This window comes from Lactuca saligna, chromosome 4, assembly GCF_052625555.1.
Source record: "Lactuca saligna cultivar CGN05327 chromosome 4, ASM5262555v1, whole genome shotgun sequence".
Lineage (NCBI taxonomy): Eukaryota > Viridiplantae > Streptophyta > Magnoliopsida > Asterales > Asteraceae > Lactuca > Lactuca saligna.
This window is the reverse complement of record NC_136420.1, coordinates 151,366,355-151,438,443: the sequence shown is the minus strand read 5'-3', so window position 1 is coordinate 151,438,443 and position 72,089 is coordinate 151,366,355. Positions and strand designations below refer to the sequence as shown.

General features: G+C 35.9%; 1 protein-coding gene and 2 pseudogenes across 1 annotated transcript; 2 read left to right on the top strand and 1 right to left on the bottom strand.

Moving 5' to 3' along the window:
* Window positions 1-19,643: 19,643 nt before the first annotated feature.
* Window positions 19,644-20,823, top strand: LOC145040261 (RING-H2 finger protein ATL46 pseudogene; annotated as a pseudogene).
* Window positions 20,824-22,186: 1,363 nt separating this feature from the next.
* Window positions 22,187-23,149, top strand: LOC145040260 (mitochondrial carrier protein CoAc2-like; annotated as a pseudogene).
* Window positions 23,150-46,760: 23,611 nt separating this feature from the next.
* Window positions 46,761-50,081, bottom strand: LOC145042938 (protein NRT1/ PTR FAMILY 1.2-like). The gene is made up of 4 exons (XM_078991461.1): window positions 49,821-50,081; window positions 49,446-49,663; window positions 48,505-49,052; window positions 46,761-48,097 (listed from the first exon to the last, which is right to left on the bottom strand). The coding sequence occupies exons 1-4, from the start codon at window positions 49,906-49,908 to the stop codon at window positions 47,155-47,157; spliced, it is 1,797 nt and encodes a 598-aa protein (XP_078847587.1). The 5' UTR covers window positions 49,909-50,081; the 3' UTR covers window positions 46,761-47,154.
* Between the last annotated feature and the right edge of the window lie 22,008 nt (window positions 50,082-72,089).

Genomic DNA, 72,089 nt, shown 5'->3' with positions numbered 1-72,089 from the left:
AACGAGCGTTTGGAGTGACCCGGGTGACATCTTCGGACGTGTAATGGCACTAGGGACTTAGGACTTGAGTCTACTCCCCAAGAGTAAACATTTTAAGGATTTTACAGTCACATAACACACCCACACATGAGTTTACAGCCGTAAACTCATGTTGGTGTGATTTTGAGTGTTTAATGGCTTAAATGGACATGGGGATTGTTGGAATGGATTTCTAAAATGCCTTGGAACGAATTAAATGTAATTATACCACAAAGAAGGGAGTTTACGGCCACCACCTTGGAGTTTACGGCCGTAAACTAGCCATGGTCAAGAGAAATTGTTTTAAGGCATAAGGAGCAATCACATGTGATTCTAACTAATTTTCTAAAGTTTGGTATCAATTTTAGGCTTCAAATAACACCTTTATATGAGTTTACAGCCCAGATACATACTCTCTGGCCGTAAACTCCAATATGAGTAAGAAAAATTAGTTTTTGATGCTATGAACAATCACATGTGATTCTAGGAATTTATCCAAGCCTTTGGGGTGGTTTAAGGCATCATTTAACAAGGTTTTATGAGTTTACGGCCAAGGGTATGTTCCTAGGCCGTAAACTCCTATAAGTGACATTTTCGATGTGTTACAAACCCTTAAACTATTTTTAGATGCATCTAGATTTTACCACAAGGCCATTGGTTGAGTTTCAAGGCATTTGGACATGTTTAAAGACATTAAATCCCCCTTTTAGAGGAGTTTACGGCCCAAGAAGGTGCCTTGGCCGTAAACTCTCTTTTGTCCCATATAATTCATGTTTAATGTGTTTCAAGTCCCAATTAGCAAGCCTTAAGGTCATATCTAAGTCCCAACTATGATTTGGAAGGGTAATTTGGCTCAAAAACCCCATTTTGAGGAGTTTACGGCCCAAGCATGATCCTTGGACGTAAACTCATGTTCTTGGTCCCAAAACTTAATTTAAACATCAATTTGAAGGCTAAAGAGGTTAGATAACAAGTTAGGGGTGTTACCTCTTTGATTAGAAGCCTTAAATCTTTGTTTTGGACCCTTGATTATGGATGAGGAGAGAGGTTGGGAGAGTTTTATGAGAAAATGGCCAAAGGCTTCAAATAGAGTCCTCAAACACTTTATATAGTGTCTATGTTTTGGACACGGTGGAATTCTACCCGATACCGGCGTTAGACGAGGCTTTTGGTCATACCTGATTAGGTTGCTGTAACCCGATATGGTAATTTCTAGAAATATTCCGATCACTAAAGTTGGGTGTTAAAATGATTTCTAAATGTATTAAGACACCCATTAAGTCATTTTAAATACGTACCAGTTAATGACTTAATTAAATGGAAGATCGGAAATCGAATTTGGAAACGACGTTTGGTTGCGTGAATTGTACTACGAAAGAGTTACAAGAGATGATACGGAAATTTTGGGTTGTTACACTCATTCACAAAGCTGGTCTATAAGGGGGGGGTATAAGGTTACAACCTATAAAATGGCAGTTTAATGGGTGTCCACTCTCACCCACCGCTTCCTTGACTGGTGGAGGGTCATTAACCGAACAGGTAGGACAAGGACTATAATTCTCTTTACATTAAAAGTATTAATGATAAAAACTAAGTAACTAAACCTTTATAAATACCCAATCTTAGTTACTTAGGAAAATTTGAATTTGGCATTATTCCATAAAATTACACTTTGCACTTTATGTAAGTCGGTTAGTGGAGCGTGTGTGGTTAACCGGCACACTAACTCGTATTTAACAAGGTAGGAGAAGGGTAACTTAATGTTTATCATAGTATCGGTGGAGTGAGCGTGGTTAACCAACACATCGATTGAGGGGTAAATATTAAGGGTACCAAGTATATTTGCATGGTTATTCACAACTTGTTTTTTGATCCTCGGCATCCCAGTCACAAAACCTTGGCACACTCGAGATTGAAACATGCCATTGAAAAGTTCAATGAATCTCAAAAGAATCTAGGAGTTTCAAAACTAATTAAAACCTAATAATACTTTTCGTTTATCTTGGTGGAAATTAGTGAATTATCATTCACATACCTTCAAATATTTTATAGCTTGGATTACGTCATCCCTCTTCCAAGTTATAATAGTATTGTGTTGGGTCCTAGCCTTAGTATTTCATATTGGGTGTTATATTAAGGACTTTAAATTAACTATCTTGAATATCTCCCGAAAGATGTTTGGTTTAGACATTTATAATCTTCCCAAATCTCTTGAAACAAGCTTTACTAAATGGAGATGATGTCCCATGGAAATCATACTTCTTTCACCTCCTCCAATTATTCTCCCTAACCCACAAGTTGTAGAAAAGTTTAAGGTCACTCAAGCCCTATTGGCAATCAAAGGGCCACTATGTGATCACATCTTGGAGAAAAAGTCACATATTGACAAGTTGGGAGAGTTGGGTATCAAAGTCTTGAGAAAGTTGGTGGTTCAATCACTTTCTAAGTCACATAATGAGTTCCTTTGGGACTCCTATGAAACAGACTATGGCAAGCCCCTTAATGATCTTATCTATTTGCTTGCTACTACTGAATCAGCAATGATTTGGAAGGCTAGTAAATCAAATTTGATTAGAATATTGACTTTTCAAAACTTTATGGACATTGACAATGATGACATTGGAAATCTAGAAAAAACATTCTCTTCCCAATGGAAAGGGATTGGCCATAGTCAACTCAGTTCAACAAATGGTAAAGAGAAAGCCAAGTTTGTGATAGTCCATTACACCATTCCCAAAGAGTCCATATGTTTCTCTTCCCAAAAGAAGGGTCAATGGTTGTGAAGCTACCTATTTATCTGAAAGATCATAAGGTTAATCAAGTCAAGAAGTTTGACTCTTCTTCTGGTAAAAGTCCACTATCTAACTCTATTAAGTTTCTATTCTGAGAATCTTATTCCATGATGTGACTGGGTCATATGTTGATGTTTTAAGAATCAAATAAAAGTGAATAAACTTAAAGAAAGTATATGGTGATTCTGATCCCGAAGATGGATTTCGATCGCATGGTTCATAGATCAGAAGTTTGAGCTGTTGCTTAGGAGTTATGATATATTGCTTAGGAATAGATAACAACAAAGTTTTTCCATATGCTTTTGCACTGTAAGGATAAGTTTCTCCGCAAAGTTTTAAAATTAAATGATTTTTTATTTATTCTAAATATCCTTACAAAGGCATTTGTGCAAAAATTGTTGCTTATATGATTCCCTTGATAGCAATATTGGAAAAAATGGATTTGTTTCTTTCATTTGTGGTAATGTCTAATTTACCAAATAAGGAAAGATTCTCATCACCCAAGGTTTCAGTTGGATAGAAACTTGGAATCATGCAAGTTGTATAGTATGATGAATGAGAACTTTCAATCATTAGAAAATTAAGACTAATTACTTGTTCACATGGATGTGTGAGTCAAGTAAAGGACTAAGGGATCGAGTACACATTCTTGTGCACTGGTTTAGTCCACCACAAAAGATCAATAAGACTATTCGTCATGATTTACAAAAGTTTAGTAAATATGGTTATACTTACAGGCTTAAGTATAATTCTGAAGCATTGGAAAATTTTCAGTGTACGACAGAACGAATAAGAAGAATCAAATTAGGCAGAAGGATAAAAGTTTCTCCTATCTGAAAAGATGGGAGAGTACTTTAGTCTCATGTTTTAAGATCATCTTAATGAATTTGAGACCTTATCAATTCATCCTCTAAGTGCATTCTGTTAGTTAAGAAGAAGAGCTATGAATTGTTTAAGTGGTCAGATCAAGAAGACGAGTCATACTTCATTCCAAAACAAGTCTTAGAGTCATACTCCAAGACTGTAAGTTGAGTGATATATCTTAAAGAAAGGTTTAAAACACTTATCAAATGTAAGAGTAATAGTGTCCTACTCTTGTACATTTGAAATTGGTAAGTTGTGACGTTTTGGATAAAACAAAGACCAACTTAGGCCAATTGTATGATGTGTTTGTCTTGATAAAGAATCCACACTATCTCTTGAATATTTGGCAAGATAGTCTTATATTTCAAGAGGACAGTGGGAGTCTTAAAGATCCTAAAAGAATTTCAAGATCTAATCAAGAATAAAAAACCTGTAGTTTAACACTAGCACATGACGTGAGGTTTATAACCTATCGTGTTGACATATTTATATTTATGTGCATATTCCAGTTAAAGTTGCCTTTGCATATGAGTTCTTAGAGTTCTCAATTGGTTGCATATCTACTTGGAAGCAATAGCAAGCCCTTGAGCTGCCAGGTGGGAAGAATTTAAGATTGCACAAGTTCAGTCCATATAAATTTGGAATTTTCAGTAATCTTGTCTTGTGATTATGGTTTTGACAAAAATTCACATGCAAAGGAACACATATACCATAAAATCTAAGGGTCATAAGGCTTCTCTCTGATTCATGAAAATGATGGTGAGGAAACACTTCCACCAAGTAGATTTGAAGCAGATAGCAAAGATCTAAACCATTGAGACTATGATTACAGCATCCCTTTTCATAGTTCTAAAACTGTTTAGACACACATGTGTGTTATCTAAGGAAAGGTGTATGATTTTGATAAAGTTTTATCAAAGAATCTCGTATCAGAAGTCTGAACTTTGGTATGAAAGTCAATATAGTATTGTTTTCTAGAATTCCAACTGATTTTCTGAGTACATGTCAAAGCTAGTGGGAGCATAAGTGTTATGCTAATAATCATCATGTTAGTGGGAGAATGATAATTATGATAAGTATTGCAAGTTAGCAACGTTAATTATAGAAAAAAAAGTTTCAATTCGCGAGGTTACAGTGGTTGAAAAAGTTGTTTTGCTATAATTAAGGGAGAGGGAATTATACTTCATTTCAATTCTAAAAGGCTTAGATTGAGATTTTAATCATCTTAGTCAAGTATATATATGAATTTTATGTTGGTTTGCTTCAACTTAAGAAAATTCGATATATTGCATTCTCAAAATTCGATTATGATTACGACATCCCTCTTCATTGTCAAATTTTGAGTAAACGGAAAATAAAAAAAATATATTGTAGCAAAAGACTGGTCTAGAATCATGTCTTTATGTGAGACATCATGAATCGTTTCCCATTTGTTTTGGGTACACGATCGATTACATATGCTATAATATTGTTCCTTTTTAAATTTTCCAAATGTCTGGGGCATTAAGAAGGGAAAAGGTCTAGAATTGGATATAACTAAAAGGATTAAGCAATTGTCGAGGACAATCTAAGGTTTACCGATGATCGGTTGTTCAGGGACAGTTGGAAGTATAGTGTTAATTTTTGGAAGAACCATATTGACATATTCTGGGAAAAAAAAAAGGAAAGGGCAACTCTTGTTCAGAAGTGATAGTCAAAAGGGGAATGTTTCATAGGTGGAAGTTATTAAATCTATGTAAGATTAGAAAACTTAATGCAAGAAGGATGTTTCCCATGGAATTGATCTCCATTGGTATACTTTGTAATGTCTTTTAACAAGTCTTTGTAACTTTGTACATAGTCATTACAAGAGGACATGTGCATATAAGTTTAAAATCTAAAAGATTTCGATAAATGATAGGAATTTGGAATTCTTACATTTTCGATAAGGATTTGGGAGTGTAAAATTAGAATCATTGAAATTATGTTCAAATTGGTTTATTTCACAAAGTAAGGATCATAGACAAACATAGAGTGCATACTTAGTGTATGGTAAAGCTATTGTTTAGAAAAACATAGTGTACATGCTTGGAGAATGGGACAACTAGTGTTTTTAATTAAAGTATTAAATTGATAAAACCGAAACAATGAATAATGAGTAATCAGTATGGTTATAAATAAAAGGTGTTTTATTTATATTCATAGGTTTTGATACCATATCAGATTCAATTATTCTTGTGTTTCATTTTGCATGTTTTGACTTCCAGAATAACTAGGTCATTCTTCCTGAATGATTAACTTATTCAAACCATCCACAGTCGATAATACGTTGGAAGTAGGTATTAAGGCAAGACTGTCATCAATTGGGTTTGTAGATGTCCAAGATATGGGACATAGCCAAGAGGTGCTACAACATTCATGAATGTTCATAAGTTCTGAGTATTGGATTCAACCCACGCTCATTTGCATCACTTCATGAATTTTATCACGAGTGATCATGAGATGATAATATCTTATTTTCTTCAAACCTAGAGATATGAGTTGTTACTATGAGTTGGTTATACATTGATTGCACAAAAACGTATTAGTAACTCGATGTTATAAAATGTGCCTTTGTGTATGATTCAACAAGTAGTAAAATAAGACATATGAGTTGAAGTTTATCCATTCTTTTTACCTTCAAGATAAAAGTGATATTTGTGTGAACTCGATGATTTGGTGATGACAAATGTTAGTGCTCGGCCGAGCCTGGACTGATTTGATTTGTTCAATTAGTCAGTCATAATAAATCGGAAATCTGGAAACAACAAATGGACAGAGAGAATGATTATAATCCATGTCTCAGTCCATATGATATCTAGAATGGAGGAATATATGATCCCTTATCTAATGGACAAGTCATTGACAAATGTCAGAGATCATCGGCAAGGTTAGAGTTCGACAGAAGCTTTTGAGAGCTACGATTGCCAGTCGGTTCTTGAACTCATACTTGCAATAATAGTTTTAGACGAATCCAAGTGGGAGACTATTGGATTAATGACTAACTCCGTAACTATAACTGATAAGACTTGACCCGACCTGGCATGGTCCATTTGGGTTGCAAGGCATCATGCATTTGGATTGACTATAATGAGAGAAATAACACTTAAGGTTTGTTAATATATTATAAATGCTAATATATTAATACGATTATTTAATTAGTATTGATCATGAATTAATCTATAATTAATTAAGTGATCAAAAGAAGACTAATTAAATATATGGGTTGATTGTGTAAATCATCCATACTTGTATAGTGGGCTAATGCTCCATGGATTGCCAAGTTGGGCTAAAACCCATAAGATGCTCCATGGATGCTCCATGGTATATTTGAACCCATGGATCCAAGGAAATGGAAAGCCATGACAATTAGGGTTACCCTAATTGTCACTAACTATATAAGCATCTTATTGTTGACAAAATCAGCCACTAGAATATATGTGAAAAGGCTAGCTGATTTTCATGAAGTGTGTATATTCTCTCAAGTTATTCCAAGTGTATTTGATGTTGTGTGAACCATTTGAGGTGTCACACTTGGGGCACTAGAAACTCAAGCTTCATGAAGACATTCTACATCGAAGTGGTATGTAATTCTAACTTGAGATATTCATATGAATCAATTTTATTATGCTAGTTAGGATGAATACCTTGGAAAGTTCATATTTGCATGTATAATAGAGAAAACATAGATCCAAGGTATTTAGGGTTTCATGTACACTTAGAAGTGTTAGAATGCTCGAAATCCAATAGAGAGTATATAGTATTGTGTATAATTCTTTATGTGCTACTATGATTATATGTTATTGCATGTATGTGTATAGCGGGCGGGGCCTAGAGACAGGTGGGGATTGGTAGAAACTGATCTGTAAATCGAGCGGACCACGATGCCAAGCGGGGCCTAATGCCGAACTCTGTCCGATGCCGGGCGGTGCCCAAGGAAGGGGCGGGGGCCAGTTTATCTGATTATGTGATTATTTGTATGGTATCTGGTAGCTTGGGGAGACTCACTAAGCTTCGTGCATATAGTTTTCAGTTTTGGTTTCAGGTACTTCCAATAACAAGGGGAAGAGCTTGGGATGACCACAATGCACACACCATTGTTTTAGCTTGGGATGTTTTTGATAGATGTTTAAGATTGTTGGGCTTAGAAGATTGCGTCTTTTGGGCTCGTTTGTTTATAATTCTTTGTATTACGGTTTGGGCTTGTCCAACCGTGTGTCTTTTATGCTTTGTATATAAGCTTATGCTTGCATGCATATTAGGTTAAGGTTTTTGAGAGATCTGAGAATACGATATTTTCCAGACGACTAAAGGTTTCTTTGATCATACTTGTAACCTTCCAATCCTCTACAGTTGATGTTCTTAATCGAGCTCTTCTAAGGATTTTGTTTTAATCATTCAACACGTTTGATTCAATCTTGTCTTGTTTTTTTTTTTTTTGTGTTCATATCGTCATTGTTTAGTTACTTGTTCAAGATCTAATCGATCTTTATAGATTAAAGGTTTGTTTAATCTCAACAATTGGTATCAGAGCAGGAGGCTGTGTAATTGATACACATCTTTTCTGTGAAAAAGATTTTCATTAGGGTTTTTCCGCAATCATTAATATTTATTGAGCCGTCATCTTTATCGACGTATCTTGATATTTATTATTTTGCCCTAATCCGCTTTATTACAAGTCTGATCTTTGAACAGGTTTTTACGATCATAATGGACGCGACACAATCAAACGTTATCAATATTTCAAACAGCATTGGTTCGACGACAAGGATTCCGATCTTATACACCAACGATTATGAAGTATGGGCACATCATTTCGAAGACTACGTTATTGGGTCGGAGGAAAATGGGTATTTGATTTGGGAAGCCATCACCAACGGACCGTTTTCTCATTCTGCAACGTCCAGAGTCATTAAAACTCAAAAAGAATACAATGATCTGCTTAAGGACGTGAAAGACATTGCACAAGATGAAAAAGACAAGTTCCAATGCAATATCAAAGCACTAAGATTGATCCGGTTTGCCCTTCAGTCCGATACATTCAGATTGGTTAGCTCTTGCACGACGGCGAAGGATGTATGGGACAGACTTCGTGAATTGTATTCTACAGACGAAGATCTCGAACATTCCATTCAAACTCTGCTTCTATCTGAGTTTGGTGAATTTAGACAAGGGGCTGAAGAATCTGTAACCCACACAAACACTTCAGGTCTCTCTTGACTCTGAAGGAAGCGATTCTTGCCCGGAATCTTCTGCCTTCTGTCTTTTATTTAGACAACACGCACTACCAAACACATTAGACTTATTTCCTTGTCTTTCACACTCTTATGCACGGAATTATTTTCCCACATTCTAATTACTGTTTGGCACATGGTTCTAAGTCTCAACTGTTACCAAACAAGGGCACAAGGGATTTCAAACGGTACGAAAAAGATTTGGGCGCGTGCAAAGGATTCGTTTCAGCCCCACGTGTGCTGACGTCTTCATTGAATACACCATAACTTCTAATCGCGCTTCTTCAGGCGACGTTTTGGGTTCCTAATCATCACGATTTTCTCTCTCCTGGGAACGGTATAAATAAGACGTGATCGTGTTCTTTGGCAGTTACCTCTCAAAGCATTATCTCTCTGAAAAAGTTGCCCCTGTTCATCTTCTTCCAAAAACTCAACAATGGCGACTTCTTCTTCCACTCACGATCAGTCTGCTTCTTCTTCTTTTCTTGCAATCAAACCAAATCAGAACATGATCATAGAGTTGTCTCCATACGTCTATGACTCATATATGCTCTACGTGGTGGAATGCCTCACATATTCCCCATTGGTATTGGCATTAACGCAGGTGGAGGCAGTTCCAATGTCCCTGCTATCTCAAGTCTACTCCACCGCAAGCTATGACAAACACAAAGACCGTATCTATTTCTCTATTCACGACAAGAAGACTTCCGTTTCCAAAGCACGGTTTTGCTCTCTTCTAGGGCTTGCCGTAGATGCTTCTGTTATTTCACCAGACTTCATCACAACCGCCCAGATTTTTAAGATGATGTACGAGATGGGGTATACAGATGTTCTAACATCTGTTGGCAAAGTCAAGAAATCATGTCTTCCATCTCAGTGGAATGGATTGCTTACCCTTTTAATTAAGGGTTTAGCGGAGCGATGTGGTGGTTCCGACACCACTAGCAAAGGATTTCTCACAATGCTGTATGGGCTTTACAACGGGATCAATCTGGACTATGGGTCGATTCTCTGGTCTCAAGTGGTTCAGAGTCTCAACTCTACCGCAAGGCACTCAGAAATTTCATGCGCCAGGTTTTGGACCCTCATCACCAGGAGAGCCATTGATTCTCTTAACATCCCTGTCATGAAGGATGTTCTTATGGCTTCAATTGCCACATACCACACCAAGAAAATCATTCTCTCAGATCCAAGTAAGTTCCCCCACTATGGACTAATCCCTGAGTCCATGTACAGATGTGTCACGCCCCACATCAAGATTATGGCGGACTACAGCTCCAGAACCCCCCTGCCTCCTAGGGTTCTTTCCGAGGAACAACGTGCAGCTCTTGAGGCTCTGGATCAGCCTGCTAACCGAGGCAAAAGAGCGAGCAAAAAGGAGAAGGCTGAAATGAAGGAACCCGCACCCCAAAAGGAGAAAAAGAGAAGGTCCTCCAAACGCAAATCCGAGGCAGAGGCACCTTCTCAGCCGAGATCGAAAAAGGTCAAGAAGATGGCTAAAAGAGCCAAAGAATCTCCTTCTGAATCAAAACAGAATGTACCATCCGAAACAGAAGATGTTGATCCTCAACCCGAAACTGCACCCGTTTCGTCTCCACAAAACTCTCCTACCCCACCAGGCGTTAATCCTCAAACCGAAACTACACCCGTTTCGTCTCCACAAAACTCGCCTACCCCACCTAAATCTCCCCAAATTACCAAATCTCCTTCTCCTCCTACTTCCCCAAAATTTTCAACCCCAACCCAATCACCCAAACAGAACATCTCATGTTCTGTTCCAACATCAATTTCCCAAACCACAACCGAAACCACTATTCCTTTCACCATTTCTCAACCTTTCTCTTCTATCTCCCAACCTATTATCACAGAATCTATCACCATAACCACAACCCAACCACCAGTAACGGTCAACGTATCTGATACGGGGGCTGCTTCTGTGGTTGAAACCCCGGTCATCAACCCTCAATCCTCCCCTTCTCCATCTTCCAACTCCGGTGCTACCCTAGGGGGTGATGATGATGAATTTGATTCCATCTATTACAGCCCTTACCGGATCCCTACCGATACCGATACAGATACCCCTGTGTCAAGTCAGCAACTTCAAGAGATTCACGCAAAACTCGACAGTCTGCTGGCTGACAGTAAAGCATATGGGGGTGCTGTGCTGAAGGCTTTCATCGAGTCAGCAATCCAGACTTACACCGAAGCCTTGGATCGCTCTACTGACGCTGTAGACAATTCAGCAGCCTCATGCTCCAAAGCCACTAAGGAAGTTTCTGAGGTTGTTCATACAACTCAGATCTTTCTTGATTCTCTCAAGGCTCATGCTGATTCAAATGCTTCCAAATTTCAAGCGTCAGTAGACTCGTTCGCAGCCACACTTCAGGGAGAAACCAGGAAATTTGAGGCTCTGCGTGCTGACCTCAAAACTGAATCCACTTCAATTCTCAAATCTTTGGATTCACGTTTTGCCTCTTTAGCAGCCAAGAGCACCCTGAAGGAAGAAGTTATCAAGCACCAGGCAACTATTGACTTACAGAAAGTTCAACTGGCCCAGGCACAACAAGAAATCACTTTACTTCAAACTCAACGGGCAGTTCTTCAGAGTTGCGCTGGTGATGTTAAAAATCTGTTAACCGGTATTCTTGACTCCCATGATCCCTTCCTAACCCTCACTATTCGTCAGCATCTCCAGGCGAAACTCCTTCCGGCAATCACTATCCTAAGTGAAATGAAGGGTGTCTCGGAGAAGCATGTTCTTCCGAGACAAGGGGGGGAGGAAGGTATGTCCAAACAAGAACCGAAGGGTAATGTAGCTTCGGGTTCTGGTAAACATGTCCTAGTTGAGAGCGAATCAGAATCAGATGAAACCATTACTGAAGCTCTTCAACGCAAGAAACGGGACAGAGAGCTTGATGAAACATTGAAGATAGCTCGTGAGGCAGAAGCCAGAGAAAGGAAAATCCGGGAGGATGAGGAGGCAATTCAAGCTAAAAAGACTCTGTTCCCAGATTGGGACAGAGACACACTCATCACTCAAGCAATTGAGTTTCCTTCTATTTATTGGTTGGAACCGATTGCATCTTTTGAGTGTGAAAACTCCAAAGACTCGCAGTTCGACATGCCCATTACGCGTAAAGCCTTCACTTTTCACTGCTTTGATGTCACTGCAAACGTCCCTCATCCGAACCCGAAGGTTGACAGGGAGCTTATCGATTTCTATCTGAAATTCGGTCAACCTCAGTACCTGACTTGGAGCGCCCAGAAAATTATAAGAGTCAAGGTACTGAAACCAACCCAGGCTGGGAAATTTGTAAACGTCAATTTCAAAATCAACAGAGGAACTGCCAACACCGAACATCTTATTTCTCTGGCAGATCTTCCCAGTCTGAACCCCCACGATTGGATCTTGCTATACAACATTCTTCTCTCCAACCAGAGAGAATATGAACCAATTCTTTCTCATCTTAAAAGAATGTTGGCTTCCTATGTCCATGAGCTAGCCACTATGGATCAGGAAATAGCAAAGGTGATGAATAAGAAACCGACTGTCAAGCCCACTTCCAAAACCGGAGATGTCCATAAAATGAAGTTGGGGCAGATTGATTCTTCCAATCTGACAGTTATGTTCACAAGGGGGGATAAGCACAAGTTTCTGTTTGCGTTGGTAGACAAGCATCTGTTCTCTACAGAGTGTCTGGAGCACATCATCAATATCATTCACCGATGCAAACAGAATACAACAGCAGATAAGAAGAACTTTACAGATATGCTTCGTTGGTATATTACCTTCAGGCATCATATTCTAGCTTTGATACCGAAAATTTTTCAAACGGTAAAGAAGCCATCTGCTTTGAAGACAGAGTGAAGATCTCGCCCCAAATTGACGCAAAGGGGGAGATTGTTGGGCTTAGAAGATTGCGTCTTTTGGGCTCGTTTGTTTATAATTCTTTGTATTACGGTTTGGGCTTGTCCAACCGTGTGTCTTTTATGCTTTGTATATAAGCTTATGCTTGCATGCATATTAGGTTAAGGTTTTTGAGAGATCTGAGAATATGATATTTTCCAGACGACTAAAGGTTTCTTTGATCATACTTGTAACCTTCCAATCCTCTACAGTTGATGTTCTTAATCGAGCTCTTCTAAGGATTTTGTTTTAATCATTCAACACGTTTGATTCAATCTTGTCTTGTTTTTTTTTTTTTGTGTTCATATCGTCATTGTTTAGTTACTTGTTCAAGATCTAATCGATCTTTATAGATTAAAGGTTTGTTTAATCTCAACAAAGATATTTTGAGATACATAACTTATGAATTTTTATATAATGAGTTATTATTTATGGTTTATTTAATGATTTAAAATGAAATTTTTTTAGTCGTATTTTGGGATGTTTCATCAATCTTGGCTGGATCAACCAAAACCCCACTCTGGTTAACAAGATCTTCCAAGAACTGGACCTCTCATAACTAAAACTCCCACTTCAAGAACTTGGCATAAAGCAGTTCTAGCCTCAATACTCCCATAAGCTCTCGAAGGTGCTCCTCATGATGCTCTTGGATCTTAGAATAGACCAGGATAGCATCAATAAAAAAAATATGACTGAACAATCGAGTATCATCCTACATACTCGATTCATCAAATTCATGAATGTTGCAGTCACGTTGGTGAGCCCAAACAGCATCGCCACGAACTTGTAATGACCATAAGGAGTCCAAAACGTGGTCATCTCCACATACTCCTCTTCACCCTCATCTGATGATAGCTCGACCTCAAATAGATCTTGGAGAACCAAGATGAACCCTACAACTAATAGAAAAGGTCATCAGTCCATGGAAGTAGGTAACGGTTCTTCACCGTCAACTTGTTCAACTCCCGGTAATCCATACACATCCAATGTGAACCACCCATCTTCTTTACAAACAAAATCAGGCCTAATAAACTAATTTACAAACAACTCTTGAAGTTTTGAGGAAAACTCCTATATCTCGGGTGGTGCAAATCAGTATGGCACCTTAGAAATTAGAGCTACACCTGGAACTAAATCGATCATGAACTATACCTGCCTCTCAGGAGGCACACCGGGTAACTCCTATAGAAACAAACCATCAAATTCTTTCAATACAGGCACATCCGAAATCGAAATCTCCTTCCCAACTTGGGTATCAGCCACATATGTAAGATAACACATACACCTGTTTTGTAGATATTGTCGCGCCTTTGCAGCAGAACAAAAGGCTAATCCAATCCTGGTAACCTCTCCACAAATAACCAGTTTTCACCCTCTTGGAGTTCGAACTACCAACCGTTGACCCTCACAGTCAATCGTATCACCAAACCTGCTTAACCAATCTATCCTTACTATGACACAGACATCCCCCATGGGAATAGGAATCAAATCAATCGGATAAGCGGCCCTAGAAATCTACAAGAGACTACCCTAATAAACCTTCGATACAGAAACCCCATGTTCATTGTCAATAGAAACCTACAACGGACACTCCAAATCTCCAAGATTCATATTAAAACCCCCAATGAAAGACTGAGATACAAAAGAACGACTAGTACCTGAGTCAAATAGCACAAGAGCAGACAAGGATTCCACTATGAAGGTACCTAACAGAAATACAATTATAAACATACAATTAAATATCTTGAAGGAATAATAAATAGAAGAATACTAGTAATGACATGTGGCACCACCCTGGCCTCCTCTACCGTAAGCTGGAAAGCACGACCCTGAGCCCTATAGGGATCTACCTAACCCAGGTGTCCATCTGTGATCCTAGGAGTAGCAATTGTTGGTGCCTTCATAGGCCTGGCAACTAGTAATTTGATGGGCTTTGTATATTACAACATCCTATGGTGCACATACAACCTTAAAAGCTTTGGATCTATGTTATCTCTAATTACACATGCAATATTGTTTCCAAAGTTTTAAGCCTACAACTAGCATACAAAGGACATAAACAACATAAAATACTAGTTAGGAGTTTACCTCTTTATGTAGCTTTTAGAACTTTTTGTGTTAGGCCTCTAAGAACTTAGCACCAGTAGTATGGTTGCCTCAAATGGAATTACAACACACCTAAGACAAAGGATGACTTTTGAGAGAGTATTTCTTGCACTCAAAACGGGCTCATGAACTCCAAGAATGTAGTATCGATTTTGGCTATGGAGTAACATATTTATATGTAGGATTCCAAGGGTTATGGGTAAATCCTAATCCATACCCATGTGTTTATGATCCATGGTTCATGTGGCCCAACTCTTTATGTATCCTTACATAAACTTATTCCAACATGGATCAATATCCCAATCCATATGTTTCACTAATTACCATAATTCGTCCCCATAGTTTTAATTAGTCTCTTTTGATAACCAAATTAATTCTTGATCAATACTAATTATCATATGATTTCATATTAATATAATAGAACTTATAATATATTAATAAATCATAAATAACCTCTTCTCAAAAGTCCATCCTATCAAATTGTCCTTGTGATATGCAACCCAAATGGACCATGCTACTCTCGGGTCAAGTACATACCAATTATAGTTATGGGCTTAGACACCTAATCCAATAGACTCCCGCATGGATAAGTCTAATAACTATTGTTGTAAGTATGACTCTACAACCCAACTAGTAATCGTAGCTCTTAAAAGTTGCTGTCGAACTTTGACCTAGTCAATGACACGTCCATTAGATAAGGGATCATACATTCCTCAATTATAGATATCATATGGACTGAGGTATGGATTATAATCATTCTATTTGTCCATATGTTGTTTCCTGATTTCCGATTTATGACGACCGACTAATTGAACAAATCAAATCAGTCCAGGCTTGGCCAAGCACTTAGGTTTGTCATCACTAAATCATCGAGGGGGGCACATATATCACTTTTATCCACATGGGGAAAAAGAAACGGATAAACTTTGACCTAAATGCTTTCTTTTACTTACTCATCAAATTACACACAACGATATGTTTTATAAAACCAAGTTACTGGTGCGTTTACATATGTTAATGTGCAACCGACTTGCAACTACAACTCACATGTCTTCATTTCAAGTATATAAGATATTATCATCTCAAAATCATTTGTGATAAAATCCCTGAAGTGATTCAGATGAGTGTAGGTTGAATCGAATACTCAAATATTATTCCAAGAGTACTCATGAACACTGTAGCTATGTCTAAACACATAGACAAACTACAAACCCATGCATGACAGTCTTGCGTCACAACATACTTCCAAAGTATGATCAACTGTGGGTGGTTTGAATAACCTATTTATTCGGGAAGTCAAAACATGCAAAGTGAAACACAAGAATAATACTAATCCTGTATTCCCCAAAACTTTTGAGTGCCATATTGATTACTCATTATTCATTGTATAATGCTTCGAATAATCAACTTAATACTTGAATTAAAACAATAGTTTTCCCATGCTCCAAGCATGCACACCATGTTTATCTACGATCCTTACTTTGTGAAATAGATCAATTGACAACATTTCAATGATGCTCATTTCAAAATTCCAAATCCTTACCGTAAACGTAAGAATATGAAATTCTTGCCATTTATTAAAATTTGTTAGATTCTAAACTTATATGCAATGATCCTCTTGTAATGACTATGCACAAAAGTCATAGAGACTTGGCAACAAACATTACAAGGCATTCCAACGGAGAGCAATTCTATGGAAACAAAGTCTCAAATTCAAAGTACATTCCTTTGAACATTCTTCTTGCATTAAGTTTCTAACTTTCTCATCTATTATTCAACTCCCAATATGGAAACATTCCATATTTTCCATGATGTCTTACATAAAGACATGATACTTGACCAATCTTTTGACATGATTCATGATGTCTTACATAAAGACATGATACTTGACCAATCTTTTGATACAATATTTATATTTTCCATGTTCTCAGAATGTGAATTATAAAGAGGGATGCTGTAATCATAATAGAATTTTGAGAACGCAATTAACACTTCTATATATAGAATTTCTTTATGTTGAACCATTCCAACATAACATTCATATATATTCAACTAAAATTGATTAAAATCTCAATCTAAGCTTTTAGAGTTGAAATGAAGTATGAATTCATCTCCTTTAATTATAGCAAAACAACTTTTCAAACCCTGAAACTTTGTGATTTGAAACCTTTTGTTTTTCTATAATTAACATTGATAACTTTCAACACTTTCCATAGTAATCATGCTCCCACTAGCATAATAATTATTATCTTACTAGCATAACACTTATGCTTCCACTATCTTTGACATGTACCCAGAAATCAGTTAGACTTCTAGAAATCAATACTTATTGACTTCTTTACCAAAGTTCAGATTTCTGATACGAGATGCTTTGATAAGACTTTATCTAGGCTTCTCAAACTAATACGCCTTTCCTTAGATAGCTCACATGTGTGTCTTAACAATTTTAGAACATACAACAATAAGTCTAAAATGTTTATACCCTTTTCCATTTCTCACAATTCGAATTATGAAAAGGGAAGTTGTAATCATAATTGAATTAGAGAATGCAAATATCACAATTTCTATCTCCTTAAAATCTACTTAGTGAAATCGTTTCCACTCAATCATTTTCATGAATTTGAGAGAACCCTTATGACACTTAGATTTTATGGTGTATGTGTTCCTACCCATGTGAATTTGTCAAAACCATGACCACAAGACAAGGTTAGTGACAAATCCAAACTCATACGGACTAAACTTGTTCAATCTTAATTTCTCGCCACCCGGCAGCACGAGGGCCTACCATTGCTTCCAGGTTGTTATGCAACCAATTGAGAACTCTCAGAACTCACATGCATAGTCAACTTTAACTGGAATGGGCACAAAAACAAGAATATGTCAACATTATAGGTTACAGACCTCAATTCGTGTGCTAGTGATTAAAAATATCTTTACTCTTGAATAATTCTTAAACTTTTTCAAGATCTTTAAGACTCCCACTGACCTCTTGACATATAAGTTTATCTTTGTCAAGAGACATTACTTGACAAACAAATATTCAAGAGTTAGTGCGGTTTCTTATCAAGACAAACACTTCACATAATTGGTCTTAGTTGGTCTTTGTTTTATCCAAAACATCACAAGTTACCAATTTCAAATGTACAACAGTTGAAAACATTTTACTCTACATTTGATAAGTGCTATAAACCTTTCGTAAGATTATGTCACTCAAGCCTCGATCATGGAGAATTACTCTAAGACTCGATTTTGGAACGAAGTATGATTCACCTTTTGATTAACCATTTCAACAATTCACGATTCCTCTTCTTAGCCATACAAATACACTAAGATGTTTTTAAAAGATCAATTGTGATATGGTTTACATAATCATTAAGATGATCATAAAACACGATACTAAAGTACGATCCCGTCCTTTCAGATTGGAGAAACTTTTATCTTTCTGCCTAATTTGATTCTTCTTATTCATCCTGATATACATTGAAACCTTTTCAATGATTTAGAATTATACTAAAACTTGTAAGCATAACCATATTTACTAACTATAATAAATCATGACGAATAGTCTTATCGTTCTTTTGTGGCGGACCTGACCAGTACACAACCAAGTGTACCCGATCCCCTAGTCCTTCACTTGACTCACATATACATGTGAACATGGAATCACTACTAGAAAAACAACCTTTTACGACGCGCAATTAATGACACACACTGATAGAGAACGCGCATTCGTGCGTGCCCTAAAAATTAATGTCAGTTTTCCAAAATTTGAAGGATATAGTACACGCATTTTTGCGCGCCCTAAAATTAGTGTCCAAAAAAACACGGAGGGCACCTATCATAATAAGCGTGCCGTGTAAATGTGTCGCTTTATATTTTTTTTTAGAAAGGCACGTTCTTCGTTGCTTTAATAATCTATGGTGGGAAATGAAAACCCAAAAAATTAAACAGCCCGCCTGATTCATCTCCTTCTAAAATCCTCAAACAAAAAACCCTAATACTCTAGAAAACCCTAATCACCCTTATGGTTTTCTTCTCCTTCTAAAATCCTTCTTCTCCTTCTAAATTAAACAGTCCCCCACCGGATCGCTAAAACAACAGCTACTGATGCACCATTTCACTACCTTTCACTCTCTAAATGTGCGATTGCTCAATGTAATGGCCTTCTAGGGTTCGTTATCCCCCTCCCTTAATGCCTGTGATCGACAATGGAGATGATGGCCACCACTACTACTCCATTACTTACATATCAATCTGTCTGCATACAAATACCTTGTGTACGGAGGGTTTAAGGTTAGTTCTTTAATTCATCATTTTCGTGAGCCAATAACCCTAGCTTCTATCATTACTTCTCGTTCTTCACCGACGATCTCATCTAAACCTCATTCATACGTTATTTTTTTATAATTCTTAAACCCCGCTTCAAAGAATTTGGGTTGCGGACCTCACAAAATCCTTCACAGAACCGGCTATTGGGGGTCTGCGAATCTTCACGTTGACTGCTATGTATATAAATCCACCCCTCATCGTCATCTAAACAAAAATTAACCTTCATACTTCTTCACTCAGAAGTGTTCAGAAACAAGCTCAAAATCTCAACACAAGATCCCCATGATGTCCATATCTCAAAATCTCAATAGAAGTTTTCTAGCAAGAGAACTCTTCCAAACTTGATGATTGTTGTAGCATTTCATAACTACTAACATGCGCCGGATCAAACCCCTCATCAAACAAAACCTTTCTCCTTTTTCTTCTCCTCCCAGTAACCATAAACCTCGCTCATCTATAATCTTCGCTAGAAACAGTGTGATTGTATTGGGAATTGGGTTCGTCATCTGTTGGTTACTTCACTTTCTTGCAAGATACCTCATGAAGAAGAAAACATCATCATCATCTTCAAACTCTCATCGTCAATCTTCAGTATTTCAAGAAAGTAACGTTAATGATGATGTCGCCTACTAGAGACAACTACAACAGCACTTCCATTTACATTCTGGTTTAGATCAAGCTTTCATTGACGCTCTCCCATTGTTTCTTTACAAAGAACTAATGGGGTCAAAAGAGCCCTTCGATTGTGCGGTTTGTCTTTGTGAATTCTCAGAACAAGATAAGCTAAGGTCGCTTCCTTTATGCAGCCATGCTTTTCACATTCATTGTATCGACAATTTGTTGCTTTCAAATTCGAGTTGTCCTTTATGCAGAGGTACACTTTTTACTCCTGGATTTTTGGTTGAAAATCCAGTCTTAGACTTCCATGATGATTCAAGGGAAGAAGATGATCATGTGTTAGGGGTACCTTGTAATTTTAAGCAATCTGGAGGGGGGATTAAAAGTGGGTGTATCCGGTTAGATTTGGCAAGTTTAGAGCCACAAATGGTAAGAAAATAGATGAGAAAGAAGTGGGGGAGACTAGTAACAGTAATCTTGATGCAAGAAGGTGCTTTTCAATGGGATCTTATGAGTATGTGGTGGGAAACTCGGAATTACAGGTGAGATTTTGCCCTAGTAGGGGTAATATTAGAAAAAAAATATTTTGGTATTGAGAAAGATAAGGGGAATAGCTCAGTTGATGGAGGGTAGTGATGGAAAGAAAATTAGTAGTAGAAGCAAAGGTGAAAGCTTTTCTGTATCCAAGATTTGGCTTTGGTCAAAGAAAGATCAACATAAATTTCAAGACGCTTTAGTAACCATATGATTGGTTCTTGAAAATGTAAGGTTACCATCAAGAAAGTTGAATCCTAGTAATTTTCATCGTTAGTTTAGTTCATTGTTTATGGTAATGTGACTTGTACATCATGCTGAGGGAGTTGTACAATTATTTGAATGTGGAAGTTTGGGCCAAGTAATCATCAAGTGTTGATGATTTTTTTATTATCTTTTTTCTTGTGATATTGCTAAATGATTTTGTGTTATTATATGTGACTTGCTTTATTGAACATGACAAAGTGTACTCAAAACAATTTATTTTATTACTGAAATTTGCTTCTCTTTCCTTCCCAAAACATTGTGAATATTATTATATTAGACCCAATGCAATGCCAAATACTGTCAATTCATAAGTTCACTTGACCCTTCTGAGCCTTCTGCTCTCTCTTGCCTTTGCTACAAAATTCGCAGAAACACATAACTATGAGTTCAAGGTATGCCCTTATATTATACATAGTGTACCATAATCTTCATATACATTTTTTGTGTATCTAATGCAGTTGATTATGTTTGTAACTACTTTGATTTTCACAGGTTCAAGAACAAGCAGCAACAAGGCTATTCTAAGTATGTAATTCATGTCCTTTTGGCTGTTTCAACTTATAGCTATTGGCTTAGAACTAGCTGCTGTTTGGGAATCTATCTGTCAAGCACATGTATCAGGTATCCAATTATTAATATATACAGGGACTGTTTCAATTGTTTATAATATAATTAATATTATACTATTTTCATGATACAAAAAGTTATAAATGGAATTGTTGTTAATTATTGGGCTTGTATCAACTTCTCAAGAACTGTTCTAGATAGTGCTGCTCAAAGTTTTTGTCATCAGTTGGTCCAAATGTGCCAAGAATCTGGCATGGTATGTATATAATCAACTCAAATATTATCTTTCATAAATTAAATATTTAAATTATATACAAAAATGTTGGAAATTTCAGGAATTTAAAAGTGAAAGTGTGGTTCCAATCTACTCTGCAAGACAAGATCAGGTCAATAAGGCTTTAAGGCACGTGTATACAGCCATTGTAAAACAAACTTGGAGGAACAGAGTTGGAATTGCTTATTACCATTCTCCCTGACAACAATGGCAGCTTGTACGGTATGTAGCTTTCATATGCTTATCACCCTTCCATTGGAATTAAAAAGAAAACTTTTTTGTTTTGCTTGATAGAATAGAATGGACCATTCCATTCCATTCCTTCCAGCCAAACAGACAGTAAAGTTGCTTGGGTTTCAGGTGATGTGAAGCAGATATGTGAAACGGATATTGGGTTGATTTCACAATGTTGTCTTACAAAATATGTTTTAAAGATCAGCAAACAGTATCTCTCAAATGTCGCCCTCAAAATCAATGTCAAGGTCAGACATTTTTCATGAGAAACTAGGCATTACTAACTCATTGAATTCTATTTTTTTATTTTAGTTTTTTATTACTCAGAAGTCTAGAAAGGATAGTAACCCTTCAATTGATGCAGTAATTACAAAAATAACCTCGGTCTATAGACTATAGTTTACTTGTGTTAAAATAACCTGGAATGGGAAGTGGTCCAGTTGTTGATCTGTTACCAGTATCATTATCTGGAGGAACTGCTGTTCTTTTTACTTATCCACTTGATTTAGTTAGAACTAAATTGGCTTACCAGGTATACGATCATAATTCCCACAACTTTATTTTAACAAATAGCTACATACTTTTTTTAATATGCAAGTGTCTAACTAGCCCAATCATTTTCATCTGATAGTACATGTTGTGGATACTCCCAAATTGAACATGAAAGAAGCCATGAGTAGCGAACATTGCATTCAGAGGAATTAGGGATTGTTTTTCAAGAACTTAAAGAGATGCTTGGATTAGAGGGCTGTATCATGGTGTTGGTATGAATTTTTTTAATTTCTCATACAAAATAAGTTTTTTTTTATTTCTAAAAATTGATTTTTTTGTAGCTCCATCACTCTATGGAATCTTTCCTTACTCGGGTTTGAAGTTTTACTTCTATGAGAAAATGAAAAGCCATTTCCCCATTGATTACAGAAAGAACATCATAGTCAAACTTGCTTGTGGGTCGGTTGCTGGTTTACTTGGTCAGACTTTCACTTACCCTTTGGATATTGTCAAACGCCAAATGCAGGCAATCTTTTAAATCTAGTATATATATATATATATATATATATATATATATATATATATATATATATATATATGTATATCTATATGTATATAATTAAAGTATGAGATTATCAAGATACATGTTGTTTGAGTATTGAAGGTTCAACGTCTACAAGGCTCAAGCTCACAACTGAAAGGAATAATGGGAACTCTTGTTATGATTGTCCAAAAAGAAGGATGAAAACATTTATTTTCAGTATTTAGCATCAACCATCTGAAGGTGAGATTGTTAATTACCTGAAAGGGAGAATTTGTAAAAAGTTAGGACTTAACAAGGAATTTTTTTAAGGTGGTGCCATCAGTTGCAATTGAAGTGCCCTCATCACAGTAATTAGAATTTTAGTAGGGTATTCTTTTGCCCATTAGTTTTAAGGTAATTGAAAATTGTATATTTGATTCTTTTGTAATGTATCCTAGGTTATATTCCAATGTATAGGCATAACTATCCTATCCCCTCTCTGCAATGATTTGAGGGTGAGCTAATAATCCCTTAGATTGAGAAGTCAAACATGGCCTCTTTCAAGTAAATCCCTGATCAATGCAGTTTGGAAACAATGCTTCTTGTTTTTAAGATCTTTATGAAGTCGATTTGCTAAAACTACAAAACATTCTTGCCATTGAAGGAAAGGAAGCTCGGGACTATCTAAACAATGGAGTAGATTTTTCATAACCTACAATCAAAAAATAAACTTGTTAGGGCTAATAACACAACTTCATAACTCATGATCAATTTGTATGCAAAACGCGTTTAAGCTAGCTTCTTTCTTTTGGTTCTGGGTAATTTCTTCTACTTAATCCCCTAACATATTTTCATCTCAAAAGTTGGAATTATATATTTATACATCAACGATGCACTTTTGTTATTCCAGTGACAATTCGGTTATAATTCTTGTTTCATCAAGAACCACATGCTCGCCTACATACGCCTGTTTTTAGGTTTGAATAAAGTTCCTTTCCATTTTGACACGGATTTCAGACAAAATTAAACCTCTCAATACTCTTATCTCTTATATTGTGATATACTGGATATGGTGAACAATCATCTAGATATATGATATGACTTGTTCAGTTTTGATTAGTGGATTGATTCTTTTTGAGGCTTATTTTGCATGAAGTGGTTATCAGGATATATCATACTTGATAAGGTTTGTTCAAAGTTTTATAGGATTAAAGTACACTAAAAATGTCAATGGCTAACTTTTTGGGATTTTTCAGTTAAAATTGTGCAGAAGCATTTCTTATGTTACAGTTGCTGCTCATGCAGATCACACAAGCAGGAGGAAATTAGCACTTTTCCAGGTTCCTTTGTTACTAGGCATTGGGGAAGAAGATACAGTCCTGACTAAGGCAACTGAAAGTGGCGATATTGATCTTGTTTATCTTGTTCTCTTTCATATATGGCAGAAGGTATTTATTGTTTTCTTGTTTGATTAATTATAAAATAATACTAAAATTAAGTTCTCAAATTATTGGCTTGTATAGAGACCAGCATTGGAATTATTTGGAATGATACAAGCTAGACCTATTGCGCATGATCTATTCATACGAGACTCAAGGTATCATATTTTGGCATGGCTAGAAGCTTTAGAGGAAACGAGAATCAAGCAAAAGTAAACACACACAGAGTTGTTGGCACATAGTAAGCTAGATGATGCAATTGTATATAAATGAGTTCATTTTTTTATAACATTTACTCACTTTTGGAATAATTATTTGTATTTGACATATTAGTGAAATGAATTATCTTTGTTATTTATGGTATTTTATTTTGTATTATGAGATTTTTAATATATTATTTAATTTGAAAATTAGTAAATCTATAAATAATATTTTTTTTAAACATTTAAAATTATGATACGCAAAAATGTGTGTCATTTTCATTTATGACATGGCCTTTCTTGACAGGGGCTTTCTTGATACGCATTGCGTGTCATTAACACGAGCGTCGTAAGGTTATGACACGCGAATGCGTGTAGTCTTCCTTTATGACAGGGTCTTCCTTGATACGCATTGTGTATCGTAAATGTGCGTCGTAATTGTGCGTCGCAAATGAGCGTCGTAAATGCGCATCGTCTCTCTTTATGACAGGGCCTTCCTTGACGCGCATTTGCGCGTCGTCTAAGCCTTTTACAACGTGCAATGAGCGTCGTAAAAGGCTGTTTTTCTAGTAGTGAATTAGTCTTAATTCCCCAAAATGACAATTCTCATTCATCACACAATACAAGTTACATGATTCCAAGTTTCTATCCATGTGAAACCTTCATGATGAGAATTTTTCCTTATTTGGTAAATTATGACACTACCACAAATGAAAGAATCAAATCTATTTTCCAATATTGCTATCAGTGGAAACATATAAGCAACAATTTTTCACAAATACCATTGTAAGGAAATTTAAAATAAGATAAAAATCAAAATTTTCTTTTATTTATAAACTTGCAGAAAACTTGTCCTTGCAATGCAAATACATATGAAAAACTATGTTGTTATCTATTCCTAAGCAATTTATCATAACTCTTAAGCAGTAGCTCAAAATTCTGATCATCGAACCATTCGATCGAAATCCATTTCTTCGTGATCAGAATCAGCTAACTCTTCCTTTAAGCTTCCTTTTTCTTCTTTGATCCTTCAAAACATCAAAATGCAATTACACTACATCATGTATTAAGAATATCCAAATAGGATATTAATAAAGTTAAAGTAGAGTCAAACTTTTTGAGTTACCATCCTTATGATCCTTCAGGTAGATACGGCAGCTTCGCAACCAATGCCCCAATCTCTTGGCAATAGAAACATATGGACTCTTTGGGAATGGTACATGGGACAATCTCAGACTTAGCCGTTCCCTTTCCCTTGGAAAGAGAAATCTTTTTTGGACTTCCAATGTTTCCATTGTCATTGTCCATGGAAGTTTAGGAAGTAGATATTCCAATCAAATTTGCTTTACCAGTGCGCCAAATCATTGTTGATTCAGCAACAATTAGCAAATAGGTTAGATCCATAAGGGTCATGTTGTGGTCTATCATATAGTAGTCCTTAATGTACCTGCTGTAGGGTTATGAGCATTGTAACACTCCTAAGTGTACATGCAACCCTAAATACCTTGGATCTATGTTTTCTCTATTATACATGCAAATATGAACATCCAAGGTATTATCCTAATCTAGCATACAAAATAATGGATATAAGAGATAGAATACATACCTTTTTCATGTAGAAAGTCTTCATGAAGCTTGAGTGCCTAGTGCCCCAAGTGTGACACCTCAAATGGTTCACACAACACCAAATACACTTGGAATAACTTGAGAGAATTCTACACTTCATAAAATCGGCTAGCCCTCTCTAGAATAATACTAGTGCCGATTTTGTCAAGAATAATATCTTTATATAGTGTTACAATTAGGGCAAACCCTAATTGTCATGACTTTCCATTTCCTTGGATCCATGGGTTCAAATACACCATGGAGCATCCATGGAGCATCATATGGGTTTTGGCCCAACTAGATAATCCATGGAGCATTAGCCCACCATACAAGTATGGATGATTTACACAATCAACCCATATATTTAATTAGTCTTCTTTTGATCACTTAATTAATCCTAGATTAATTCTTGATCAATACTAATTAAATAATCTTATTATTCTTATTATTAATATACTAGAACTTATAATATATTAATAACCATAAGTGTCTTATTTCTCTCATTATAGTCTATCCAAGTGCATGATGCCATGCAACCCAAATGGACCATGCCGGGTCGGGTCAAGTCTTACCAATTATAGTTATGGACTTAGACATTAATCCAACAGTCTCCCACTTGGATAAGTCTAAAACTATTATTGCGTATGACTTCAGGAACCAACTGGCAATCGTAGCTCTTAAAAGCTTCTGTCGAACTCTGACCTTGTCGATAAACTCTAACCTTTGTCAATGACTTGTCCATTAGATAAGGGATCATATATTCCTCCATTCTAGATATCATATGGACTGAGACATGGATTATAATCATTCTCTCTGTCCATTTGTTGTTTCCCGATTTCCGATTTATGACGACTGACTAATTGAACAAATCAAATCAGTCCTGGCCCGGCCGAGCACTTCCATTTGTCATCATCAAATCATCGAGGGGCCCACAGATATTGCTTTTATCCCGAAGGTAAAAGGAATGGATAAACTTCGACTCATATGGCTTGTTCTACTACTTGTTGAATCATACACAAAGACACGGTTTATAACATCGAGTTACCAATACGTTTTCGTGCAATCAATGTACTATCAACTCATAGTAACAACTCATATCTCTAGGTTTGAAGAATATAAGATATTATCGTCTCATGATCACTCGTGATAAAATCCACGAAGTGATTCCAATGAGCGCGGGTTGAATCCAATACTCAGAACTTATGAGCACTCATGAGTGTTGTAGCCCTTTGTCCAACACCTTAGACCTCTACAAGCCAACCCATGACAGTCTTGATTCATATCTACTTCCAACATATGACCGACTATGGATGGTTTGAATAACTTAGTCATTCCGGAAGAATAACCTAGTTTATTCGGGAAGTCAAAACATGCAAAGTGAAACACAATAATAATTGAATCCAATATGGTATCAAAACCTATGAACATAAATAAAACACCTTTTATTTATCACCATATGATTACACATTATTCATTGTATACTGTTTCAGCTATCAACTTTATTCTTGAATTTAAAACAATAGTTGTCCCATGCTCCAAGCATGTACACTATGTTTTTCTAAACACTAGTCATGCCACACACCAAGTATGCATACTATGTTTGTCTATGATCTTTACTTTGTGAACTAGATCAATTGAACATAACTTCAATGATTCTCTTTTCACACTCCCAAATCCTTACTGCAAATGCAAGAATTCCAAATTCATGCCATTTACTGAAATCTGTTCGATTCTAAACTTATATGCATTGATCCTCTTGTAACGATTATGCACAAATTCACAAAGACTTGGCAACAATCATTACAAAGTATTCCAAAGGAGACCGGCTCCTTGGAAACATCCTTCTTGCATTAAGTTTCCTTAATCTTACACAGATTGAAAAATCCTAACTTTGAAACATTTCTAGATTCCATTTTGACTATCACTTCTGAACAAGAGTTGCCTCCTTACAGATTATGTCAATATGGTCCTTCCAGAATTATCACTATACTTCCAACTGTCCTTGAGCAACCAATCTTTGGTAAACCTTAGATTGTCCTCGACAATTGTTTAATCCTTTTAGTCATATCCAGTTCTAAACCTTTTTCCCTTCTTAATGCCCCAGGCATTTGGAAACTTTTAGAATGGATAACTATAGCACATGTAATCGATCCTATATCCGAAGCATATGGGACATGATTCATGATGTCTCACATAAAGACTAAACCAGTCTTTTGCTATAACATTTCCATTTCTATTTGCCAAGTTCTCATAATTCAGATTATGAAAAGGGATGTCGTAATCATAATCGAATTTTAGAATGCAAATAATGGACCCATATACAGAATTTCCTTATGTTGAGCCATTCCAACATGAAATTCATATATATCCTTGACTAAATGATTAAAACCTCACGATCTAAGCTTATAGATTTGAGATGAAGTATAATTTCCTCTCCCTTAATTATAGCAAAACAACTTTTCCCAATTGAAACCTTTTGTTTTCTACAATTAACATTGCTAGCTTGCAATACTTATCATAATTATCATGCTCCCACTAACATGATGATTATTAGAATAACACTTATGCTCCCACTAGCTTTGACATGTACTCAGAAATCAGTTAACATTCTTACCAAAGTTCAGATTTCTGATACTAGATTGTTTTGATAAAACTTTATCAAAATCATACACATTCCCTTAGATAGCACACTTGCGTATCTAAACAATTATGAAGAGGGATGCCGTAATCATAATGGTTAGACCTTTTTGCCACTTCTCACAAGTCCAGGTTAGTGCGCCGGTTAACCACACACGCTCCACTAACGACTTTGAGAATGCAAATATCACAATTGCTATCTAGCTAAAATCTACTTAGTGAAAGTGTTTCCTCACCATCATTTTCATGAATCGGAGAGAACCCTTATGACACTTACATTTAATGGTGTATGTGTTCTTATCCATAAGAATTGTCATAACCATAGTCACAAGACAAGGATAATGACAAACCCAAACTCATATGGACTAAACTCAATCTTAATTTCTTGCCACCTGGCAGCTCAAGGGCCTGCCATTGCTTCCAAGTTGTTGTGCAACCAATTGAGAACTCTAAGAACTCAACTTTAACTGGAATGGGCACAGACTATGTCAACACGATAGGTTATAAACCTCAAGTCGTGTGTTAGTGAAGAACTTTAGGTTTTATTCTTGATTAGTTCTTGAGACTTTCAAGACCTTTAAGACTCCCACTGTCCTCTTGACCTATAAGACTCCCTTGTCAAACATCCAAGAGATAGTGTGGATTCTAACCAAGACAAACACTTCACACAATTGGCCTAAGTTGGTCTTTGTTTTATCCAAAACATCATAACTTACCAACTTCAAATGACCAAGAGTAGGACACTTTTACTCTTACATTTGACACGTGTTTTAAACCTTCTTAAAGACATGTCACTCAAATTACAATCTTGGAGTATGACTCTAAGACTTGTATTGGATCGAAGTATGACTCATCTTCTTGATTTAACCATTTCAACAATTCAAGATCCCTTCTTCTTAGTCATAAGAATGCACTAAGACTTCCTTAGAGAACTAATTTTGATATGGTTTCTAAATCATTAAGATGATCACAAAACTAATACTAAAGTACTCTCCCATCTTTTCAGATTTGAGGAATTTCTATCCTTCTGCCTAATTAGATTCTTCTTATTTGCTCTGCCATGCATTGGAACCTTTTCCAATGTCTCAGAGTTACACTTAAGCTTGTAAGTATAATCATATTTACTAAGCTTTAGTAAACTATGATGAATAGCCTTAAATCTTTTGTGGTGGACTTAATCAGTGCACATGACTATGTACTCGATCCCCTTAGTCCATTACTTGACTCACACATCCATGTGAACAAGTAATTAGTCTTAATTTTTCCAATACTTGAAAGTTATCATTCATCATGCTATACAACTTGCATGTTTCCAAGTCCCGGTCCAATTGAGACTTTGGATGATGAGAATCTTTCCTTATTTGGTAAATTTAGACATTACCACGAATGAAAGAATCAATTTCATATTTCCACTCTTGCTATTAATGGAATCATATAAGCAACAATTTTTCCTCAAATGCCATTGTAAGGATATTTTAAAATAACTAAAATCAGAAATTTTCTTTTATTTTAAAACTTTGCGGAAAAACTTATCCTTACAATCCATATGAAAACTTGTTGTTATCTATTCCTAAGCAAGATCTCATAACTCCTAAGAAGTAGCTCAAGAATCCGATTTTCAAACTACGCGATGGAAATCCATCTACGCGATCAGATTCAGCATATTCTTTCTTTAAGTTTCTTCACTTTTCTTTGATTCTTAAAACATCACCATGTGACCCAGTCACATCATGTATCAAGAATCTCAGAATAGAAACTTAACAGAGTTAGATAGTGGACTTTACCTGAAGTAGAGTCAAACTTATTGACTTTAACATCCTTAGGTAAATTAGGCAGCTTCGCAACTAATGACCCTTTCTTTGGCAATATAAACATATGGACCCTCTGATAATGGTACACGGGACTATTACAGACTTAGCCTTTTTCTCTTTACCATTTGGTCAACCTAGTTGACTATGGTCAATGCCTTTCCATTGGGAAGAGAATGCTTTTTTCTGTATTTCCAGTGTCACCATTGTCAATGTCCATAAAGTTTCAGGAAGTTGATCTTAACAAATAGATAAGATCATTAAGGGTCTTGTCATAGTCTGTTTCATAGGTGTTCCAAAAGAACTCACTATGTGACTTAGAAAGTAGTTGAACCACCAACTTTCTCAAGACTTTGACACCCAACTCTCCCGGCTTGTCAATATGTGACTACATCTCCAAGATGTGATCACACCTAGACCTTGCCTTGCCAATAGGGTTTGAGTGACTTTTGAACTTGTGGGTTGGGAGAATAATTTGAAGGAGGTGAATGAAGTATGATTTCCAAGGGACATCATCTTTATTTAGGAAAGCTTGTTTCAAGAGATTTGGGAAGATCATAAATGTCTAAACCATACATGTTTTGGGAGATATTCAAGATAGTTGATTTAAAGTCCTTAATATAACACCCAATATGAAATATTAAGGCTAGGACCCATCAAAATATTTTATAACTTAGAAGAGGTATGCCGTAATCCAAGCTATAAAACAATTTGAAGGTAGGTGAATGACGATTCACCAATTTCCACCAAGACAAACGAAATAATAATTAGGTTTTAATTGGTTTTGAAACTCCTAGATCTTTGAGATTCATTGAGCTATTCAATGGCATGTTTCAATCTCGAGTGTGCCCTTCAGGTTTTGTGACTGGGATGTCGAGGATCACAAAACAAGGTGTGAAGTAACCATGCAAATTACTTGGCACCCTTAAGTGTTTACCCCTCAATCGATGTGCCGGTTAACCACACACGCTCCATCGATACTATGATAAACATTAAGTTACCCTTTGCCTACCTTGTTAAATACGAGTTAGTGTGCCGGTTAACCACACACGCTCCACTAACCGACTTAAACAAAGTGCAAAGTGTAATTTCATGGATTAGCACCTTATTCACATTTTCCTAAGTAACTAAGATTGCGAATTATTAAGAGTTTAGTTACTTAGTATTTATCATTAATACTTTTAAAGAAGGTAGAATTATAGTCCTGTCAAAACCCATTCAGCTAACGACCCTCCACCAGTCAAGCAAGCGGTGGGTGAGAGTGGACACCCATTAAGTTGCCATTTTATAGGCAACAACCTTATACCCACCTTATAGACCGGCTTCGTGAATGAGGCGTACTAGTGGTAAGACCGACTTTACTCTTATACATACATATATATATATATATATATATATATATATATATATATATATATATATATATATTATTAACTTACAATATTATAAAGTATAAGGGTTGAATTTTAACTTTTAAAATTTTAAGGGCTAACTTGGAATTAAAGTATTCATAAGAGAAAACTTTACAACTTCTAAAACTTGAGGGCAAGTTTTGAAACTATTCAAAACTAATTAATTCCATAACTTATGTATTTAAAGTAGTTTTAATCCAAAAACTCTTCAAGTTCCATAACTTGAGGACAAATTATGAAAGACTTTAAACTAATAAAGAATTAACTTTTCTTTATTTTTATAACTTATGGAATTAATTAAGGTTACATTTTTTTTTATTTAATGAAGAGACTCTTGGTCCTCCATAACTTGAGGACAAATTATTGAGTCATAACTCCAATTAATTAGAACTAGACTCTTCATTTTTTGTAACCTTTGCCAATTTTATGAGTTTTATGAGTCTTTAATGTGACTCTCCATGTAACTTGAGGACAAGTTACACAAACACATTTTATACTCAACTCTTAGATTAAAATGGATTGAAAACAACTATTTCAATTAACTTTTCTATTAATCTAAGAAACTCATAAGAACAAGATAATTCAAATCAAACTTTTTCATGTAATTAGTCTAACCTTTAAACTAATAAAAAACATGAATCTATTGACAATTATCTTTGAAAATGGATTAGCATGAACATTACCACATTAAAAAAAAAACAAGTTTATAAGTTCAAAAACAACTTAGGGTAATGTTCCTAGTCCATTTCTAGCCAAAAACCTCGAAAATATGTTGTATGGGGTCCAACTCGTCGAGTTCATGAACATAACTCGGCGAGTTGGATGCATTTTGCCTTGGACTCGGCGAGTCTGCTGGGCTGACAGCACCAATTTCGATTTTTCAGCTTCTATTGCAGGTATAACAAGAAAACAAGCCTAGGCTCTGATACCACTGTAGGGTTATGAGCATTCTAACACTCCTAAGTGTACATGCAACCCTAAATACCTTGGATCTATGTTTTCTCTATTATACATGCAAATATGAACATCCAAGGTATTATCCTAATCTAGCATACAAAATAATGGATATAACAAGATAGAATACATACCTTTTTCATGTAGAAAGTCTTCATGAAGCTTGAGTGCCTAGTGCCCCAAGTGTGACACCTCAAATGGTTCACACAACACCAAATACACTTGGAATAACTTGAGAGAATTCTACACTTCATAAAATCGGCTAGCCCTCTCTAGAATAATACTAGTGCCGATTTTGTCAAGAATAATATCTTTATATAGTGTTACAATTAGGGCAAACCCTAATTGTCATGACTTTCCATTTTCTTGGATCCATGGGTTCAAATACACCATGGAGCATCCATGGAGCATCATATGGGTTTTTGCCCAACTAGATAATCCATGGAGCATTAGCCCACTATACAAGTATGAATGATTTACACAATCAACCCATATATTTAATTAGTCTTCTTTTGATCACTTAATTAATCCTAGATTAATTCTTGATCAATACTAATTAAATAATCTTATTATTCTTATTATTAATATACTAGAACTTATAATATATTAATAACCATAAGTGTCTTATTTCTCTCATTATAGTCTATCCAAGTGCATGATGCCATGCAACCCAAATGGACCATGCCGAGTCGGGTCAAGTCTTACCAATTATAGTTCTGGACTTAGACATTAATCCAACACCTGCCATATGACTTAGGGAGTGACTGAAGAACCAAGTCAACAACCATCTTCCTCAAGACTTCGACACCCAACAATCCCAGCCTGTCAATGTGTGACTTCATATCCAAGACATGTGCACACACAAACTTTCTATCCTTGTGTTTTCTATTTAATAGGGATTGAGTGATCTTGAACTTTTCAAGTCTTTGAATTTGTGGGTCGGGGAGAATAATTGGAGGAGGTCGAGGAAGTGAAGTATGATTTCCACTTCCACGATCCAATCGTGAAACATCATCTTCAAGAGGAAAGCTTATTCCAAAAGATTTGGGGAGACCATAATTGTCTAAACTAGACATCTACATGGGAGAAATTCAAGTTAGTTGATCTAAGTCCTTAACATAACACCCAAATTAAATATTAAGGCTAGGACCCAATACAATATTTTACAATTCGGAGGAGGGATGATGTGACAACCCGAAATTTCTATCTGTTCAATAGATCTATTCAATCAAAGTTAGACTCGTTTTGCTATCTTTTAACACTGTTTAGGGTTTATTTGAGTGTTCTAAACCTAGTACTATCAAGTTAGGAGCCTAGAAGTGGGATAACACAATGCATATCAAGCAAAATCGGGCCAAACACTCCAACAAATGGAGTGTGCGGCCGCACACTTGAGTGTACGGCCACATAGGTGTGTGCAGCCTCACACCCATCCCACCCACACACTCCCTCCTATAAATATAACCCTTAGCCATTTTTTAATACTTTTACCACTCCTTCAAAGCTGGAACTCGTTTTCTCTCAAGTATCATCCACATTCATCTTCAAATCTTCAAAACAAGTGAGTATTGCTTCCTTGATTCATCAATAACTTGTTATATGCCAAGAAAACTTGAATATTTGCATGAAAAAACACCAAATATTATGATCTTCAAGTGTATACGGCCGCACACACCCTGTATATGGCCACACACACCATGTTCAACCATACACACCCTTTTTAGGTCCTAAAATGGCAACAAACTCCATATAAGGCTAGAACATGAAGTAAGAAACCTTTCTAGATGAGTCCTAAGGCCTCAAAATACGTTTTAACACACTTCATGGGGAGTGTGCGGCCGCACACATAGCCTGGCCGCACACCTTGGCCGTACACCCACTCATATGGTGTATTTTGACCATACACTCCCTTGTATAACCATATACCCCTCATATACATTGATATATGGTTGTAACACTTCAATATAAGTGTTTATTAGTCCCTAAGGTGCCCCAATCTAATAACTAGTGGTTAGAAGCACTAATTGTATGCACATATATGTCATTGTATGGTTAATAGGATCCGTTTGTGCTCAAATCCGCGATTGACACTCAACTTCCTAAACCGATCCTATAGTCGCGTCACTCACTATAGGTGAGTTCATACCCGTTAATCAACCTTATAAATGATTTTAAATGCTTTTATATGGGGGAAATACAAGTTGAATATCATAGTTGTTATATCAATCACATGTGATTAATAACTATCAAACATATCGATTTACTATACTTTCAAACTGTTTTACTAAACAAATGATTTCAATCTGCTTATCAAACTCCTTTACATGTTAAACTCTTTACTAAACTCACTTTTATGTACCAAACCTTTTCTATTATAGCTTTCAAACTTATCTATTGTTAAAACAATGTCTGTTACATATATATATAGTTATATAAGTAAGGATTAAAGGACTTAGGACTACCAACTCACTTTATTTCTTGTTCCTTGTTTGGTTGTGGACTTAGAGTACCCTGTTGTTTGTCTACGTGTCGTTGGATCCTTAGTTATATATTATGTACATATGTATAGATATAAAGACTTTTATCTCAGTTCAATACATTCAGTCATACAAACGATTCTACTAGTAACTATAATAGGTATAATTAGGGATATACTACTCATTACTTCTAGTTCAATGAAGAATACAAAGATTCAGTTCATTCATGAGTCAATACTTACTATTATGAGAAACTATACAACTATACTATGATGAGAAACTATACAACTATACTATTATGAGAAACTATACAACTATACTATGATGAGGAACTATACAACGATACTATTATGAGAAACTATACAACGATACTATGATGAGAAACAATACATTCACTACACTAGTACATACATTATTACATATACAAGTATACTATAACATAAATGTGAACCACTGTTTCGGGGCATGTCTTCCCTGACATGGCCTGATTTGTAACCAGAATCTCCTAGAGGGAGAGTGTGAGTTTTCGTATAGATCTATACCGGATTGATTATCCTACACCTTGTTGCTAGCTACAGTGGGACCTGTAGGTCTACGGGTATTACTTTCGACATCTTACACCGTCGTGTTCAAAGTCGATAGCATGGTACAATTAATCACATAATACCTTAACATAAATACATTTTGAGGTAGTTAGTACAACAATAGTTACTATAATACAACGCTACAATACTACATTAATTTACCCTTTGCATTTATTTTGTGATCATTTCACATAAATAACAATGTATAAACTATATTTTGATAATGATGGTTACACTTGTTGGGATAAATTATACACTTTTACAAGAAAAAAACATACAAAACAGTCGTGTCTTGACAGAAGGCTACTTTTAGTAGAAAATATAGGATTTTCTAGGAGTTACAAACATTTACAAACATTCACAAATTTTTACAGGCATTCACATGCTTTTACTACAAACGTTTACAAACTCATACTTCAAACACTGTTACAAACATTTTGATTCAAACAATGACACTAAAATACTTATGAACTCACCAGCTCTAAAGCTGACAAACTCTTTCAAAATAACTTGTATTCTCAGGTCATCAGTAGACATGTATCATTGCCAACTTTTGAGAAGACATAGCGCATTCAAGATTCATCTTATATTTTGATTTACCTTTTGGTGTCATTTAAACTATACATAACACACTTGTATTAAAATACATTATTTAATGCAATGGATGATGTTGTTTGCTTGTTTACTATTATTCTGTGTTATGATACTATACATGACGTCCTCCACCCCAGAATGTTTTCTGCCATTCCCGTTTTAGGGTGTGACAGATGCTGTAATCCGCATGCAAAATATTTGAAGCTAGGTAAATGATGATTTACCAATTTCCACCATGAAAAATGAAATTGATAATTAAGTTTTAAATGGATTGAAATTCCTAGATCCTTTGGGACTCATTGAACTTTTCAATGGCATGTTTAAATCTCGATTGTGCCTTCAAGTTTGTGACTGCGATGCCGAGGATCACACACAAGGTGTGAATAACCATGCTAATTATATTGGTACACCCAATGTTACAACCACCTAATCAATGTGTCGGTTAACCATACACACTCCATTGATTTATGATTAACATCAAGCTACCCTTTACCACACACTATCAGTCCCAGATTAGAGTGTCGGTTAACCACACACGCTCCACTAACGACTTAACAAGGTGCAAAGTGCAATTTCATGGGTTAGCACCAAATTCACTTTTTTCCTAAAGTAAATAAGATTGGGAATTTAATAAAATTTTAGTTACTTTATAATTATCATTATACTTATAATGAGAATTAATGTCCTATCCTACCCGTTCGGCTAACGGCCCTCCACCAGTCAAGGAAGCGGTGGGTGAGAGTGGACACGCATTAAACTGCCAATTTATAGACAGTAACCTTATACGCCCCCCCCCCCCCCCCTTATAGGGCTTCGTGAATGAGGCTTACTAACGGTAAGAGTGACTTTGTTCTTATACATATATATATATATATATATATATATATATATATATATATATATATATATATATATATATTAAACCTATAATATTATAATAGTATAGGTGCTGAATTTTTAACTTTAAAATTTTATGGTTTGGAACTAAATGTTTCAAAGTGAGACTTTGCATTTACAAATTACAAAACTTGAGGGAAATCTTTGAACTATTCAAAAAAGTTTTGGATTTTCTTAACTTATGAGTTTAATAAAGGTTTTATGAAAAGACTCTTGACATTACATAACTTGAGGACAAGTTATAGAGTTCATAAAACCATTTATGTAAAAGACTCTTCAAGTTCCATAACCTGAGCACAAGTTATGGAAGACTTAAAACCATTTAAGATGACATTCAAAAATGAGACCTTTAATTTTCCATAACTTGAGGACAAGTTATGGATTTCATCAAAAGCATTTAGATCAAAAATTCTAACTAACAAAATCAAAGAATTTGTCTATGACCTAATTAAACTCATAAATTAAGATAACTCATATCAAACAAATTTCAAGAAATTAGTCAAATCATATAACCTAATACAAATCATGAAACTTTGACAATTATCTTTTATTTAGGATGAGAATCATCATTCCCATATCAACATAATCAGATTTTATGAACTAAAACATTTTGTGGTAATGATTCTAATCCAAAACATGCCTAAAACTCGAAAAATTGTTGTCTGGACAGGCAACTCGTCGAGCCCATCTATGGACTCGCCGAGTTCATGCCCAAACTCATCCTACTCATCGAATTCAAAATCGGAATCATCGAGTAGGGCAATCAGATAGCATTTCATCTTTGAATAATAACACATTTTGCATCAAATATAACAGAAAACCACCCATGGCTCTGATACCACTGATGAGTTTTGTATATTACAACATCCTATGGTGCACATACAACCCTAACTGATTTGGATCTATGTTTTCTCTAATTATACATGCAATATTGTTTCCAAAGCTTTAATCCTACAACTAGCTTACAAATAACATAAACAACATAAAATAATAGTTAGGAGTTTGCCTCTTTATGTAGCTTGTAGAACTTGTTGTGTTTGGCCTCTAAGAACTTAGCACCAATAGTATGAATGCCTCAAATGGAATCACAACACACCTAGGACAAATGATGACTTTTGAGAGAGTATTTCTTGCACTCAAAACCGGATCATGAACTCCAAGAACATGTAGTATCGATTTTGGCTATGGAGTAAAATATTTATATGTAGGATTCCAAGGGTCATGGGTAAACCCTAATCCATACTCATGGGTTTATGATCCATGGTTCATGTGGCCCAAATCTTTATGTATCCTTACATAAATCTGGATCAATAGCCAATCCATATGTTTCACTAATTACCATAATTAGTCCCCATAGTTTTAATTAGTCTCTTTCGATCACTAAATTAATTCCAAATTAATTCTTGATCAATACTAATTAAATCATATGATTTCATATTAATATATTAGAACTTATAATATATTAATACATCATAAATAACCTATTTTTCAAAAGTCCATCCTATCAAATTGTCCTGGTGATATGCAACCCAAAAGGACAATGCTACTCTTAAGTCAAGTATATACTAATTACAGTTATGGGCTTAAACACCTAATCCAACATAAGGGACAATCGGCCTTTACATGGACCACCTGCTCCCAATGGTAACAAATCATGGGACCCGCTGACGAGGCCTACTAATGGCAATCTTGTGCATAGTGCCCCACCTTGCCACTTTTGTGGCAACCAATAGAAAAAAGATCAGCAAACCCATCATGAACCTTACCGAAGTTTCCATAAGTGTGGCCCCTCAGACCTCCTGATCGTGAATCAGCAGGTTTGAACTGCTTCGCTGTAGGTTGTGACTAAACCGGAGCCTGATGCTGCACCTGGAACCAAATCGATCCTGAACTACACCTTCCTCTTGGGAGGCACAATGGGTAAATCCTCCAGGAAATCACCAGCAGATTCTCTCACAACAAGCACACATCCAAAATCGAAATCTCCTTCCCAACCTAGGTATCAACCACATATGCAAGATAACCCATACACCTATGTTGTAGATATTGTTGGTCCTTGGTAGCAGAACAAAAGGATGATCTAATCCTGGTACCCTCTCCATAAATAAACAACTTTGCCTCACTTATAGTTTGAACTACCACCCGCTAATCCTTGTAGTCAATCACATCACCAAACCTGCTTAACTAATCTATCATACTATCACACACACATCACCCACATGGGAATAGGAATCAAATCAATCAAATAAGTAACCCTAAAAATCTCTAAGACACTACCCTGATAAATGCTCTATGCTGAAACCTAGTGTTTGTTGGAAATAGAAACCCACAATGGACACTCCAAATCTCCAAGAGTCATATCAAAAACCCTTCTGAAAGACTGAGATACAAAAAACCAACTCGCACCTGAGTCAAATAGCACAAGAGCAAACAAGGACTCCACTAAGAAGGTACCTAACTTAAATACAATTATAAACATACAATTAAATGTCTTGACAGAATAATAAATGAAAGCATAGTAGTAACTACGTTTCGCGCCGCATTGTCCTCCTTTGTCGTAAGCTGGAAAGCACGACCCCAAGCCCTGTAGGGCTTCTCCTAACCTTGGTATCCATCTGTGATCCTAGGAGTGGTAGTAGCTAGTGCCTGCATAGGCCAAGCAACAAGTTAGGGACAATTGGCCTTCACATGTCCCAACTGCTCGTAATGGTAAAAAATCTTGGGACCTACAGGCGCGGCCTACTGACAACAATCTCGTGTATAGTGCCCCACCTTGTCATATCTGTGGCAACCAACAAAAAAATCGGCAAACCCATCATGAACCGTGTCACACTTTCCATAAGTGCGGCACCTCGGACCTCCTAATCATGAATTGGCAAGTTTGAATAGCTTCACTGCAAGCTAGGACTGAACCGCAGCCTAACACTGCTCCCTCGCCTGCGTCTCAATCTCAATCTTCTGTCTCATCGCGACCTCTTGGATCTCAACGAGGGTACTGTATTGTTGGTTAGAAACAAACTGTTGAATATCCTTCTTGCATATGCTCAAGTACCAAATCATCTAAGCCTGCACCGAAGCAGCAAACTCAGGACAAAACAAAGCCCTCTCAGTGAACATCTTGGTGATATATGTCACTGTCTAAGTTGACTGCCTCAGATCCAAGTACTTTTGGACCAATCTCCTCGTCTCCACTAGGGGAACATACCTTGTATAGAACATCTCCAAAAAATGCTCCCAAGTCACTATAACCCTCTGCTCAGGAGTGTAATAACCAATCACCAATCTCCATCAATCATTCGCCCTCAACCGGAGAAGGTTCAAGGCACACTTGACCTTTTGGTTATCCGGGAAAGAATATATGAAGAAAAAACACTCCACGTCAGAAAACCATCCCATTGCCACAATCGGGTCCTAAACCTTATTAAACTCTAGGTTCTTCATATTACGGAAGTCCCAGTATTGGAAAACTCTTTCCCCTCGAACCCCTATGGTAGTAATAGCCTTGGTAGTTGCAACAGCAGCAACTTCAGAAAGAGCACCATAACGATCATCAAAGAGCTCAATCATAGCAATCTTAATATATCTAAACAACTACATAATAGCTCCCTGGATAGCAGTAGCCACCTCAGCAATAATCATCTCTTGTGTCTGATCATCATTCATCCTTGTTCTATCCTAGCCACTCGTACCAAATCCAGAACCTGATCCCCTCGTGAATACCATACTGAAAATAAACCATAATATATCAGAAATTTCATCAAATAACTACATGCAAATATGAGCCTTCAATCTGACCAGACCGTCGCGTCGGGCCTACAAGCTATTTGGACCGATCTCTGGGCCTTCAGCCTGACTGGACCGCCTTGTAGACCTTCAGCCTATCCGGTCCGCCCTGGGTACCTTGGACTTCATCACAGAGAATGACCGCCTCAACACAACCTACCATAACACATCAACATATATCATAACAATCAATAGCCAGTAAATACAGGTAGTACTATAGATCTACCAGTCTAACACATATCTAATAATATAGGTAATCATGCAGATCTACCAGTCTAACATGTATTAACAATCATCAAATAACTATACATATCTACCACATATTCAACATAACATCAATATACCTGGATATCAAATCTAGTGGGCCGGCCTTAGTGCCTTCGACCCACAAGTACAGTGAGGAAAACTCACCTCATAATTTGAAAAGATCATTAAACAGAACACAGCTCCGAATATCAGCTCAACCGGTCACCTAGTCATTGGAACATAACCAGACTCAACTTATAATCAAAATACCCAAAATACCCTTAGGTCATACATGGTCAAACCCTGGTTAAAGTCAAAAACCATAAAGTCAACAGAGTCAAATCAACTGAGTCTGTACGTGAGGCATACTTTATACCTTCTAGAGATGTAGGAGGGCGCAAAACTTCTAGATCCAAGGTTATTTCAAGCTTCTAAGTTGATCTCTTTTCCTTCTTCTTCCTCTATGAACACCAACACACCCACAAATGGCTCAATAATGCTCAAAAATGAATGAGGGTTTGCAAAGGTAGAAGTTGGGGTTGACCTCCCAATAATTACAAAAATGTCATTTTAGTCCAATTTGCCACAATTATGTTGTCAAGAGCTAAAATGCAATTAATTCTCATACTTAAGATTAAAAATAAAAATATCTCAACATTCAAATGTTACATGTAGGTTTTAGTTAGAGTTTCATTGAGTAAATCTTTAACACTTTATATTATTAAACAAAAAAGAAAAGATGGTTATTTTTAACATCACTGTTCCATTTGAATTAGACCAGCAACATGTGTTATATTTCTTTGGTTGAGGTAAAGTTACGAATTAGCTAAAATGCATTTTAAGATTATCCATGATAAGTTGAAGTTGAGTTCTCTAGTTTATTTTGGAAAAAGAAATATATGAAGTTCAGAGCATCCCTTTTCATATAAATTATCCCTTTAGGGATAGTTATAGTGGTCGTAGTGGGAATAACCGACCGAGTAATGGCCATAAGAATGTACTTACCTTTTTAATAGTTTCCAAAGTTTTTTCTATCTTGTTGATGTAGGACATCATTATTGTAGAATATCATTATTATTTTCTACATTGAAATTTTATTATTAAAAACAACGGGAAGTCTAGAATTAGAACCACTATCATTGATTCTTATATTTCGAATAGAAGCCCTAATAATCTTGATTTAAAGAAAATCAATTTGCTCAAGTCTCGCCGCCAGCTTCCACAATAATAAATAAGAAAAGAAAAAAAAAAAAGCTAGTGCCTAGCGCGAAAAGTTGATTTTCCAAGTAATATAACGTTAACACTTTAGTTTGTTTGATTTCTCGTTAGTTCCACTTTCAATAAGGGATTGGAAGAAACGAGCCTAGAATAGCAGCACAATCTCTTACTTTTTTCAAACCCCTCTTCTATTATATTAGTAAAACGTTAGCACCCCTACAGAGTCATGATATTCTGCTCACGGGTGGAGGGGAGGGGCGAAAATATAATATGTATAAAAATCGGAGAACAGGGGGCCATCGTCAACATTTTATACTTTTTGGTATAATATGTATTAAATGAAAGTACAGAGGGCTATTTGTAACAAAAAAAATCAGGGGGGGCCACAACCCCCTGACCCTAATAAAGCTCCGCCCATGATTCTACTAATCAGTGCATTCCGTATAGTTCGAGACTTAATTCTTTACTTATTCCATATCAAGAAGAATTTCAGGAAATAACATTTATTCCTATTTATTTTAATCCCTACCTATCGGGGATTTTTCCTCATTCCAACTTCGAATTCTTGAAAATCATCCCCACTTCTATGATTTAAGGTTAGGAATTTCATTTTGGCAATATCCCAAGCTATTGAATTTGTTGTCTTCGGTGGGGCTACTTCTTTTGAAATGAGAAGAATAATATAGTGAAAGTAGGCCTAATCGATAGCCTTATATGAAATTCTTGGGAGAAGGTACCAATTGATAGTCTCGATAGTTTTAATTATAAATAATACGAGTAATAACAAGGATAAGTAATGTAGAAATTAAGGTCTTATACAACAAATTACAATTAAGTGGGCTTCAATATGCAACTAGAAATCTTTGAAATATGAAGCTATTGATAAAAAAAAAATTCACTTATTTTTTACGGCTAAAAATGATCTTTAAGGATACTCATATGATGTTTAAAGGATTCTACTTTAGTGAAAAATCTTAACCCTAAGCGTTAATTAATATGTATAAAAAATCGGAGAACAGGGGGGCCATCGTCAACATTTTATATTTTTTGGTATAATATGTATTAAATAAAAGTACACGGGGTTATTTGTAACAAAAAAAAAATCAGGGGGGGCCACAACCCCCTGGCCCTAATAAAGCTCCACCCATGATTCTGCTAATCAGTGCATTTCATATAGTTGGAGACTTATAGTTTGATTCTTTACTTATTCCATATCAAGAAGAATTTCAGAAAATAACATTTATTCCTACTTATTTTAATCCCTACCTATCGGGGATTTTTCCTCATTCCAACTTCGAATTCTTGAAAATCATCCCCACTTCTATGATTTAAGGTTATGAATTTTATTTTGGCAATATCCCAAGCTATTGAATTTGTTGTCTTCGGTGTGGCTACTTCTTTTGAAATGAGAAGAATAACATAGTTAAAGTAGGCCTAATCGATAGCCTTATATGAAATTCTTGGGAGAAGGTACCAATTGATAGTCTCGATAGTCTTAATTATAAATAATACGAGTAATAACAAGGATAAGTAATATAGAAATTAAGGTCTTATAAAACAAATTACAATTCAATATGCAACTAGAAATCTTAGAAATATGAAGCTATTGATAAAAAAAATTCACTTAATTTTTACAGCTAAAAATGATCTTTAAGGATACTCATATGATGTTTTAAGGATTCTACTTTAGTGAAAAATCTTAATCGTTTTTAACATAATAGTTAGCATTTACCCTTAGAAAAAATACGGTTACGACAATAGTTTATGCAACCCTAAGCGTTAATTAATGTAAGTCGAAATTAGAATAAATGAGACTTTAATTGATTTGGTAACATGATGTATTGCATCTTTCTAATAAAAAATGTAGAATGTGAAGTTGTTTTTTAATGTTAAACATGTTATAATCAACAGTTCTATGACAACAAAGTACGTTGGGGACAAAGATATTTGATCTTCCATTGTCCTTTTCAGCCTTAGCAAGTTCTCATATCAGATTCAAGTATTCATACATTTCAACTAATCTATGCTAGTTGAAAGAAACCTTTAGTTTTATCTTAATTCGGTCTTTAGCTAGTTATCTATCTTCAACAACCTTGGCCTTCAACTATTAAGGTAATAGATGAACATCTTCACTAGTTTACTCGACTCCTCTTCTTCAATATACAACAAAGTTCTAGATAGTCTAAGCTTCTGCTAGTAGTTTTGGCTAAGACACTTAGGTTACATTTAATTACAGTAAAACAGGTTTCATTTTTCGTTTTTCCTTTTCAATTTTCATTTTCCGTTTTTAGTTATCATTGGAAAATTCAGAAAAAACGTTTAGTTAAAACTTATTCATTTTTTATTTTCAGTTTTAGAAAATCAGAAAACGTGTTTAGATGTGAATTTTTCTATCGTTTTTCATTTTTGAAAAAAAATTAGTGGTGGTAGGGTGGAGGTCGGGCAGTGGTGGTACCGATGATGGCAACGGTGGTGGTGGTGGTGGTGATGGTGGCGGCAATGGAAACATGGCAGCAGTGGTGGTGCTGGTGCTGGTGATAGGGTAGTGGTGGTGATGGAATGCAGTTGATTGTGGTAGTGGTGTTGGGTGGATAGGTTTGTGTGTGTTGGTGTTGTGTGGGTGTGTTTGTGTGTATGTGTGTGTGTGTTTGTTTGTTTTTGGGGTGGAGGTGTGTGTGTTTCTGGGTGTGTAGGTGTGTGTGTGTTTGTGGGGGTAGGGGCCGGTGTGGGTCTGTGTGTGTGTGAGTCGGTATTTGTTTGTGAGGGTGTGGGTGTGGGTGGGGTGGGTATGTGTGTGTTTGTGGGTGTGTATGTGTGTGCGAGGGGTTAGAGGTGGGTTTAGGAGTCGGTGGGCATAGGTAGGTAGGGGTGTGGTGAGTTGGGATGTTAAGGTATGGGTAGCTAGAGGTGGATGAGGTAGAAGTCGATGTGTAATTTTAGAACACATAAATTTTTTATTTTCTATGATAAATTTAGAAAAATAGACGAACTAAACGCATTTTCAAAATTTTTATTTTTCTTGAATTTTTTTTCCGAAAAACGACCCGTTCTTTTGCAACTAAATGCAACCTTAGCCATTTTTATTCATTTACTAAATGTTTTTCTAAAATTTGTGTAAGTATTGATCATCAATGAAATTTATACAAAAGGAGAGACTAATATTAGTGCTTAACAATCCAAGTAAATGTTATAGAAGTGATCACAATAAAAAGTTTCTACAACAATTATGGTCGAGATTATATGTCTTGATTTGCAATGATTCTTCATTCCCCATTCAAGGGTCCCAAATAATGATTATCATATTTATTATTGCCTTTTCCATACCTAACCAACAATATCTTGTAATCATTTCTTGCAAACAACAGTTGGTACCAATTAGTAACCTTATAGTTTGTCAATCAATGTTCAATTCTCCTTGCTCTCAAACCAAATTCTGAAAAACATGGCACGTTAACTTCCAAAATTGGGTGTAATCATGTCTTGCAATTAACCTCTTGTTGTTGATCTTTTAACTAAACTACAATTATTATCATAATCATCGACCTATTTTGGTGCCCACGGGGCTCTTCATCGGTACACATGTGACTCAAATTATTTGTTAATGTCTTGCCATAAATACAAAAATACAAATGGGGACAACTTTTCCTTGTTAACCTTTCAAGAAATAATACCAATTTATTGAATAACATCCCTACAAAATCAACATCATTGATGGTTACAACTAGACCATATGTTAATGAGATGTCCATTACCATCCACATAGATGTCACATCAAGAAAACTTATCGATTACCACAATCTATAAGTTAACGAGTAAGATTTTGATAATACAATGATTTTACGAAAAACAGTTCGGTTACCCAAGTAAGAAAAATGAAAACGTACGTTGATATTTTATGATATTAACTCTTTTATGCTTTGGTGATAGACAGAATTCATTTCCCATATCAGTATCAAATTTATCAATACCCGAACTAGAAAATTGAAACTTTTTTACCTTAAAAAAAATTAAATTTATGTTAAATGAAAAAATGACCAAAATTAATTATCCTATGTAACTTGTGCTTTGTATAAACCTTTAAGCAACTCAAATAACGACCATTTTGTATATCTTTTAAAACACACAAAGATGCAACAAACGAACATCTTAAAACACGCATAATATTTATGTTTACAAGTATATTTTCGAGTTCATTCCAACATATAAAACCTATTACAATATCGATAATACAAAACTAAACAAAACCACATCTATCAACACCACAAACAATAGCTCTTCCAACATCTTATCTTCAAGCATCAAACGAAACTGAACGAAACTAAACAACACCCCATGTCGCCATCGTTGCAACTTCAAGAGCCATTGGATCAGTTTCTTAGTTCCCCAACACCCTCTTTTTTCTTCTTTCATTCGGGTTTTAGATCCATCATCATATATTCTAATAAACAAGATCACGTTTACCACCATAACATGAACTTTTCTTGAAAAACACCTAATATTTGCAAGATTTTGCACGACGTCGATTATGATGGCAAACTAGAGAAAAGATTTTGTCTTTCATCCGCTACAGATCTTGCTCTTTGTAACTCTTCATTAGGGTCTTTACTACGACTACTCGTAGCCTCCTCTTTCATCATTTCATCAGCACAAGGTCCATAAGCCCAACTACAAGCCAAGAAATAGAAAAGATTCACAAAGCTCATAATAGCAAGAACCCAATAGTAACTATCATAACGCCCATGGTTAATATTAGTCGTGATCCACCCTTCTTTTCCTCCACCTCTCGTAAGTCTTTGAACAGTGTTTAGAATAAAACTCGCCAACAAATTAGCGACAGCCATTCCTAACAAGAAAAGAGAAGCTGCGACACTTGACATGCTTTTAGGAAACTCCGAATAGTAAAACTCATTCTGCCCAATCGCACTAAAAGCTTCGGCTAATCCATGGAGACAGTATTGTGGGACCAACCACATTGCTGACATGGCAACTACAGCTTGAGGGTTGTTGTATAGCCCTTGTTCGATTGCTTTCTTTCTTCTAGCATGTTCAACAATGGCGGAAACCACCATGGCCATGGTTGAGATAACGAGACCAATACCCATTCTTAATTTGACGCCAAGATGGACTTGTTTCCCTCGGATTTTTGTAGCCAATGGGATTATAACACGATCGTATAATATAACCCAAAGTGCTAGAACTGCGATTGTGAAGAAAGCGAAAGAACCTGCGGGAATTTGGAAGCTTGATCCCATATGTCGATCCATGGTGCTTGCTTGGATTACTGGAAATGAAGATTGAGCGACGTTTATTGACATCATGAGACCTGAAGACCACAATGGTATGACTCTGATTAGAGCTTTGAGTTCTTCGGTTTGCTCTACTGTGCATAAACTCCATGGGTCTAAAGCAACTCCATCTGATGTTAAATCTTTTGGGTTTTGAACGACGCACGCTTTGTTCAAGAACCTACATAAAGAATTAAAGATTACACAGATTTTACAAAATACCCCTTGTATTTTCAGTTTTTTACAAAACTTTCTTACATCTTTTTTGTTACAATAGCTTTAAGGTATATGATTACACTTTATATATATGATATGATTTAATATATATGACTAATTAATATTTAATATCGAATGAATATATAACATAATATTATAAGTAACAAATATTAAAATTAAAATATACCTACAACAATATTAAAACCAAAAATGATGTAAACGAATAGTATAAAACCAAATTTTGTGTTATATAAGTCCTTTACATCATTTTGGTGCAACAAAAATGGGATTTTGTGTTTGGATTGGAGACACCCTTAGAAAAAAAAATCGTTAATTATAACTATTTAGGATCTAAGTGACAAAGAACAATACCTTAGTCTCTTGGTGGGTAGAGATTCAGGAGAATCTTTGTGATATTGCCACGAATCGGAATTTGGAGGCTGTGAAGGTAGTTTTCTGTTCTTATAAGCGACAACAATGACTTGTAAAAAGCTAGTGAATAAGCTCTTTTTAACTTTCATCTTGACGTATAGTGAAGAAGCAACAAAGAACAAGAATGTCGATAAGAACATGAGAATTAAAGGAACCCCAAAACCCACCCTCCATCCAGCATGTTCTTGAATATAAACAATACCCGTGAAAGCAATAAGAACAGCGATCGCTCCTGCAGCATAATACCATCCGAAAAAGCTTTCTAATGCTCTTTCGTTTTTGGGATTGTGTTTATCGTCGATTTGTTCAGCACCAAATGCTAAAGAACATGGTCGAACACCTCCGGATCCCAAGGATATGAAGACGAAAGCGAAGATCAAGAACGCGAATTGAGAATGAGTCGCTTGTTTGCAGGTTTCGGTGAATTGATTACAAATCGGTGGCTTTAAATGTGGCACCATTGTTGTTATCCACAACAAGAGCATCCCCTGTAATTAGAATCAACAATTAATTAGCTTTGAATTATGATGTGGATGAAAAAGGTTTGAATTTTGAAAATTCAAATTGTTTTCGAGGGCTTCTATCAGAGAAATTATGAGGTAGGGTTTGTGGACCATGAATAGGCAGAAACTGGAGAAACCACTTCCATGTTCAGTGGATGTTTCAGACCTAATTAATTAGTGCTCTCCTGGACTTATTGAATTCAGCAACCTCGTCCAGATAAATTCTTTTTGCAAGTTAATATAGTCAACGTCAGAAATACTGTTCAAAGATCAAAAAAGCTTGAAAGAAACAACGTATGATTCATTAATCAATGCAGGATTCGATTGCGTTCTTATGGTATTACTAAACACTCAGATTCAAACAAATTGAAAGATTACCAGAAAGGAGAAGCAAGAACCCAAACCAATGGTGAGAAATCGACCCAAATATGAATCTGAAAGAAATGCGCCCAAAACAGGGGCAAAATTGGAAGCAGCAGTCCAAAGAAAGAGTATGTTTGTGCCTTTTGCGACACTAATCTTGTAATCCGTCATCAAGTAGAATATCATATTTGGAACTAAACCATAGCTAGCCACCTTCTCAAATGCCTCATTTGCTGCAAAACACGAAAAAGATCCAAGATTTATAAGAATCATCGAAAACCCAGATCAAATCAAGTACGAAACTTCAAGATTCAAGAAACCCATGAAGTAAAAATGCAAACTTTTCAAGATTTGAAGAATGTGGATGTGAATTAAGAAGAATCAACATACCTATGATGAAAGGCATGGTGACTAAACCTCCTTTCTTTCTTGAGGAAACCTGTGTTTCCTGGTTTAATTCCTCCATTTGCTCCCCCATTTTCTTCGTGTTTTTTCTGACAAATAATATGGGGGTTTCCCTTTATATACTGGTGCTACTTAGAAGTTATGGGTTAATCTTTATGGTTAAAAAGAGGGGAAAGAAACTGTAGAGCATTTTGGATATGATTTTGCTCAAGAATGGGGTCTAACCACAAGTCAGAGTGAATATTTTAACAATGAAAACACATGGGGTTTGGTTTTCAAGGAAAAGTCCAATCTCCACACTTGTTGAGTATTTTCAGAGTGAGTGAGTGATAAGAAAGGGCATGGTTAATTTTTGGGTATTTGATTTTTTATTTTTTTATTTTAATTATTTAGTTATAAATTTATAGTATCAAAAATGTTTTTCTTTTTTTTTTTTATTTCCGGTAAATAAGCTGAAGTTTTTACTGTGGTGGGGTAGCATATGGGCTTGAATCCATGTGCATGTACGTAGACTTCAGTCCCCACCAACTCATGCCTCGAACTCAACCAAAAAAATATTAATATTTATTATTTAATAATTACCACTTTTGAATATTGTAGGTCTATGTATGTTCCTTCGTGATATAATAATATATACATAAGAAACTGTCATTTGTTATATTAATACATTTTTTGCTAACTGTATTTAGTATGAGATTGGAAATTAGTTCTTTTATTATGTTATTTAGATGATTTTGCTTTAAAACTAGGTTACTATATTGAATTTCCTGTCTAAATAGTTTATTTTTGAAAAACCAAATATCTTTCTATATTTTATTTTTATTTATCTTTTTATCTACCATCTAGATTAGGATAGATAATTAAATCAAAAAAAAGTTTAACAAAAATAATTAATATATTACATATATCATTTTTTTATCATTAAGGCTCGAAAGAGTGATGTCATTTTTACCGTACTCATTTCAATGTCATGTTAACTTTTACCACAAAAATATGGTTCCTTGTCATACACAAAGAGTGGTACCACACTTTTTTTAACAACTTAATTTAACTAAAATTTTTATTTTTAATTAAAAAACGTAACATATCATTACCTCAGAATAAAAAAAAAATTACATTGTCTTACTTAAAAAACATAACATGACATTAAAAAAAAAATCCTAAACACTTAGAAAAAAAACTAGAAATCTTAAAATTACAAACATATATATATATATATATATATATATATATATAAGAAAAACAAATACTAAAGATACAATATTTTCTTGTGATTTTGAAAGAAATAAATATATAAAAAAAATACAAAGAATTAGATTTATGTTTGGAGAAATAAGGGATGTTAGATTTTATTTAGACTAAACTGCACAAATGGTCCCTGTGGTTTGCTCAAAATTGCCACTTTGGTCCAAAAAAGTTTGAACTAGCACCACTGGTCCAAAGTTTTTATTTTGTTGCTTGTTTGGTCCAATCTATGCTAATTTTTTTCAAAATGACGAATTTACCCTTTTTAATATGATTTTCTCTTTTTTGTTAATTGTTTTCTTGATTTTCAGATTTAAAAAAAAATAAAAAATAAGTAATTAAATTAAATTTCTCTCTCTCTCTCTCTCTCTCTCTCTCTCTCTCTCTCTCCCTCTAACAAATCAAAATCTGCAGTCGATCATCTAGATGTTCATATCCAATCGCCAAATGAAATCAACAAACTCTTTAGGATTTTTCAAAACTTCATATTCAATCTCTAGATTAACCATGAACAAAATCAGTAAAATTCATGGGTATCTTCAAACCTAGAACCTGTAACAAAATCATATAATTTGTGGGAATCTTCAAACCCAGAACCTGTAACAAAATCATCTTCTTTAACCTAACCTAGGAAATTTTTAGAACTTCACCTCCAACCTCCAAATTGGTGGCAGCTACCACATCTGATATCACCATGGACCAATTTCCTTAACACTAAACAAATGACAGAGCTTTGACTCTATTTAGATCTGATATTGAATCGATAACAAAACTGATGATTCTTGAGTTATAGAGAAGTAATCCTAAAACTTTTTTTGGTTTTTGATTTCTGGAACTTGGACTTTTTCTGGTGATGATTATTGATTCTTGAACGTGGATGTCGTACCTGATGATTCTTGATTCAGAGACTTGACGATTGCCTCCGGTATTGCATTGTTGTTGGTAAAAAGACATCCCCCTCAATATGTTGTTGCTTCCAGTCTGGTCCCTCTTCTCAATCAGACAAAGGTAGAGGACCGGAGTCGTTATTCCTCCTTCGTGTGTTGCTGACCGATTGAATCAGAAGAAGAAAGAAGACGATGAGGGTTTCAAGATGAACAGAACAAAAGCCTCAACACCGACCACGCTGTCTCTTGACCCTCCTGGCTCCATCAAACGACCCTCAGGTGAGCTTCAGCTTCAGAGGCTGCGGCCATTCTCATTTCCTAAAAGCCTAGGGTTTTCAGAGGTTGCGGTCGATTCAATCCCTAGCTTCGATCTTTGTGTCACAGCCTAGAACTTTTAGGGTTAGGGTTTCGCTGCCAGAGCTTCGATCTGGTGGCGTTCATCTTTTCTGTCGGTGGTGGTCATCTTTTCTGCCTGTGGTGTTCACGATTTCCGGCGAGAGTAAAGCCTGGGTGAGGGAGTAAGGGTAGTGATGTTCTCTGAGAGAGAGAGAGAGAGAGAGAGAGATTTTATTGTTATTTTTTTTATTTGTTATAAAAAAATTATAAAAATAAAATAAAAATGAAAATGTTCTTTTTTCTTTTTTTCTTTTAATCATAAAAAGTATTTAAATAATAAAAAAACTGAAAAAGAAAAAAAATAAGGGCAAAATAGTCATTATGAAAAGGTTTATAGAAAAGTGGATCAAACTCGCAACAAAATGAAAAGTTTGGACCTCTGGTGCTAGTCCAAATATTTTTGGACCAAAGTGGCAATTTTCAGCTAACCACAGAGACCATTTGTGCAGTTTTGTCTTTTATTTATTGGTTAAAAAATCTCAAATTTGACCGTTGAATGCTGGAAGAAAAGAGAAATATATAATGGAGGGAAAGATAGACAATAGATACACTCTACCATATACAGTCAAATTGCACTCGAAACCACAACCAGAAGGCGGTATTCTTCGAAATCGTAGCAAAGGTACGGTGAAACCGTGTCTACTCCTTTAGGCCTACGAAGATGGTATTGACAAATGATAAAAGTATTTAATTTATCTTTTTATTTTTTATATTTGTCTTCGTGCACATCCAAGTAAGCCCCTCTTAAGGCTTTTGGGATTTGAGTTCTCTCATGTTTCATCCATCAAAGTCAGGACAAAATCTCACTTCGAATCCAGTTTTATCCTTTCAAGATGTAAATGGTGTTTTCTATAAGACTTGCCATCAACATATGTGTCATTTTTTTGTACAATTAATAAAATTTTAATTAAATCACAATTATCTTGTTTTAGCTCTAACCACACAATGAAAAGTCTTCTGTAAAATCACAACTCCAATATACTAATAGTATAGCAACATATCAATTTGAAAACAGATTATAGCATACAAGTACGATACATAATTAATAATTAATTTCACTTATACTTATTTTAGGATACTCAACAAAATAAATAACACTACTTTCTAATCATATTTAATATCTTAACCATCTTTGTAAAACATTGTTTATATAGCCACTAACCTCGCAATTGGTCAAGTTATAAAGTTGTGAGATACGAAAATCTGATGCGAGGTAGTTTTAATCTCGTTTCCTAACTTTTTTAAACTTTGTAATTGTTCTTGTTTTGCCTCTCTGGCAACTTGCCAGTTTGACCTTTTATTTATATATATTTGTCAGTTCCAAAAAAATAATAATGAAAATATTTCTCCCAACTTTTCCTATTTTGTTGGGTTTTTAACTTTCTCCAAAATGAGTAATTTATTTACTTAATTCTTCTTAAATCAGTTTTCCAAAACTTAATATGTCAATTGTTGCTTCAAAAATGAGTTTTGGAACTGAAGCATAGTTTCACATGTCAATTTTCAATATTTTTCTTTTTTGGATTGACATATAAACGATATATAATAGTTAGAAACATGCTAAATTGAGTGAAAAATAAACTTCTGAATAGCAAAAACAAGTTCAAAATTGGATGAACTTTTTCTTCGATTGGTGTATAAACATGATATAATAGTTAAATACATGCTAAATTTGTATAGAGCGGACTAGAGTTGTCACACCTCCAAACCAGAACGGCGGAAACGTTCGGGGGCAGAGGACGTCATATTCAGTATCATAACAGTTCATAGAAAGGAAAGTACACATCACCATATATATTAAAGTTTCCAAGATGTTTACATAATTGTATTCATTACATGTTCAAAAGATAAATACATAAACATTTTTCAAAAGAAGTAATTAACGCCAGCGCGTTAATCCCAAAAGTTGATTCCCAAACCTGCTTAGTGGTTCCCTGAGAATACAAGTTATTTCAAAGAGAAAGTGTCAACAATTAAGTTGGTAAGTTCGTAAGTGGTTTAGAAAAATTTAATGCCATTCCCAAATGGGTGTATGTTTTCCAGAAAACTCAGTATTTCAAATGTAAATAGTTATGACTGGTTGTGTTGAAAATGAATGTATTAGATTCAGAAAATCTCATATTTTCCCTAATGGTTGAGATATGAATTGTTGTGTTTTCCAAAAAAAAACCCTTATTTTCTTATAAAAGTATGAAATGCATATGAATGTTCGTGTCATAAGTTGTAAATAATCGCACCAGGAAAATCCCTTATTTTCCTATTAGTTGTTTGGTTTGTATATAGGAAAAACCCTTATTTTCCTAACATGACTGATAGTCTCTAAGACCGAAAGTTGCAAGAAACCGACGTTCTTAAAAGTTTTGTCATAGTTTTATATAATAAAGCTATACGAAGATCGCATTTGTTAGATGAAGAATAGTTTTAATAGCTACTCGTTCATAAAAGCATAATACCATAATAATTGTATATCCGATGAGTTTTATAACCATACTAAACATAATATGTCTGTAACGACGTTCTTCAGGCGTCGCAACGTTATGACAACTGTCACCCAAAAAGACGGACTGTAGCTAACAGTCAGGGCGCGGGATCATGACTTCCCGTATAGATCTATACACATTTGACACGTTCACCGAACGGGAGACTCTGGTTATAGACAGGACTTGCAGCGTTACTTTCTAATAAAGAAAAGTAACGTTTGAAGATATACACGTCTCATGGATTCTCAACTAAGTCTATATTAAAGTGATAGTTTTGTATGCAAAGTTTATCCTTTTTCACAATGTTTGACAAAGCAAAATCATAAGTTTTTAGAATGTATAAACGACTTAACAATGAAAGGTACTTTGAAATCATTATATATTTTTTATAAGTCTAATGCACGCAAAGTATGTCAAGAGTTTTCCATAGTAGTAATGAGTTCCAAGTGATTTATTCGATAAAACAAGTGAAGTGAAACTTTATAAAATACACGATAATAACCGTATGTTTACTTGTATTCCCCCCCTAAAAGAGTATAAAAGCATTTAAAATGTATTTAAAGTGTGTTTGAAAGGGGTATGAACTCACTTGAAAGTTTGAAGATAGCAAGATGGAAAACCGGGCAGAGTTTCGTTTAGGGAAACGGATTTTCCTTGGGATTCTCGGGAATCTCGAGATTAAAATTGACCTTCGGGACTTGCACAAAATGACCATGGCTTCGGGGTAGTGCGAGCACGGAAAACGAGGCAAAACGCAAGAAAAGTGAGAGAGAATGAGCCATTTTTCCGAGAACCCTCGCATCCCTTTTATAGAGGGCTGGAACCACCTCGGTACGCGGGGCGTACGCGTACGTCACGCATGACCGAGTCCTCGACTGCCTCGCACTTCGGACGGGATGGGGGGGGGGGGTAAGCTCGCATAGGGGTGGCGTGGACGATCCGAGACCATGGCCTCGAGTACGCTGGGCATACTCGTGTACGCTGGGCGTACTCGCGTGACTCAAACTTCGGATAATACCGAATTTTTGAATAAAAATATATATTAATTATTTATCAAACTTCAAAAATTCATATCTCCTTCATACGAACTCCGTTTTCGACGTTCTTTATATCCACGCGTAGGTGAGACTAAGATCTACAACTTTCGTTTAGATCCCGTCGGCAAATTCCGAAATTATTTTTATTATTTATTTATTAAAATGACGTGATTAAGGAATTTCTTTAAAAATTCATAATTTTTTCATACGATGTCCGATTTGAGCGTTCTTTTTATGCACGTTTGTAGTTTAACGATATCTATGACTTTCATTTAGACACCTAAGGTCAGAAAGTGTTTTATTGAAACTTTGCGTTTTTACGTAACTTCGTATCGTCAGTTTTTGTCGGAAAACTTAGAATGGTCATAACTTCTTCGTTATAACTCGGATTTTTGTGTTATTTACATGTTTGGAAACCTTAAGACGATACCTACCACATAGCGTACTCCAAACAGAGCTTTTGAATACTTCATTTTTCGATGATATTCTAATCCCTTTTTCAAAGAGGTTACAAGACTCGATCTTTGATGACTTGAAATGACGGGTTGTTACATCATCCCCCCATTAGAGGGAATTTCGTCCCGAAATTTTAATACAAAAGAAAAGTCTTAGGGGCTGAGGAAGAGGTGTGGATACTTCTGTTGCATTTGATCTTCTCGTTCCCACGTGAACTCAGGTCCCCTCTTAGCATTCCATCGGACCTTCACTATTGGAGTTTAACTTCCCTATCCATGATCTCGACGGGTTCTTCCACAAAGTTAAGATTTTCATTTAGTTCGATCTCATCAAGTGGAATTACAAGTGTTTCGTCGGACAAACACTTCTTCAGGTTTGATACGTGGAATACTGGATGCACTTTGTTAAGCTCGGTTCTGGACCAACTCTTGAAATGATTTCGAAGGGTCCAATGTACCTAGGATTTAGCTTCCCACGTTTTCCAAAGCGTATCATACCCTTCCAGGGTGAGACCTTCAGTAGTACACGATCACCAATCTGAAATTCCAAGGGTTTACGCCTTTTGTCGGCATAGCTCTTTTGCCTATCCCTTGAGGATTTCAGTCGTTCTCGTATTTGCACAATCTTTTCAGTAGTTTCTCTGATGATCTCCAGACCAGTGAGGGTGCTATCAGGGACTAGACCTTTTGCCAATTGTGTGTCGCCCACTTCTGTCCAGCACAGAGGTGATCTGCACTTACGGCCATAAAGGGCTTCAAATGGAGCAGTCTTGATACTAGTATGATAACTATTGTTATAAGAGAACTCGACCAAAGGTATGTGAACATCCCATGCTTTACCAAAGTCGATTACACATGCTCGCAACATGTCTTCCAAGGTTTGGATCGTCCTCTCACTCTGTCCATCAGTTTGGGGGTGATAGGCTGTACTCATGTCCAACCTTGTTCCCATGGATTTTTGCAATGATTGCCAGAATCTGGAAGTGAATCTGCTGTCTCTGTCCGAGATGATAGACATTGGCACTCCATGGAGTCGTACGATCTCTCGGATGTAGATTCTCGCTAGCTTTTCCATTTTATCAGTTTCCTTGATCGGTAAGAAATGAGCGGACTTGGTTAATCTATCGACGATTACCCAAATAGTATCTTGGCCACCCTGAGTTTTGGGCAGTTTCATTATGAAGTCCATGGAAATCTGCTCCAATTTCCACTCAGGTATTTCAGGTTGTTGGAGTAGTCCTGAGGGTTTCTGGTGTTCTATTTTGATCTTGGCGCAAGTCAAACACTTGCTCACATATGTAGCTATCTCTGCTTTCATGTTTGGCCACCAGTAAAGTTGCTTGAGATCTTGATACATCTTGTCTGACCCGGGGTGTACGGAGTATGGAGTCTTGTGTTCCTCGCTCATAACTAACTCTCTGCATCCACCAAACTTGGGTGTCCATATTCGGTTTATGAGGTAACGTGCTCCGTCACTCTTGATTTCTATGTTCTTGTCCATTCCCCTAAGGGTCTCACCTGTCATGTTTTTGGGTTTCAAGGCCTCTATTTGAGCTTCCTTGACTTGTGCTGACAGGTGCGAATGGATCGACATGGCTAATGACTTCACTCTTCGGCCAGAGTACTCCTTACGACTAAGGGCATCTGCCACGACGTTTGCCTTTCCTGGATGATAGCAAATCTCACATTCGTAGTCGTTGAGCAATTCGACCTGACGTCGCTGTCTCATGTTCAACTCCTTCTGGTCGAAGATGTGTTGCAGGCTCTTATGGTATGTGAAGATAGTGCACTTGGTACCATATAGGTAGTGTCTCCAGATTTTAAGAGTGAAGACCACCGCCCCATGTTCTAATTCATGAGTGGTGTAGTTGACCTCATGCGTTTTTAGTTGTCGTGAGGCATATGCAATAACCTTTCCCCTCTGCATTAGTACACAGCCCAGCCCTTGCTTCGAAGCGTCGCAATATACCACAAAATCTTCGGTCCCTTTTGGAAGAGAAAGGATGGGCGCACTGCAAAGGGCCTGTTTCAAAGTATGAAATGCAGCATCTTGCTTTTCTCCCCAATTGTAGGTCACACCTTTCTGGGTTAAGGCGGTAAGAGGCTTTGCGATGCTGGAGAAATTCTGAATGAACCTTCGATAATAACCAACAAGACCTAGAAATTGGCGAATTTCTGTTGGTGTAGTTGGTGCAGACCAGTTTTTGATAGCCTTGATTTTTTATGGATCCACGTGGATTCCTTCCTTGCTGACCACGTGACCGAGGAAGTCCACCTTTCTAATCCAAAACTCACATTTTGAGAATTTTGCATACAGTCTCTCAGTCCGTAACGTCTCTAAGACTTGCCTCAGATGTTGACTATGCTCTTCATTATTCTTTGAATAAATGAGTATGTCGTCTATGAATACTATCACAAATTTATCCAAGAATGGACGACATACCTTATTCATTAGATCCATGAATACGGTCGGGGCATTGGTTAGTCCGAACGGCATCACTACGAACTCGTAATATCCGTATCTTGTTTGGAAGGCCGTCTTGGGAACATCACTCTCCAGGACTCGCAGCTGGTGATATCCCGACCTCAGATCGATTTTGGAGAAGTAGTTGGCTCCTTGGATTTGGTCGAATAAGTCATCGATTTGGGGTAGGGGGTATCGGTTCTTGATGGTAAGTTTTTGAGTTCTCGGTAGTCGATGCACATTCTGAATGATCCATCCTTCTTTTTCACGAACAACACAGGTGCTCCCCATGGCGAGAAGCTTGGCCTGATGAATCCTTTTCCAAGTAGCTCATTCAGTTGGCTGGATAGATCTTGCATCTCTGCCGGGGCTAATCGATAGGGTGCTTTGGCTACTGGGGTAGCTCCGGGAACCATATCGATTCTGAACTCGACTTGTCTCGCGGGAGGTATTCCCGGAAGGTCCTCGGGAAAAACGTCGGGAAAATCACATACGTCGGGCACATTCTTGACGTCCCGAACTTCGCGTTTCACATCTACAACGTGTCCCAAAAACGCGTGACACTCCTTGCGTAGGCATTTTCTGAGCTTGGATACTTGAGATGATACGAAGAGTGGTACTGGGTTTGTCGCCCAAGACAATGAAAGTTTCACCGGTTGGCAGATTAAGGCGAACGGCCTTATCGTAACATAAAATGTCCGCATGATGAGAACTCAGCCAATCCATGCCAACGATGACATCGAAACTCTTAATCGAGACTGGCATGAGGCTGATTGAAAAGGGATTATCGTTTAAAGTTAGGGTGCAGTTTAGGTATATCTCCTTAGTGCCTTTGGCCATTTCTACTATGAACGGTTCACTTAATGATTGTGGTATTGATTTTAGCAAGCCTTTAAAGTCGTGACTCACAAAACTCCTTTCCGCTCCACTATCAAACAAAATGCATGCATACGAGTTATCGAGAAGAAACGTACCCGTAACAACAGTAGGGTCCGCAATGGCTTCATCTTGTCTCATTGCAAAAACTTGGCCCCTTCTGCCGGTATTCCAGTTGTTTGCCTTTGGGCAATCCCTGCGGTAGTGCCCCGTGTCTCCACACTCAAAGCAGGTGCGGCTTACCCCGGTATTTGCAGTGGGAACGGATGGTTGGGTTGGCTCTTTGCAATAGTGGGCTGTATGTCCCTTCTTATTGCACCTGGTGCATTGAAGATCATGGCAAGGACCGTGGTGGTGGAAGTTGCATCGGTTGCACTTAGGAAGTTTCCCATTATATGAGCTTGTGGGGGCAGGGTTGGCAGGTATAGTCATAGCGTGGGTCGCTATTACTTGTTGTTTCTTGGGGTTTTCCTGGAGGGTTTGTCCCCTCCTCTTGTTCCAAGGCCTACTCTGGCCCTGAGCCTCCTTAGATGGATTTGCGGTTGCTGCAATGGTACCCTGTTTTACTCCGTGGTCGATGAGTCGCTGAGCCAGGCGTTTAGCGCTGTTGTAGGTAACAGGGTTGGAAGCGAGGACATGCCCTTGAATATGGGGTGACAACCCCCAAATGTACCTTTCAAACTTCTTTGATTATGGGTTGACCATGGTAGGGCACAATGCAGCGAGGTCGTTGAACCTAGCTGTGTAAGCGACTAGGTCAGACCCAGTCATTTTCAGATTCCAGAGCTCCTGCTCAAGCTTTTGCACTTCGCCCCTTGGGCAGTATTCTTCCACTAGTAGAACCTTCAGCTCCTCCCAACTCATGGTGTTGGCGACAGTGAGCGTTACTGAATTCACATGGCTTTTCCACCAAGTGAGGGCTCGATCTATGAAAGTGCATGCAGCGAACTTGACTTTGCTTGCTTCCAGGCATGAGCAGATCTCAAAGACCGTTTCAGTCTTCTCGAACCATTGCATTAGTGCAATGACTCCCCCAATTCCATTAAAAGTTTTTGGCTTAGCGTTAGAGAACTCCTTGTAAGTACATTCTCTTACTTGACCATGACCAGTGCCATGATTTGAATGATTCGTGCTGCTTCCTGCCCCTCCATTTCCGTGGGAATTTATTTGCGAGAGGGCTGCAGTTACTGCTGCTGTGATAGCAACCTGGACCATGGCTGGATCATAAGTTGGTGGTGGAGGTGGTGGTGGTGTCGTGCCCGTTCTGGGCCTTAGGTTTGGACGAGGAGGCATCGTGCTGCCAAAAGAAAATGAGAGATTTATAAGTTTTGATAGTTCAGAGTTGAATGATAATGATTTAACTCTCCTTAATAGTTTGAGAATTTGGTTTGACCTACACAGGGTTTTGAGTTCGATTTAAAAATGGAGTTTGAATAGATAAACTCATGAATTGAATGAACTACGCATAATTAACAACAAGAAAGGGATATGCCTTTATATATATTAAACATATAGTTGTGTTACATCTGAGTCTAGACAAAAGTTTTTGACCTTTCTAAAGGTCTCAGATACAGGAAATTTTAAAAAAATAATACTTTTATCCGAAGTCCTAATTTATAACAAAAATTGAGAGTCGGGCAAGTACTACTTGCAGCGCAGTTTGCGCTTGGAGCTCGACTCCGTGTCGGACTGCTTCGACTCCATGAGGCGCCTATCAAACGCAGCTTGCTGTTCCCTCAATTCTGCGAAGGCTGCATTTGCTTGTGCTTGGAATGCTTCGGCGCGAAGTTGGATGTCGTTCTGCAACAGTTCTAGGCGGTTGATATCGGCCGTGTGGATTTGTACTTCCACGTTGACCTCTCGGATTCGGTTGGCTTGCACCCCGGATTGATAGCACTGGTTGGCGAGTTTGCCAACCATGACCGGAAGTGCTCGGTCTGCTGATCCCCCGCCTCTGACATCATAGAAGTCTCGGCACATGCCGTAAGGAGGGCGTAAGCTTTGTTGTTGGCTCCAATGATAGAGGTGACTTCCCCACACAGGAGTGGGTCCTTGGAAGTTCCTCACGTGCACGAGAGGTTGTGGGATTGGTGGATTGATAATTTCTGGCTCCGAACCCGTGCCAGAGTCATCTCCTTCCTCCAACTCTATAGGCTCTTCATCTTCTTCAGGATCTTCTTCGATCCATCCTCCATTACCTTGGTTGGGGTAGTAGGGGTCATTGGGGTGATGGAATCCCGCCATTTAGACTGTACGAGAATAAGGTTAAGAATTTACTATAAGCTAGAGCACATGAAACTTACCCTTAAGTTTAATGGTTGATGGTAGCACAAAAACTCCCTTAGTATTATGTAATGATGTGCTTTTGGTAAGTTTTAAATTCGTTGTCCACTGCAGACACTCCTTGGCATACGTTAGTCGTCTCTCGGACAAATATAGTTGATCAGGCCATATTCTTCCCAGTTCCGATTACATGTCCCAAGGCGTACCTGTACTGCACAACTTATTTATAATACTTCTAGAGTTATTCGATATGAAACTGTTATTAGTATGAAATGAGTGCATGCTTACCTTAAAACTAAATAAATCTAATTTCAAAATTATGACTTTTCTCAGAGTGTTTTTGCCCAGTTGAGTTTATAGTTGTATACCAAAAAGAAATGGTTTTGATATACTTAATTCCCTATAAACAAAGCTCTGATACCAATCTGTCACACCCCCAAACCAGAACGGCGGAAACGTTCGGGGGCAGAGGACGTCATATTCAGTATCATAACAGTTCATAGAAAGGAAAGTACACACCACCATATATATTAAATATTCCAAGATGTTTACATAATTGTATTCATTACATGTTCAAAAGATAAATACATAAACATCTTTCAAAAGAAGTAATTAACGCCAGCGCGTTAATCCCAAAAGTTGATTCCCAAACCTGCTTAGTGGTTCCCTGAGAATACAAGTTATTTCAAAGAGAAAGTGTCAACAATTAAGTTGGTGAGTTCGTAAGTGGTTTAGAAAAATTTAATGCCATTCCCAAATGGGTGTATGTTTTCCAGAAAACTCAGTATTTCAAATGTAAAGGGTTATGATTGGTTGTGTTGAAAATGAATGTGTTAGATCCAGAAAATCCCATATTTTCCCTAATGGTTGAGATATGAATTGTTGTGTTTTCCAAGAAAAACCCTTATTTTCTTATAAAAGTATGAAATGCATATGAATGTTCGTGTCATAAGTTGTAAATAATCGCACCAGGAAAATCCCTTATTTTCCTATTAGTTGTTTGGTTTGTATACAGGAAAAACCCTTATTTTCCTAACATGACTGGCAGTCTCTAAGACCAAAAGTTGCAAGAAACCGATGTTCTTAAAAGTTGTGTCATAGTTTTATATAATAAAGCTATACGAAGATCGCATTTGTTAGATGAAGAATAGTTTTAATAGCTACACGTTCATAAAAGCATAATACCATAATAATTGTATATCCGATGAGTTTTATAACCATACTAAACATAATATGCCTGTAACGACGTTCTTCAGGCGTCGCAGCGTTATGACAACTGTCACCACAAAAGACGGACTGTAGCTAACAGTCAGGGCGCGGGATCATAACTTCCCGTATAGATCTATACACATTTGACACGTTCTCCGAACGGGAGACTCTGGTTATAGACAGGACTTGCAGCGTTACTTTCTAATAAAGAAAAGTAACGTTTGAAGATATACACTTCTCATGGATTCTCAACTAAGTCTATATTAATGTGATAGTTTTGTATGCAAAGTTTATCCTTTTTCATAATGTTTGACAAAGCAAAATCTTAAGTTTTTAGAATGTATAAACGACTTAACAATGAAAGGTACTTTGAAATCATTATATACTTTGTATAAGTCTAATGCACGCAAAGTATGACAAGAGTTTTCCATAGTAGTAATGAGTTCCAAGTGATTTATTCGATAAAACAAGTGAAGTGAAACTTTATAAAATACACGATAATAACCGTATGTTTACTTGTATTCCCCCCTAAAAGAGTATAAAAGCATTTAAAATGTATTTAAAGTGTGTTTGAAAGGGGTATGAACTCACTTGAAAGTTTGAAGATAGCAAGATGGAAAATCGGACAGAGTTTCGTCTCGGGAAACGGATTTTCCTCGGGATTCTCGGGAATCTCGAGAGTAAAATTGACCTTCGGGACTTGCACAAAATGACAAGGGCTTCGGGGTAGTGCGAGCACAGAAAACCAGGCAAAACGCAAGAAAAGTGAGAGAGAATGAGCCATTTTTCCAGGAACCCTCGCATCCCTTTTATAGGGGGCTGGAACCGCCTCGGTACGCGGGGCGTACGCGTATGTGACGCATGACCGAGTCCTCGACTGCCTCGCACTTCGGACGGGATGGGGGGGGGGTAGGCTCGCATAGGGGCAACGTGGACGATCCGAGACCGTGGCCTCGAGTACGCTGGGCGTACTCGTGTGACTCAGACTTCGGATAATACCGAATTTTTGAATAAAAATATATATTAATTATTTATCAAACTTCAAAAATTCATATCTCCTTCATACGAACTCCGTTTTCGACGTTCTTTATATCCACGCGTAGGTGAGACTAAGATCTACAACTTTCGTTTAGATTCCGTCGGCAAATTCCAAAATTATTTTTATTATTTAATTATTAAAATGACGTGATTAAGTAATTTCTTTAAAAATTCATAACTTTTTCATACGATGTCCGATTTGAGCATTTTTTTATGCACGTTTGTAGTTTAACGATATCTATGACTTTCATTTAGACACCTAAGGTCAGAAAGTGTTTTATTGAAACTTTGCGTTTTTACGTAACTTCGTATCGCCGGTTTTTGTCGGAAAACTTAGAATGGTCATAACTTCTTCGTTATAACTCGGATTTTTGTGTTATTTACATGTTTGGAAACCTTAGAACGATACCTACCACATAGCGTAATCCAAACAGAGCTTTTGAATACTTCATTTTTCGATGATATTCTAATCCCTTTTTCAAAGAGGTTACAAGACTCGATCTTTGATGACTTGAAATGACGGGTTGTTACAAGAGTATTATGTGTATGTTTAATGAGTATTGAACTTGGAAGTGTACCCAAAACTTGAACAATGTATTTGCAACGCAAATAGCATGTTCGAAACTCGATGAACATGTTCAAAACTCAATGTTTATTCTTTTTATTTTATCTTTGGTGTTTGTATATTTATGGTATTGTGACAAGCATTGTGATGTGAAGTTTTATATGACATTTATTTTGTACGATAATCACCTCCATCAACACCTTCGCTGATATAATTTGAAGTGGCACGTATGGAGCATATTCAATACAATTTTGTTGATAATTATTCCATTGAATTTGTTTATCTTAGATCTATATACTCAAGAATCATTATTGAATTATGCTACTAATAACATATAATCTTATATGGTCATACTTTGATCAAGTTAGTATCTATTGATATTTATTAAGTCTTTGATTTTAAAAAATAAACTCAACTCTTGTTTTTAATTAGAGAATAATTATTGTTTTATAAGATAATAATAAAAGAAAGAACATACTAATTATTATATGATATAGTATGATTAATAAGTCATGTACAAATGTTTTGGACATGTTGGTTACTTTATGACTTAACTATTTGGTTGGTGTATTTGGTGGAAGAAATTAGAAAACATTTTTGTCTCTTCTTCCCCCTCTTGGTCGTAATTTTAAAGATACAGGGGGTTGCTTGTCAACCTCCCTCCTCTTGCTCCATATGCTTATTTTATAATATTATAATGTATAGACTTTACATTTTCTAGGAGTATTTAAAGGAGTGTTGTGCATGAGAAAAACTTCCTTTTGGCCTTGTGAAGATACCAAAACCGTAGACACTCTTTCTCTTCGTCTTGCTCTCGTTTGAAGTTAGTCATTCGTGGTTGCGTGCTCCTTGTGTTTTCTCTTTTAGTACTTACTTGTTTTAAGCTCTTAAAGGCTTAAGAAACACAAGATACAAGAAGGGAACTAGCATTCCAAAGTGTTTTACTCTTGGTGGTGGATACTTGTAGAGAAGATCAAGCTTTTTGTATTTTGCCATCTACTTCAACACCTCAATACCAAGTAGGTTCAAAGGCTTCCGAGGTTGTCATGCTAAAACACCCTATGGTTGTTTTAATATCATTATAACCTATGTAAAAAGATCCTTGATGGTTTTGTTTTGAAATGGTATAAAATAAACTAGTTATTTTATAAATGTTTTCGTTGTCGTTTTTACAAAAAACTATATTTTTGTTTCAAAACTCATTAGTGGTATCAGGGCAATCTTTTATATGTTAGAATGTTTTTATGTGTTTGGTGATCTTTGGTTTTTGAAAAATAAGCATGGTTATCTTTTGACTAAGAAATGTCCATATTTATTTTTATTTGGCAACTTGTAGTTTAAAATTGTTTATTTTTTTGTATAATCATTTTTCCATGAATTTTGGTTATATCAAAGTTGTCTTAGAAAAAACGAAGTGTTTTTTGTTAATATGTTAATGTTGTGTATAAACAAGCCATTAAGAAATTTTTTATTGATATTTATTTATTCATATGATCATATAATAGATAAATATTAATTCTTTTATTTATTCATTTTTATATGTAATAGATTAGTTTAGACTTATTTGTTTATTTTTACGAAAGAGAGTTGATCCGCACACAACAATTTTTCTCCATACATAACAATTGTTGCTTTAAAATCTTGTATTGTACAACTATATAATGCATAAATTGTTGTGTATAATAAAAAACTGTTACGTACGAATCACTTCCATTTACAAAAATATAACAAGATAGAGCATTAAAGACCTTTCAAGACATGGTGGTTTTGAAGATTTTAAAGTATCCTGATAAGTCCCTTAGAAAGTGATTTAATATTTGTTTTGATGACTAACAATAAATATTACTAGAAAATGGTTTTTGTTTATACACTTTATAATACATGCTTGTGATGTTTATACTTTTGTTGCTATAAAATTTTGTATGTATGAAAATGTGTTTACATGATTAAAAAAACATTTTGATGAAAATAACATTAAGATAGAGTTTAAAATTTTAAATAAAAGAATTTCAACATAAGATGTTCAAAAATTGAGTTTTTTGTTACAAAGATAAAACTCTTAAATAGCCAAATTTTAAATATTTAAAAAAGGTTTAAAATGTTTTTTAAACTTAATCTAAACTACATAAATCTATAATAAATTAAAGTTGTATTAAAAAGTTAAAAAAAAAAAAAAAAATAGAATTCCTATCGTTATAACGTCTAATTAAAATTGAGTATTAAGGCTTTTAGCCCAACGGTATTTGATATTGTTCTCCTTCCTTTAGGTCGAGAGTTCAAGTTCCGTTAGGGACATATGTTGATTTAGGAGTAGCTTATGAATAAAATAGATTTGTCGTTAAAATATATATATATATATATATATATATATATATATATATATATATATATATATATATATATATATATATATATATAAAAGACATAAATGTAGTTTTATATTTTTGGAACCTTATAAAATGTATCATGAAATATTGATGATATAAAATGTTTTAAAATGACAGAATAATAAAACATTTATAAAATCTCTTATTCCAAAACTTCAAATCTATGCAATCTATTTAAAAATCACCTGTTCATTATTTGTGCAATTCTAGTGGATTTTAGGCCACCTTGTCTATTTGGATTGTCAAATGATGGTCAATCTATTTTATATTTACTTGTGGGATAAAGGTTACCTAATCATTTGTAACTATAATTGACAAGTTTTTAAAATGGATGATTTGATCAAGTACTTTTTGGGGAAATGATTCATACACAACACTTTTTTCTGTACACAAAAAATTATGTTTCACATGATTATATAGTTCAGCATTTTAAATCATAAACTATTGTGTATGGAGAAATATTATTGTGTATCGATCAGCTCCTTATCTTATGTGATAAAGGTCACCTAAGTATAAGAGACCATGTTTATACATCTAAGCAAGTGGGAGCAAAATTATTTTTCTAGTTCTAGATGTTGATAATATATTATTGATCAGGAAACATATCCCAACAATGAAATAGACCAAGGCTTATCTTATCAGGTCTTTTTAAATGAAAGACCTAGGGGATGTTGCACACATACTCAATTCTAGGATCTATATAGATATATCCCAAAAACTCACTAGTTTGATTCGGAATACATACATTGACAAAGTCATAAAATGCTTTTTACTGGATAACTCAAAACAAGGACTTGTACCCATATTTCCTGACACCATTCCTTGTAAGATAGATTGTCCTAGTACTGACGATGAGATGAAAAGAATGAGTCGTATACCGTATGCTTTGATAGTAAGTTCAATTATGTATGTTATGACATGTACAATGTCAGTTGTAGCTTATGCTATTAGTTTGACTTGTAGATATCAAGCCAATCATGGTGAAAAACATTGGATGTCTTTAAAGAACATCCTTAAGTACTTAAGAAAGGCTAACGATATTTTCCTAGTTTTTTGGAGGAGTAGATGAAGAGCTTGTTGTAAGATGGTACATTAATGCTAGCTTCAACACTATTCAAGATAACTCACGATCACAGTCGGGTTACATGTTTACCCTTAACAAAGGATCCATTTATTGGAAAAGTTCAAAGCAAGAAGTGGTTGCACTTTCTATAACAAAATTATAGTATATAGTTGCGCCAGAGGCAACTCAAGAAGTTGATGGATGAAGAAATTCATCGATGATCTGAATGTTGTTCCAAGCATCAAAAATGCCATTAAGATGTTTTGTGACAATATTGGTGCTATCACTATTGTAAGAGACCTAATGGTTACCAACAAGAGTAGACACATTCAACTGAAATTCAATTTCATTCATTAGAAATTTGAATTGGGATATATACGCATTGCTAAGGTGCATACTGATGATAATCTAGCATATCTGTTAACAAAACCTCTTTATCAAAACAAGTTTGAGTGTCATGTAAAAGGAATCAGTCTTCCATTAGATAATTATTGGATTTAAGTATGTACTTTACTAATATCTAGATATTTTGAACTATGTAGCAACGATATGTAATCTTTTTTTATATATGAGATATATCTTTTGTGTTAAATATTATTATGTGCTATGTTAGCATGTTATTTAATCCTTGAATAATGTGGTTATTATAAATTGTCCATATCCAGTCACTATTATGGGAGAAACTGTGAATTAAGAGTAATATGAATCAGATTGGTTGATTTCAAATGGCCAAATATCAAAGTGCCGCATGCAAATTCATGTATACTTGTGAGAGAACAACCTTGCATATGACCCACATCAATAATCACTTCATGGATCATTGTCATAAGTGAATCTTGAATACTAGTAAATATCTTTATATATTTCGACCTGAGATCCATATTAGAGACTCAATTATGGGAATCATTGTACTTTAACATGGTTAAACGTTGTTCGTAACCACGAATTTATAAGGGATTTCTTTGGGTATAGTGTGAACTATATGAGAGTGTGTATATAGTCAAGATGATATTTTTTCCTTTTATGTGTTAAGAGTTAGACATCTAAAGTGCCTTACTTAAATTTGGATGACAATTGATAATGATTACGTTCCATGTCTGATATCCAACATGATGTTTGTAACTAGAGAATACTGATACACTTACCTTATACTTCAATTGCAACTTTTGAGATCCTGGAATTGGATGTTGATTGATGGCACCCATTCGTGTGTTGTTGGGCAGTAGCCCATTGCTAGATTCCAACTACTGTCTATATCAATATATAATGAATATTATGTAGGTGGGAGATTGTTGGATCTATATGTTGGATTAGTGTCTAAGTCCATAACTATTTTGGTATGTACTTGACCCGATGGTGCATGGTCCTTTTGGGTTGTCTTCACCAAAGCAACTTGATAGGATGAATTATGGAGAGAAAGGATTAAATATGATTTAGTAATATATTATGAGAATAATATATTAAAGCAGAAATCATATTGTTTAATTAATATTAGTCAATAATTAATTGGTAATTAGTTTTGTGACTAAAAGAGATTAATTAAACTTAAGGGACTAGAATTGTAATTATAAGATAATTGCAATTTGGGCCATGGATTGCCTTATATTGTAAGGTGGATGAATTCTATGGTAGAAGCCCATATGAAATCGTCCAAGGCTTTGAGGAAAGGGCTCCATGGGTTGCTTAGGGCTTAAGCATCCAAATTAGGGTTTCCTTATTAGATAACCCTAATATCCTAACTATATATAGATCCCTTAAGGCTCAAAAACGTGGCTAAGACTTCTCTAGGGTTGGTAGACGGTTTTGGGCAGTCTCCATCCTCTCTCCTCTTCATCCTCTTGCTTATGGTGTTTGTGAACCATTAAAGGAGTGACATTTGTGACTCTAAGCTTTCTAAAGTCAATACAAGGAGATTTGGGATTGTTATTGCTACATAACAATCAAGGTATGATCTTAAACCTATTCTCATATTAATATGATTACTTGTATGCTAGAATTAGGGTTTATAGTCTTGGATAACTTGCATGTACAATTGAGAAACCTAGATCCAAGTTTTAGGGTTTGTATGAGCACATAGGATGTTCTTATGACCAAAACCCATCAGTGGTATCAGAGCCTTGATTGGTTTCTATTGTATTGATGCATATTTGATCGAAATCAACACTGAAAATCGAATTTTTGAGCTTCTGAGTGTTTGACTCGCCGAGTCAGCTGTACTCGATGAGTCCAGGTCCAGACTCGACGAGTCAAAGGGTCTGACAGCTCAGATTCACGATTTTCTTCCTATTTTGGCTTTGGATAATTACCATAAACATGTTTTTGTTATAAATCCGAATTTTTTCAATATTTGGTGATTATCCTTACCTAAATAGAAGATAATTGTTAAAATTTAGATAATCACTTGTTTTATTAGATAAACTTTGATTATTTGTAATTTAGATTTGAATTATCTTGTGAAAAAGTTTTAATTTTTCCCCTTTAGGTTTTATAGTTTAAATTTGAACCCAAAAATTTTGTTGTTTTGAAATTTAAATAGTTAAAACCCTAATGTTTTGAAAAAGGTTTCAAAACTTACCCTGAAGTTTTGGAATTTAAATTTTGATTAATAGTTTAATTGTGATGTATATTTAAATTCTAAACCCTAATGTTTTGAAATGTTTCAAAACTTGCCCTCAAGTTTTGGAATTTAAAAGTTGCTTAAAAGTTTAATTAGGAATGTTAAATTCTAAAACCCTAGTAATGTTTTGAAAAGTTCAAATCACACCCTTATGGTTTTATTAATTAATTAAGGAGTATAATTAAAGGAGGTTTAATAAGTCCATAAAAGTTTAGGTTTACAATTTAATTGAATTAAAAGTATAATTATTAAATTTGACCACCTAGAATTTAAAAAAGTGTAAAATACACCCTATACTATATATAACATTAAAAGTCTAACATTATATATATGTATGAGTAAAAGTCAGTCTTACCGTTAGTAGGCCTCATTCACGAAGCTGGTCTATAAGGGGTGTTTAAGGAAATTGCCTATAATATGACGATTGAATGGGTATCCACTCTTACCCACCGCACTCTTGACTAGTGGAGGGTCGTTATCCGAACGGGTAGGATAGGATGAAACCTTCCATTATAAGTATAATGAAATACAAAGTAACTAAATGTTTTTCAAATTCCCAATCTTAGTTACTTAGGCAAAAGTGAATTGATGCAATTCCATGAAATTACACTTTGTGCCCTTGCGAAGACGTTAGTGGAGCGTGTGTGGTTTACCGGCACACTAAATGGTTCTAAGCGAAGGTAGCAATGGGTGACTCAATGTTTGTCATATTTCGGTGGAGCGTGTGTGGTTTACCGGTACATCGAATAGGTGACTGTAACATGTGAGGGCACCATGTAAGTTTGCATGGTTATTCACACCCGCTTTGTGATCCTCGGCATCCCTGTCACAAACAAGAGGGGCATATCGAGATTTAAACATGCCATTGAAATGCTCAATGAATCTCAAAGGATCTAGGAGTTTTCATAGATTTAAAACTTAAATTTCTTTTTGTTTTTCATGGTGGAAATTAGTGAATCTTCATTCACTTACCTTCAAATATTCTGCAACTAGATTACGACATCCCTTTTCTAGGTTGTAGCGTATTGTGTTGGGTCCTAGCCTTAGTATCTCATTTGGGTTATTTACTACGGACTCAATCGATCAACTAACTTGAATTCGTTTTCTCCCGTTTTGTAGATGTCAAAGTTCGACAACTATGGTCTTCCCAAATCCCGTGGAACAAGCTTTCCACATGAAGATGATATTCCATGATTCGATCGAGGAACAAGAAATCATGCTTCACTTCCTCCACTTCCTCCAATTATTCTCC

Bases quoted from the DNA above. Each gene is read 5' to 3' on its own strand.
- LOC145042938 (XM_078991461.1), bottom strand. From the start codon at position 49,908: ATGGGGGAGCAAATGGAGGAATTAAACCAGGAAACACAGGTTTCCTCA. The intron at 49,664-49,820 runs GTATGTTGATTC...CGTGTTTTGCAG, and splicing joins CACCATGCCTTTCATCATAG to CAAATGAGGCATTTGAGAAG. The intron at 49,053-49,445 runs GTAATCTTTCAA...TTCTAATTACAG, and splicing joins GTTCTTGCTTCTCCTTTCTG to GGGATGCTCTTGTTGTGGAT.